The sequence below is a fragment of the Lissotriton helveticus genome, chromosome 6 (assembly GCF_964261635.1).
Source record: "Lissotriton helveticus chromosome 6, aLisHel1.1, whole genome shotgun sequence".
NCBI lineage: Eukaryota > Metazoa > Chordata > Amphibia > Caudata > Salamandridae > Lissotriton > Lissotriton helveticus.
In genome coordinates, this window is record NC_136067.1 from 1,487,305,901 (window position 1) to 1,487,377,989 (window position 72,089).

A 72,089-nucleotide genomic window follows, 5' to 3' on the forward strand; every position below is an offset into this window, starting at 1 on the left:
ACAGCACAGATGCGTCATGCATCTGTGCCGCAAAAGCAGCACATTGCACGAATCACGTCGTAAACACGACATGTCTACTGCAATGCACAGGAGGAAGCCACACATTGCATGGTGCTTCACTCCTTATGCCTGTTTCAAACAGGCGTAAGGATTTGATTCAGCAATGCTATAAATCTGACTCAGTGAAATCTTCTAAATTTCACTGTGTTCGTTTTACAGGGCTTTAATGCAAATGAATGCCCACCCTGCAACAAAACACCTATATGAAACCTGACGCAACTTTCCTGTGGCACAGGCCTTTACAGCATAACACATCTGCCTAGATGCTTCAAGTTGTAAATATGTCACCACATAGCAAATCTTTTGCACCGCCGCTGCGTCACAACAGTGACTCACAGTGACGCAAAAGAGGCATACACCTATCATAAATCTGTCCCTAACATTTTAAATGATTGATTCAGGATGACGATAAGGTGTGGCCTATCCAGAGGTTTGTTTAAGGTGAGGCCTACTCAGGGTTGCAGATGAAATTTACGCTTGTTGAAGAGTACAGAGGAGATAATACATGTGAAGGCCTACCAATGAAGTAAGTTATGTCCACTTCACTCTTCAAGAAAGGCCAGACCTCTTCTGTGTCTGTGGACAGACCTAAACCTCATCTACACAATGTCATTTGTAAACTTAGGAAACACATGTGATGTAATTGAAAAATATGTAGTTTCTTTTCCTCATTTCACAATCACATCACCTGTGTTTCGTTTGCTTAGGTATCTCATAGTGCAGATGGACTCTATCATATCAAAGACTACACATAAGTTGAGCAGTGTATACAACAATTTTCACATTTACAGAAGATTCAGCTTCTTATCTTGTTGGAGATGAAATGAGGCCTGTCTTGCAACATGGTGCATGTTTGGATCACTGCTGCATCAATTTCATGTGGCACGGGATTTTACAGCATGACACATCTGCCTAGATGCATCAAGTTGTAAATATGTCACCACATAGGAAATCTTTTGCACCACCGCTGCGTCACAAAAGTGACGCACAGCGGCGCAAAAGAGTCACACACCTATCATAAATCTGTCCCTAACATTTTAAATGATTGATTCAGGATGACGATAAGGTGTGGCCTATCCAGAGGTTTGTTTGAGGTGAGGCCTACTCAGGGTTGCAGATGAGATTTACACTTGTTGAAGAGTACAGAGGAGATAATACATGTGAAGACCTACCAATGAAGTAAGTCATATCCACTTCACTCTTGAACAAAGGCCATACCTCTTCTGTGTCCGTGGACAGACCTAAACCTCATCTGCACAATGTCATTTGTAAATTTTGGAAACACAGGTGATGTAATTGAAAAATATGGAGTTTCTTTTCCTCATTTCACAATCACATTACCTGTGTTTCCTTTGCTTAGGTATCTCATAGTGCAGATGGACTCTAGCATATCAAAGAGTACACATAAGTTGAGCACTGTATACAACAATTTTGACATTTACAGAAGATTCAGCATCTTATCTTGTTGGAAATGAAATGAGGCCTGTCTTGCAACATGGTGCATCTTTTGCATCACTGCTGCATCGGTTTCATGTGGCACGGTATTTTACAGCATGACACATCTGCCTAGATGCATCAAGTTGTAAATATGTCACCACATAGGAAATCTTTTGCACCACCGCTGCGTCACAAAAGTGACGCACAGTGGCGCAAAAAGAGTCACACACCTATCATAAATCTGTCCCTAACATTTTAAATGATTGATTCAGGATGACGATAAGGTGTGACCTATCCAGAGGTTTGTTTGAGGTGAGGCCTACTCAGGGTTGCAGATGAGATTTACACTTGTTGAAGAGTATAGAGCAGATAATACATGTGCAGGCCTACCAATGAAGTAAGTCATATCCACTTCACTCTTGAACAAAGGCCAGACCTCTTCTGTGTCCGTGGACAGACCTAAACCTCATCTGCACAATGTCATTCGGAAACTTAGGAAACACAGGTGATGTAATTGAAAAATATGGAGTTTCTTTTCCTCATTTCACAATCACATCACCTGTGTTTCCTTTGCTTAGGTATCTCATAGTGCAGATGGACTCTAGCATATCAAAGAGTACACAGAAGTTGAGCAGTGTATACAACAATTTTGACATTTACAAAACATTCAGCTTCTTATCTTGTTGGAGATGAAATGAGGCCTGTCTTGCAATATGGTGCATATTTTGCATCACTGCTGCATCGGTTTCATGTGGCACGGGACTTTACAGCATGACACATCTGCCTAGATGCATCAAGTTGTAAATATGTCACCACATAGGAAATCTTTTGCACCACCGCTGCGTCACAAAAGTGACGCACAGCGGCGAAAAAAAGTCACACACCTATCATAAATAAAATGACTTAAAAAGGCCTAAGACACATGAAAGCGTTTTTTTAAGGCCCTTGCAACATTTTTGGGTCATTTTTGACATGGCTATGTTAGTCAAAGAATTAAAATCTAAATTTGCCAAGCACAGATGTGGGCATATTTACAAGGACCTTGCACCAAAGGGAAAGGTCTTAAATTAAAATGGAAAAAATAACATCAGAGAGACTCAAAGGCCTTATAAATATGCCCCAAGCAACCTATGAAGCTCTAGCAGTACATATCAAGAAACCTAATTGTTTTAAAAAATCGTTTTTAAACACATCATCTAAATGAATTATATATCTACATTCAAGGAGAAATGACTTAAAATGGCCTAAGACACATGAAATCGTTTTTTTAAGGCCCTTGCAACATTTTTGTGTCACTTTTAACATGGCTATGTTAGTCAAAGAATTAAAATCTAAATTTGCCAAGCACAGATGGGGGCATATTTACAAGGACCTTGCACCAACGGGAAAGGTCTTAAATTAAAATGGAAAAAATAACATCAGAGAGACTCAAAGGCCTTATAAATATGCCCCAAGCAACCTATGAAGCTCTAGCAGTACATATCAAGAAACCTAATTGTTTTAAAAAATCGTTTTTAAACACATCATCTAAATGAATTATATATCTACATTCAAGGAGAAATGACTTAAAATGGCCTAAGACACATGAAATCGTTTTTTTAAGGCCCTTGCAACATTTTTGTGTCACTTTTAACATGGCTATGTAACACAAAGAAACAAAATCTATTTGTAAAACACTTGACACCAAGCAACATTTTAAATACACAACTTTCTTCATAATTTTCTCCCAAAACCATACTATTCTCTATCTAAATTAAATGAATCTTTTCTCACCTTAGCAAATACTTTATGAGTTTCAAAACAGTCTCAGAAACACACCAAATTGTCTTTAGCAGAGCAAAAGGTATGCACTCCAGAGTCTGCAGCTATAAAAAGCACAGAAAAGCTGTAATTCATCACACATATCTCTCATGTCACCCAATCAAAACTCTCCCCTCACTTTTTCAAATCAACACCCTTCCCCCCTCTGGTCTTTCTGCCTTTTTTGCATAGCAACCACCTCCTGAAAGACCTCTGATGTTTGCAAGTTCACACAACAATGTTTCAATTGAACTCTGAACTCTCAGTGCACCTGCGTATCCAGTGCAATCTTTCATTAAATGATTTTTTCTTGACCATTCAAATTACATCTTTCAAAGAACACATCCATGCACCCTAACTTTCTGTTTTCAGCAATCAAAATCCACCAATCACTGCTACTGCTTTCTTAACACAGAAACTCCACAGTTTTTTTCATTTTAAACTCTTTTTTTTCCAACTGCCATTTCATTGCCACACTTCATCTGACTGCAGCAGAACCTTCTCTCACCATGTTTTCTGTCTGGATTGTTGGACATAGTTACATCTACTGGGCTCAAAGGTATGCTGAGAACAGAAATTTACCTAATCTCAATTTACAAGATGTGGAAATTAAGTGGTTTGGCCACAGAGGATTAAAATGTCACCAATTGATACCATTGGTGAAAACCTTTATGCATTTGCCTAAACCTGACCTGTTAATTGTGCACTGTGGAGGTAATGACTTGGGCACTTTGACTGGTGTAGGTCTGGAAATGCTTTTAAAGGACACCTTTGAGCAATTGATGGCACTTTTTCCTCAAACTGCCTTGGTATATTCAAATATATGCCAAAGACAGAAATGGAGGTGGTCGAACCAATTTTGTCCACAAATTGAGAAGTCGAGGAAGCATGTAAACAAATCCGTTTCAGCTTACATGAGAGACCATGGAATGGGCTCCATGTACAACAATAACTTGCGTTACTACATGCAAGATATCTACAGAGGTGATGGAGTTCACTTCTCAGATGAGAACAGAGTTTTCATTTTGAATTTAAGACTGTGCATTGGTACCTACTTATAAGTACCTAAATGTACCATAAACCCAAAAGCTCTTCTCAGAGCTACCCTACATCTGATCACTCACAATTATTATTTTACTCTAACTTTTTTCACAAATTTTCAACAAAGTACGCTCCCGGAGCGCTACCCGGTACGCGAACCGGAAGCTAACCGCGCGAAATTTTCAAAAAAAATGTTTTTTTTTCGCCCATATGGGCCTCCTCAGCCACCCTCAGAAAACCTAGGGGGTCAAGATACGTCTACCGTGCCCCCTTCTACCCATTCTGAACATTATTTGCCCTCCATCTTGTATTTTAATTCGACCGAAACACAAAATGGTGGACTCCCGTAATGCTGCAGGTTCGCGTACCGGGGCGCTCACCGGGAAGCGCTCCATTAAAAAAGGTGGGAAAGTAATTTACAGAAGAAACCCTGGAGACACTTTCACCAAATATAGAATTGCTCATACTACATACCAATCCCTACCATTTTCACTAATTTGGTTGGAATTCCATTTAGTTATTTAGCCTGTAGACCTCTCTAAATACCCTGAGGTAAATTACTTCACAAAACACATCTGAAGTGTTGGAATTGACAACCAATTAAAATGTTACTTTCATTTTCTACTTTTTTTTACCTGACATTTGATTGGTTATGTACCTGAATATATATAAAAAAAGAGAGAGAAACACAGCCATTTTGACTACTACTTCCTGGTGTACATTTCAATAGGATTTTCAGTAATTACTTCAACTTCTTTATAAAGGTAAGTTGTTATTTTAAAAACTGAAGTATATTGTGCACTTTAAGTTAATATGGTAAATTTTTTCTGATAGTTATATACTATCCCTCTGTAGTAGTTATACATTTAGATAGATTTCTCTGTTATAGTTATGGATGGAGTTAGGCTTGTCTTGTATAATTATGAATTTATTTACCTTAAATCACATACACTTTTTTATATTCCTACTTCCACTCTGATACTATACACTGCCCAAAGATAAATTCACTGTTAAAAACTGCCTATCTAAAATTAATCCCAACAGTGCCCTATCTCTACTAATATATTTTTTTGTATGCAAATTTCAGGCAAAATGGAAGGGCGAACAGAAAATTTCATTTGAAATTGTCCTTCCAGAGACCAACGAAGAAATCATTGATCCAAATTACATTAATTTTATGGATGAAACTTGGGACGAAGAACTACTGCAATGTGTGCAATCAGTAGATGTCCTCCTTGAAAATGAGGACATTTTACACACTCAAACATTACAAGCTATGTTCAATGAAAATAACGACATTTCAGACAGTGAAATGTTAGACATTTTATTAAATTTTGAAACACAATCACAATAATAAATAATTGCTTAAAAAATAAAGAAATTAAACAAAAATCAACAAAACAATCAATTAACATACAATATTTGAAAAGTCTATCATTCTTTTTTCCTTATAGTACGCTCCCCAGACCGCTTCCCGGTGCGCGTACCGGGCGCTCCCCACGCAAAAAAAACATTTTTTTTTTTTTTTTTTGCCCCGCGGGGCCCTTTAAAAGCCTCCACATCAAACCTAGGGGGTCAAGGAGGATCTACTATGCCCCCTTATGGTCATTTCCCCCTTTGTTTTGGCCTCCTCTTGTCTCTCGATCCTACCGAGAGACAAGATGGCGGCCGCTCCGGACTGTTTAGAATGTTGACAGACACCGGAGAGCCAATCAGCTTCGCTTCGCGAAGTTCCGTTACGCGTCAAGTACGCGAACCGGAGCGCTGCCCGGAGCGCGCTTACAGATATATATCTTTTTTTGAACGTTAATTTCTCAAAATCCACTGGAGCACATATCTTGAGACCTAGCAAAGGCATCTCAGGCTAACAGTCCCTACAATTTTGCTAAGTTTCGTGCAAATCCATTCAGCCGTTCGGGCTAAAAGTGAGGCCAACCGCCCTATGGAAATTAACATGGGAAAAACGCGTTTTGGGACCCCCCTTTTTTCTCGGCCCCCTCTTGACGACCCCCCCCCCCAAAATTTCAGTGGCTGCTCAGAAACAAAATGTTCCATTTTCCTGAAAATTTCAGCCAATTCCGTCCACAAACGCCAAAGTTATTAGACATAGAATTTTCAAAAATCCCATAGAGAAAAAATCCTAACTATATATACCTACTGGCGACCGCCAGTAGGTAATATATAATGGTAGAGGCAAGAGTGATAAACAATATAAAATAGTATTACACATCTGCTGCAAGATAACTTAATTATTTGTCTCTCACAGTTATTACTTCATAATATAAAAGTTTTTTTAAGGAAACCTAAAATGAAAATCCGAAAGTAAATCAATGGTTCTAATAATATAGTACGTTTTTTCAAGCACTCGCCACCCTGATACCGTCATGGCTTACAGATATTTTCTTTACAGAAAACACTGGATGCAAAATTATATGGACCATCTTGAATTCTGCCAAAAAGACACGAACTGCCTGATTAGAAGTTAGATGGTCTTGGGACAGCCATCGTGTCAGGTTCGGATTCACCGCTGACGACTAGGCTTTCCTCGCGTCTGTATTAAGATGTTGGAGGACTAAAGGCTGCTGGAGTACCATCAACAGCCATTCGCACAACCGACGGTGGTCGAGAAAAAACAGCTGTCATAGGGCGGTACAGAGAAGTTCACCTACGTCTGAATCACGAGTTAGCATTCTGACAAGCCAACAGTGGCGGGAAGACAGCCTGCTTTGAGTCAGCTGAATCAAAGGATTTGGAGTGCCCAGTTTCTTTTCTTCCCTTCAGGCGGCCATTTGGACCACTTTCTCCAGGTCCCCCTTCACAGCAGCAGCACCTTGACCTCAAAGAACACGACCCTGTTGACACTGAAAACCTGATTAGTCCATGTTGCAGTATTTACCCATTGACTGGACTGGGCACAGACTCCAGGAATGGGAAAGTATAGGAAGTAGGTATTTTGTCACATGTGTTATGCATATGTGCACACTGAAGTCAAAATATACACACCAGCATCAACATGTATGAAAAAATATACACCATTGTCAGAATCACCGCCCCAGGGCCAGCAGGAACATTGTAATATAGTGGGCAGGAGACCGCTACCGAGGCAGTATGGCAGTAAGGCCCCCAAACTGGTAATCAGGCCGAAGTACTTTGTAATGCATTTTAATAAAACTAGAAATTTGGACTGTTGAAACGCTGTTCAGAATACAAAATCCTCTATGGGCAAAATGAAAAACCGAACAGTGATGAATCCATTCCTGTTTTATGAGAGCCGTTTGGGGAGCGAGTATTTGTGAAATAATTGTGTAGGCTCTATAATGTTCCCAGTTAACTGCTGTCAGCCATCACTGGAGCACCAATATTGAAACAAAACGATGCAATAAACAACAGCCTCTTGTCTGAGGTCACGGAAATACTTTCCTCACTAACTGCCTTTATATGGTTTATCTAGCAAATGAGTATTCACAAACATTTTGTCAGGGGCCAAAAAGAGTGACCTGGTTTCAGACTGAGAGCCACATTGATGTCAGGGGTGAAGCAGTGAGCAAAATGCATAGGGGATGCTACGAGTCACACATTGCATTTAGGGGTTTCATTCCATATCACCTACCTCTAAATCAGGTTTTTCGTCTAAACAAAGATAAGATCCCCAACAACTCAATGAAATGGGTATATAACACCACCCCAACCCACCATTAGATGTGGTCTAGTGGGTAGATTGAGCCTGGCACAAGGATACTTGAGACATAAACCTGTTTTTATCAATTGTATATACATATGCCAGAGGTAAGCATTGTATTGAAATATGGACAGGGATGTGGTCACTTGATCAATATGGCAGATGTAAAGATGCTGAGCTCCCACTGCCTGAATTACCGTCTGGCATAGAGGACCGCCCTTCCAGGATATTCTTATTGAAACTTTGCTTTAAAGATGATCCATACATAGCTTGTCATTAGAATGAGAAACTCATGTGAGGGAGGGAGAAGTTCACAAAAAGCAGTAATCCCGCAGTAAAACGAATGGTCCCGTTTTCGCTGTGACTGACGGGCTGGAGTGAAACAAATTGACAACTGGGAGACCCACGGAGTGTAGCTTTGCAGTGGGATCTTGGCTGTGCCTGAGTTCAGGTAGGGCAAGACCACTGGCGTTTATCTGAAGAGATTGCTGTGAGTGCAGCCGTCACCCCAAGAGAGGGCAGCGTGTTTGCTACTGCAGCTTTTATTTTGATGGAGAGGCAAGATTGGAGCAGCAAAGGGGACTGCACCTTAGGCTGATCTGTAAACTGAAGTGTCACTTCTGGGAAAGAGGAAAAGGTAAGGAAGTTCAATACTGCAGCAGTACCGTTTGGGGAAACACTGACACGTTTCTGACATAGGGGCTGCCATGGAGTGTGGAGAACTCTTTGAATTAAACTCTGTGGGAACTGTTGAACAGAATAGAATGGAAGACATCTCCTCTGACTGTGGGCATTTACTGCAATTGACTGGGGGAGGCGTTTTTGACTAACTGGTTGCTGCACACGGCCGGGCTCGGCTCCGCTGTGGTGTTACTGGCGTGGCTTGGCTCCGCCAACCCCTGTTCCTCGCTGTGGTGTTCCTGGCCGGGCTTGGCTCCTCCAACCCCTGTTTCCTCGCTGTGGTGCTCCAGGCCGGGCTTGGCTCTGCCGGGGGCCGTTGAAGACCACAACTCCCAGCAGCCTCATCCTCATCGCGGCAAGGACGCCGCCCTCGTAATCAGGAAGCGCCTGAGGCGCATAAAGGACCCCTCGCCACTGAGTCCAGGGGGAGGCGTTTTTGACTAACTGGTTGCTGCACACGGCCGGGCTCGGCTCCGCTGTGGTGTTCCTGGCCGGGCTTGGCTCCGCCAACCCCTGTTCCTCGCTGTGGTGTTCCTGGCCGGGCTTGGCTCCGCCAACCCCTGTTTCCTCGCTGTGGTGCTCCTGGCCGGGCTTGGCTCCGCCGGGGGCCGTTGAAGACCACAACTCCCAGCAGCCTCATCCTCATCGCGGCAACGATGCGCCCTCGTAATCAGGTAGCGCCTGGAGGCGCATAAAGGACCCCTCGCCACTGAGTCCAGGGGGAGGCGTTTTTGACTAACTGGTTGCTGCACACGGCCGGGCTCGGCTCCGCTGTGGTGTTCCTGGCCGGGGTTGGCTCCGCCAACCCCTGTTCCTCGCTGTGGTGTTCCTGGCCGGGCTTGGCTCCGCCAACCCCTGTTTCCTCGCTGTGGTGCTCCTGGCCGGGCTTGGCTCCGCCGGGGGCCGTTGAGGACCACAACTCCCAGCAGCCTCATCCTCATCGCGGCAAGGACGCCGCCCTCGTAATCAGGAAGCGCCTGGAGGCGCATAAAGGACCTCTCGCCTCCTCGTCCGGCGGGGCAGTCCGGGGAGAAGCCCGGGACAAGGGCGGGGCCGTCTGCGGCCGTCAGAGCCCAGAGGAGGCTGGGCTGGGCCACGGCATTTGGTATTTCTCCCTGGTTTCAGGACTACTTGTAAGAAATTATATAATTTTTTGGTTTTTAAGTGATATTTGTTTCTTGGCCTCTAACCACTATATAGAACTTATACTCCCTCTAGCAGAGACATTGTTATTCATTCTTATTTGAGTATAGTATCTGTGGGTCTAACATGTCAAAGTCTAGAGTAGCAAAACCGGCGGTCCCCAATGACAGAAGAACAATAGATAACTATCTTGTTAAGGTAGTTAATAAAATAAACCAAGAGAGGCGACTGTCACTAAATAGGGCAAGCCCAGAAAAGTTAGGGATGAGCTCGACCACCACCCCATTGCTTCACTCAGATTGTTGGGTGGATGACCCTATTGTTAATGTCTTCAGTGATGTACCCACCACGGTGACACCAGACGAGCAGGTAATCACAACTGATTCTATCCTTAGTTTGAGTCCAACACCCTCCCCAGTGCAATCTCCAACTCATTCGCCGGTTCGGAGAATGGTGCGGGCATGTAGGAAGGTTCCTGCTAAAAAGGTGGTGGGCCGGAAGTCAAAAAAGGCAGGTACTCCACCTATTACATCAAACAGCGGTGGAAGTACATTAAAACCTATAAATAACGATGAGGAAAATATTTTACACCCTGACCATATAGAGCTTCTGGCAACCGTCTTTGAGTCAAAACTAGAAGCAATGATTAGACCACTGGTGGCTAAACTAGAGCAGGTCGTTCAAGAGGTTTCTAGATTAGGGGGCCTCTTAGATTCCCATATGACTCGGCCTCATATACCTACGTGCCCCCCTTCTGGTCCCTTTATTTTTACCGTAGCATCTGCCCCTGTTGGTACATCTGGTACATTGGGTAGCACAAAGGATACAGGGGTAGCGGTTACTGCACAGAATCCTCCAGCTATACGTGCACAGAATCCCCCTGCTTTACGATCACAGAAAATTCCACCTTCTATTTTACCTCCGGGGGGAACTCCAATAGCACAATCATCAGCACAGTTAGCTACATCTAATACTGTTAATCAGAATTCCGTAGCTGGGGGAGAACTGGGTGGGAGAAGTAGGCCCAGGAGGAAAAATTCTGTAAATCTCCCTCCGGAGTGCGTCCCATATACCTTGGTATTAATAAATGTTCCAGAGGTTGACTCCTGTTTGACTGATTCTAGACTAGAAACCCATGCTGCCTTAAAAAACAAAACACTTGCGTGGCTAAACAGGAACTGTGGTTTTCCACTCGCTTTTTCAAAGGATATAATATCTACTCGCAGAGTCAGCTGGATTGGCAACGCAAGAAAGAGTTCGAGAGGGGACTGTATTATTGTAAATTTTAAGTATCCCCAACACGTGGCTACAGTCCTCCTCAGAGCAGCCTCTTTATCAACTGAGGAAAACTCTGTATGTGCTAGACCCCTTGGTTTCTTCTATAATCACGTGGATAACACGCAATGTCCAACACCATTCCAGCATAGGTACTCAGCTAATGGACACAGAAGGGGGGCGGAGGGTCGTGATCAAAATGTTCTAAATGTTTTAAATGTTCCAAATGCTCAACATTGTCAAAATTATGGGGAAATGTATTGTTATCATTTAACAAATAGGCAATTTGATCATACCCTACCGTTATATAATCGTTACACTGCTTTATCCTTGTTAGAGGAAAACGATTGACTGCCTATTTCTCTGGGGAGCAATGACCGACCACTGGTACTGTCATTAAAAATTGCTACATGGAATGTCGCTGGTATAAAGAATAAAATTGGAAACGCTGATTGGTTAAAGACTTTGAAATCCTTTGACATTATTGCCTTACAAGAGACATGGGATCAATCTAATAGCTTCTCTTTGGATGGCTATAGCCACTTCTGCAATCCTGCAATTGGCAGTGCTGCAGGAAGAGCCAAGGGAGGCTTATTAACCCTTTTTAAACTGGATATAAAAGGCAAATTAGTTGAGTGTTTCTCTGGATGTGAAAACTGTTTGATTGTTGAACTTTCTGTTCAGGATAAGGCCAAGATTCTCTTTGTCAATTTTTATAATTCTAATGCGAACGAATGTACCAGTCAAAATTTGGAAGTACTGGACAAATTCCTGTCAGTCTACAGTGCAAATGTAAATACTTTTGAATTAATATTATTGGGGGACTTTAATATCCATCCTTGCACCCTGCCATGTATGAGTCAGGATGACGAAGGTCCTCTGCTCTCCTTACCCACTCACTTGGAACACACCAAGCGAGGAGAGCAACTTGAAATCTTTCTTGCGAGATGGAATCTATATGAGACAGGCTGCGGGGAGGGTACAAGTAGGTCCCCTACCTTTAAAGTAAATGATGATGGCACTATTATAGATTATATTTTTATGTCTTCCTTTTTGTTAAATATTGTGATCAATTATTACACAGAGGTATCAGTGTTTAGCGATCATAATCCTGTTTTACTTGAAGTGAGGCACACAGACTTACTTTCACTAAAAACGGTGACACATAGAGGGGGACTAGATGTTGCCGTTAAAGAACAGAAGGTAGGTTAAAATGGACAAAAATAATCCCTGAAACATTCCTTCCTGAGGTTTTGTCTAAAGTGGAGGATGAATTTGCAATATGCCTAGCGAATCGAATTGAAAATAAAGAAGTTATACTGGCGTTTGATAATATCTGCACAGAAATAAACCATAGTCTACAGACTGAATCTATGCAGAAGCCGCTCTCGGGTAAAAGATGGTTCGACAGAAAATGCACGAAGATGCATGGGGAGTTACTTAAAGCACTGAAAGCCATGCCCAAAAATCGTGTTGACATAACTAGAGCAAGGATTGCATACAAAAAAGTTATTTTAGAAAGAAAAAGGGATTTAAAAGAGAAAGCATTGGCCCAACTTCTCGACCCTGGAACATTAAAGAATAGTGGCTCATTTTGAAAAATCATAAATCAGCCACTTTTCTCTGATGATGAGAATACCCCCCTTGATGCGAATATCCCAGATGAGGGTTGGATCCACCACTTTGAACAGATTTATGCTGGATTTAGCAGCGCAGACGCCCCTATTGTAACCCCGGAGGTAGAGGTAGTGGAACTACGTAATGTAGAGGTCCCTGCCGCTATTTTTGAGGTAGCAGAAGTGGAAAGGGCAATAGAGTTGACTCTGAAAAACAAGGCACCGGGCCCCAACGGGGTACCAGGAGATATCTTTAAATGTGCCCCGAAATTTTGGTCTAAAGTTCTATGCAATGTTTTTAATGTTCTTAAAAAGGATAATATCCCGGCCTTTTGGAAAAAATCTATTATCATACCGGTCTTTAAAACAGGTAATAGGCAAGACCCCTCCTGTTATAGACCCATCTCACTGATTGATTCATCGGTGAAAATACTGGGACGGGTTATTTTATCCAAACTGAATGATTGGTTAACTGAGAAAGGGGTCTTATCAAATGTTCAGTATGGTTTTAGACCAAAAAGGAGTACGATAGACCAAGGTCTTAATCTGCATCTATTGATAGATAAATACACTAGGGCTAAGGAGGGGTCCATGTACCTGGGGTTCAGGGACCTCTGGTCTGCTTTTGACCTTGTAAATCGTTCAAAATTGTGGCAAATCCTAGTCGAGATGGGTCTGGATAGGGCCCTTGTTAATCTCTTAGCGGACTTGCATACTGATCTTATAGCATCAGTTAGAGTTACCTCGGAGGGTCGTTGTACGAGTCATTTTAAATCTGAAAGAGGGGTTAGGCAGGGGTGCATATTGGCACCCCTCCCATTTACCATCTATATAAATGCCCTGGAACCAGCTCTAAAGGAGGCAACTCTCGACGTCCCTCGTATAGGTGAACTTGGAATCCCAGTTCCCTTATACGCGGATGACGCCGTTTTGCTTTCACGGACTGGTATTGGACTCCAACGTTTCCTGGATGCTTTCGAAGACTTTATGGGTTCCTTGGACCTAAAGATCAATGTAAGGAAGTCTCAAATTATGATAACGGGCAAGGGTAACAAGAATACGTTTTTAAAAACATTTACATGTGGCAAGCAAGAGCTATGTAGAGTAGCCACCTTTCCATATTTGGGGATCACCTTTGACGAGAGAGGCACTTGGGGTCCACAGTTAAAAAATAGTAATATTTCCCTTGCAAGATCGGCCTCTGCACTACAGGGTTTTGAGAAAAAATTGGGAGCTAGGCCAATAGCAAAATTAATTAAAATCTATAAAGCAAAACGTCTTGCTGTGGCCACATACGGGAGTGCAATTTGGGGATATTGTTCCCTGGACAGTATTCAGATCACTGAGAATACATTTTTAAGAGCTGTTCTCTCAGTCCCACAGTCCACTCCAACATATATAATTCACACTGAATTAGGAGTAGGATATATTACAGACTTGATTAAAATGGCTCCTGTTCTAGCATGGCTAAAGACTTGGCTGAACCAAGAAATCCCCCTTAACCACAGTATTTTAAAAGACTGCTTACAGCTAGATAGAGCAAATAAAATTCCGTGGCTAGCCTACATTAAAGACAGTCTTGTTAAGCTAGGGAGACCAGAGCTCTTTTTTTCCCCGGCCTCCATAACAACTAAGGATATTGCTATGATTAAAGGTATGATGGGTGAACTGCTAAGTTTGGAGAGGGAACAAATGGAATTAGAGAAACCAACGGTGAGGGCTAGCATTATTATGAGCACCCAAGCTGGCCCCGAACTGTATTTAACGATTGTGAATAAACCTTATCACCGTTTTCTTTTAACCCGATTTCGTTTTAATTTGATCCATTTGAACCTCGGACATTTTCCAACCTGGTGCACCCCAGATAATGCAATGCCGTGTACTTGTGATAATTGTTCTACCCAGAACACATTGCATTTTTTGATGTTCTGTGGACACTACACGGCAGTAAGAACGAAATACCTGATCCCTATTTTAAAAGAGGCAGGGTTTATTCAGGTTAAGCCAGCTCTCCTGTTTTTACAGCTATTGCAGACCCCAAAGATTATGTTCCATGTTGCCAGTTTCCTAGTGGGGGCTGTTAGGATTACGAAGAGAAATATGAAAAATAATTCTTCTACCATGGTTTTTTAATTAATGAAATTGAATATTGTCTATAATATAGGAAATGCCTATTTTTATGAAATTGTTTCGTGTAACTGTAATTTTGTATGTGATTATGATGCCCCATCAAACTGACCTCTTTTTATGGTATTTTAATCTATTTTTAACATGTATTTATAAAGGGAAATATTTTTAATACTTCCGTTGTAAATATATAGATTGTGTAATTGAATCATGTTTTTATCCTGTATAAATTATGCATTTCTTATTGTGTGAACATTTGTATAGTGCTACTGTCTTTTTATGATATTGATTTATCGAAATAAAGTATTTTGACTGACTGACTGACTGCTAATATATATTTGAGAGTCAATGATAATGTCAAGAGTGTTGGAGCTGCAATGGTGGCTTAAAGGCAAGAGGGGAAATTGTGTCAGGCTAGAATTAAATTGAGGACGTCCTGCAGCCAATATCAGGAAGCAAACATTACAAACCACAGACCAAACTGACAGCGTTGTTCAAGGGAAGAACCCATGAGGCAAAGCATAAGATGTCAGGGGCGAAGTAGGGTTGTGAATCAACCAGCCCCTTATAAGAGAAACATTGGAGGGAATCAGAAGCTTCAGAAAAGAACACCCACGAAATAGGCAAGGGGCATGGAAGTCAGGATGTAAGGAAGTGACTGAAGTAGACAAACAACGATTGACAAATACATCTAACAGTACGCCAAGAGGGATGTATGACATTACGACGCATGCTTTTACCACGCATGCCTTTACAACGCGGTTTTTACAACGCATGCCTTTACAACGCATGCCTTTACAACGCATAGCGCTTTGGGGTGCTGGATAGTGAATAGTTTAATTTACTATTTCAACTCCAGTCCCCGTGGACACTAGGGAAGGTGTTGGATAGGAAATTAAATCTATTCCCTATCCTAGAGCGCCCCCCAGCGCAATGCGTTGTAATGGTTTGCGTTGTAAAAGTTGCGTCGGAAAGGTACTGCGTGGTAAAAGTTGCGTTGTAAAGGATGTTTCCCCGCCAAGAGTGGTTGGATGTGGTTTTACATAGGAAAAGACCCACAGAGGGAATTTGATCTGCCTCACATCTATCTGTCTTGTGCGAATCTGGAGATTAATCTGGTGGAGCTCCTGTTATTAACTCCCTTAATGCACGTTTACTTAAAATCACCGAAGATCTGTGAGAATGACATAGGGTTATTTAATTAGGAATATATGGATAGTTGACTTTTTGAGATATGCTTTGCTTCTCCTAGCTGCGAAATGGTCCTTGTTTTCCAAGAGTCCAAGGGGCATATTAGTAAGAACCTCGTTAAAATTATCGCCATTTTAGCAGCAGGAAATGGCCGCTAAAACGGCGATAATGGGCTTGCTAATATGCGTTATAGAATTCCAATAGAAGCCCAGGTTAGATGTGCAGGACATCTAACCTGGGCTTCTATAGGAATTCAATAACGCATATTAGCAAGCCCATTGTCGCAGTTTTAGCAGCAGTTTCCTGCCGCTAAAACAGGGTTGAAGGTGCGGTTATGGACCCCAATATTTGCTGAGAAGGTGATGTTTGAGGTCTTTTTTAAATCTGAGGTAGGAGGGGTTACATCTCAGGTCCTTAGGGAGAGAATTCCAGATGATCAGCGCATTTCCGTAGAAGGAGCGTGATTGTGTGGTTCTCTTTTTAGACAAGGGGGGGACATGGAGGAGAGCGTTAGTGCTTCTCATTCGTCTGGAGTCATCCGCTTTTTTGAGTTTGTTTGAGACGTAAGACGGGGTATCTTGGTGGAGAGCTTCATGTGTAATGCATGCTGTCTTGTAGGAGGATCTACCTTCAATGGGCAGCCAATTAAGGGCCTTGAGGGCTGGAGAGATGTGGTCAAAACTTTATAGTTAGTGATTAGCCTGGCCGCTAAGTGGAGCACAGATCGTAGGGGGGCTGGGTGTACTATAGGGGTTCCTGTGAGGATAGCTTTACCATAGTCAATTCTTTGAGAGTACTGGACAATCCCTTTGAAATCTTCAGGTGGAATGAAGGGTTTGATTTTCTTCAAATGACGTAGAGTGAAGAGTGCTCCTTTAGCTGAGTTTTTTATGTGGTCGTTGAGAGTTACGTTTTTGTCAATGGTGATCTCCAGAGATTTCACTGAATTGGATAGGGAGAGTGAACAGTCAAGGGCATTAAGGTCAGAAATCCAGAATTGGATGGGGAGCTTGTTGTTTTATGGAGAAAAGAGGATAATTTTAGTTTTTGGGGGGTTTCGTTTGAGATTATTGGAGTAGACCCATGATTGGATCTTGCTCAGGGTAATATTAAGATGAAGTACATCAGAGTGGGACCTAATCGTATAATAAAGTTGGGTGTCATCAGCATAGAGGTGATAATTGATTCCAGCTTGTTTCAGAATAAGGGTAAGGGGTTCCATAAAGATGATAAAGAGAGACAGGGAGAGAATAGAGCCTTTGGGGACACCTAGGGAGACAGGTGCAGGGTTAGAGAGGCAGTCTTTGATTTTGATTTGTTGAGTTCTGTGTTGGGGATACAAGGCAAACCATTTGAAGACAAGACCGTTAAGACCAAAATGAGTCTTGAGCAAGTTAAGTAGGGAATTGTGGTTGACTGTATCAAAGGCAGCAGAGAGGTAAAGGAGTATAAGTAGGCAAGACTCATCATTGTCTAGGGAACAGTGGATATCATCGACTATATTACGCATGGCTGTTTCAGTGCTGCAGCCTTTTCTGAACCCAGATTGGAAGGAGTCAAGTAAATTGAAATTGTTAATGTGTTTGTCCAATTGGAGTAAAGCACATTTCTCAAGGGCTTTGGAAAAAGTGGGAGGTTAGAGATGGACGGAGATTGTTCAGGTCATTAGGGTCAGCATTGAGGTTTTTGAGAATAGGAGTGATTTGTCCGAGTTGAAGGGAGTTAGGGACACATCCTGTGGAAAGGGAGGTGTTCATGATAGTAGTCCAGTAAGGGGCAACAATATGGTTTAGGTCTTGGACAAGGTTAGAGGGTAGAGGGTCTTTGGTGTGTGAGGTCAGTTTAAGTTTCGTAATGATGTTAAAGACGTCATTCTCAGTCACAGGGTGGAAGTTAAGCCAGAATGCATTGTTTTTCAGCTTTATGCAGGGATGGTTGGATACAGGAGGCGTAGTAACGTGTAGGTGGGAGGAAGAATCAGGAGGTAGGGTCAGCGAGGGAGGAACATCAAAGGAGGTGTCAGTAGCAAGTGTGGGGTTAGGTGGTACCTGAGTTAGATGAAAGGATTGATCTATTTTGGCGATTTTGTTAGTGAAGAAGTTGGCTATTTCTCCACATTTGTCAGTTGGGGCAGTCAGCATAAGGGGGTTGAAGATGTTTGATTTCCAACTATCTTAAACAGTTCTCTGGGTCTATTTTTGGCACAATCGAGTAGTGTTTGGAAGAAGGTGGCCTTTTCATTGAAAATGTGTTTCTTGTTAGTAGATCTAGCGGCTCAGAGGAGGGCTAGATGGGAGGCGGTGGGGTGTTGTCTCCAAGTTCTTTCTGTCAGTCTAAGTGAGTGTCTTTCATTATTGAGGTCCGAGTTAAACCACGATTTGTACGGAATGTTTCCTTGTTTTCTTTGTTTGGGAGGGGCTAATATGTCAACAACATCATTTGCGGTCTTAATGAAAAGCTCAGTGAGATCATTGGCATCTTGTGAGAGAGGGGTGAGAAGAAGTTGTGCTTGGAGTTTAGAATCAAGTTCACCAGGGGGCACTTTCTTAAGGTTTCTGGTCCATTTTAGTGGTTTGCAATTTTTGGTGGTGGGGAGAAGGGGAGGGGAGTGGATTTGATCTTGAACAAAATGAAGTGATGGTCAGACCAGTCAATAGGGAGGATGTTGGAAAGGGAGGCCAGGTCATTGTTGGAAATGATGGCATCGAGAGAGGCCCCTTTTGGAATGGGTGTAAGTGTGACATAATTGAGTAAGGTCACTCATCTCAAGAAGATTAATGAGGTGGCTGACTGTAGGATCAACAACATTGTTCTTGTGAATGTTAAAATCTCCAAAGAAGAGATTTTTCGAGTTGGAAAGTGAGGATTGTGTGAGGTCGGATAGTTTCTCAGCGAAGGGAAGCGGATCCTCTGGAGGGTGGTAGATGTTATGCAGACATATTGGGGAAGAGCCATGAACAGTGAGTTTGGCGCCCTGGTATTCGAAGGTTAGGTGGTCAGTGTCCTTACTGATTTGAAGATTGTTTTTATAGATTATAGCTGAACCACCCCCTTTTCTGTCCGGTCTGTCTGTCCTAATGATAGAGTAGTCGGGGGGTGAGTAGGTCAGCGATGGCCGTCGAGTGGTCTTTCAGCCAGGTTTCAGTGAGGAAGGCAATGACAATAGTTTCACTGAGGATGGTTTCTGATATTTCGGTTGCATGTCGGACAGCCAAGTGGCAGTTAACCAGTATGCAGGAGAGGGGCTTTAGGCTGACTTTGGTGGGAGAGCAAGAGTGTATGGTGGTAAGTTGAGCTGGTGGTCTAAGGGAGATGGGGGCGGTAGGGATTCTGTTGGTTCCCAAAATCACTGGGATGTTGGAATAAGTGCGAGCGGATCCGGGATCAATGGTTTAGGGAGGTAGGAGTTGCATAGGTCAGTAAGGTCAGAAGAGGAGAGGTAGTTTATAACGCGAAGAGGCCGGGGTGATCTATTGCAAAGAGGTATGGGTAGCTAGCACAGGCAGTATGCGTATGATTGAGGAAGGCCCTGGTGCTAAGAGCGTTGAAATCCTCTCTGAGTCGTGTTAGTTTAGTTTTCACGGATGAGAGATTACATTCAATGTTAGATAGTGTCTTAGCATTAAGATTGAGGGGGAGTTCGGTTGAGAAGGAGGTGAGTGAGGAGATCAAGGAGGGGGGGAGAGAGGATTCCATGTTAGTTGGGGAGGAAGGTCTGATGTGTGGGTCAGAGAGATGCCGGGAAGGGGAGTCAGAGGGGAGGTCAGGTTGTTGGACGTGGTGATGGAGTAAGGGTTGTAGGGGGAAGAGATATCAGTTTGATGTAGGAGAGCGAGATTTAGAGAGGGAGATATTGGCACAGGGAGGGGAAGAGAAGGAGGTTTTAGGTGAGGGGGCCGGGAAGTAATTAAATCAGGTTGAGGGGAGGGACAGTATTTTAGAGGGGAAGATATAGACACAAGGGCCAGTAAGGTCAGAAGATCAGGGTGACGGGGTCTGGAAGTAGGTAAAAGGAATGAGGAGTTGAGTGGGGTTAGAGGGAGTCAGTCGCTAGATAGAGAGTGAGTTTGGATAATGCTTTGTGCAGTTGGGATGTCTGGGGTGGAACAGGGCCTGTGGGGGGGGGAGATACCATAAGGATGTCAGACAATTGGGAAGAAGAAGGGTTGGGGACAGGTTTGGATATAGGTGTGCCAAGGTACTGAAATGGTGGTCAAAGATGTTAAGGTGGAATTTGGAATATTACCAGTTTTGATATGGAGATGTCAATTTCACTGGGTAAAACGGGTAGGTAGTTAATTTGAATACATATGGTATTTTGCTTGACTTAGTGACTGGAAGATGGAGGAGGAAAATGCTTTTCCATTCGGAGGGGAGTTTGGGGTAGAAAATAAGGTTTGTTTTTACAGGAGAGGTAAGGCTACGGTAGGTATCAACTATTAGAGTTTCAGGGTGACGAACCAGTCATTTATGTTTAAAAATGTTATTGCCATTCTTGGAAAGATTGGATGGGTATGAGATATTCCAAGAGTTAGAGCCATGTCTGGAGAGGGCACGGTCAGGAGGGATGTATGATGTTACAACACACACTTTTACAACGCACATCTTTACAACGCATTTTTTTACAACGCAACATCCATTACAACGCATTCCATTACAACGCATGCCATTACAACGAATTTTTTAAAACTACATTTACAACGCATTCCATTACAACGCATACTACCTTTACAACGCATACCATTACAACGCATTACATTAGATTGCATGTTTGGTAAGTATTGGATAGTGTAGGGGTAAAATGTACTATTCTAACTCCAGGGGGTGCAACAGTAGGGTAAGTGTTGGATAGTGTAGGGGTAAAAATTACTATTCTAACTCCAGGAGGTGCAACAGTAGGGTAAGTGTTGGATGGTAATGTTATGCGTTGTAATGGTATGCGTTGTAATGACTGAGTTGTAATGACATGCGTTGTAGTGGTGTGCGTTGTAGTGTCATGCGCTGTAATGGTTGCGTTGTAAATGCATGCGTTGTAATGGATGTTGTGTTGTAAAAGTTTCGTTGTAATGGTAGTGCGTTGTAAAAGTTGCGTTGTAAAGGTTGTTTACCGGTCAGGAGTTATGAAGATGGTATTGGGGGAGGACATGTTAGGTCGTTAGAAGAAGGACTGGGGGGGACGAGAAAAGAAAATGGGGGGAGAAAAAATAAGTAAATGAGAGCAGGGGGAGAGGAAATGAAGAAATGAGAGCTATGAAAAGCTAGCAATGGGAGAACATATCACAATAGCAAAACAAGTGTAACTTAAAAGTGCTTCCATGATGGTATCATGGGCGTTGTCAATAGTTAATAGCAGGACTGCATCCAGTTCAGCCGGAGGCCACCGCAGCTGATAGTGAAACAAGTCTGGGGGGGGTAGGATGAAGTGCCAGGGCTTAAAGACGTCACTTCAGAGGCATTCATTGAAGGCTGCGGGTGTCTGAGTCACACAGTGGTGCTGAACGAGGATTTAGGAATCCGCTGCTATGTTCCCAGAGACGGGGAGGATTGGTGGACATTATTCAGGCAGCATAAGTGGAAGGTCAAATGATGGATTATAGGTAGACTAGACTGCTAGGAGGTAGAATGGACTGCTCTAAGAGTAAACACGTTCTGAAAATGTGTTGTTTTTCTTGCAGTGTGAAATATGTCAAGGAGGGTACTCTTGCTATAGATTGACTGTGCTTGTTCTGCTCTGTTCCTCCATATAATAATTGTTAATAAAGGTACAGTTAAAAAGGAGCCCTATCAAACTGACACTTTCGTAGAGAAAGTAGTTTGGGGGCCTCTTCATCTGAACCACACCAATGAGCAAAAATGACAACTTTGGGATAAAACCAAATGTTTTATATGCTTGAGTTCCCTAACGTGAACAAATTGTATGCCATTAATTTGCTGATCCTACCTGCTAGCCGTGAGGGCAACGGCACTGGAGACGCTTTCTAACGCCGTGAGGGGAACGGCTGGACCATCACGCAAACCACAACTCCCAAAAGGCTTGGGGGCTGTGACGCGCACTCCTCGCGTCGGTAGCGCGCCCGGAGGCACTACAAGAAGCCGGAACACCTCTCGCCCCGCGAGTCGCGCGCGGGAGCTGCCAGGGAGAAGCCCAGGACAAGGGCGGGGCAGTCTGTGGCAGTCCGGGGCAGAACGAGGCTGGGCTGGCCCACAGACATTGGCGACCAGACATTGATGTGGCCCCCTACTCTACATATATACAGTAAGACTCTACAATATACCTGGTTTATGTTTAACTGCTGTGACATTCATAAAGACGTGTGCTACTAAGTGGCAGTTGAGGGTATAGCGTACATTGTATGATTGTGTGATTCATGAGAGTTTAATCTGATCTCCCATACTGTAGTTTGATCAGTTCTTAACATGTCTAAACACAATGCTCCACCTGCGCTTGGCACCATGGACAACTACTTAGTCAAGGTGGTTAATAAAATCAATAGTGAAAGGCGACAGTCGTTGGGACTAAGTAGTGACCCTTTACCCCCCATTATGCGCTCTCCCCCAGCTGTACTGGGGCAGAGTCACTGTAGCAATCTCAATACCCTTGATGCATCTGGCAGGGAAATGCCTGAGCAGTCTAGCTCCACCCAAGTTGAGTTGGATATTTCTATAGACACTATGGTACAGCATCCTCCGACCCCTGTATCCAGAGTGGTTAGAGCATGCAGAAAAGCACAGACCAAACACGGGGGTACCCGCACTATTAGAAAAAAAGTAGTCACACCCCTTACAAATTTAGAAAAGGAGGATGATGCATCAGTGGTAGCTGGCACCATAAAATTGGATGATGAACAACTTAATCATCTAGTTAGCATTATGGACCTAAAGATCAAGGGTATTATTCAACCTTTAGTGGCAAAACTTGATCGGATGTCCGTGGAGGTTAACAGATTAGGTGGACTTCTGAATAAATATATGGATGTAGCAGGTAGCTTAACTGCCCCAACTAAGAACAGCAGTGAAAAACAGGATGTACCTCCTGGGTGTGTTGCCAGTGTTGCTAGTGTCATAGAGAAACCGGTACCCTTAGTGACATCTCAGGGCACAGCACCAAGTATTCCTACCTTAGTGTCAAAAGTCACTGGAGCCACCCTGGGAGAGAAACAGGGTCCTCGGGGCCCAGTAGGGAGATTAAGCCCGCAGACACAGCTCCCTAAGAGAGAGTTATCATTACACCTACCAGCAGAGGCATGCCCCTATACGATAATCCTTGCTAATTTTCCCAAAACTAAGGGTGGGCAAAACGAACATTGGACTTCGCTAAAAAATAAAACCCTCCACTACCTGTCAAATAAAACAGTTTTGGGTGAACACTTGGATAATAATTTTAAGATGATTAGAAGGGTGCCGTGGGTGGGTAAGACCAAAAACAGCCTAGATGGTGACTGCGTCGTCATAGGTTTTAGATCCCCCCAGGCTGGTTGATGACATATTGAGACAGACGGGGTCAGTATGAATTCAAAATGCGTATGTAAACATACTCCCATTAGGCTTTTTTTATCCACCACATCAGATCAGACCAATGCATAGCGACCCATTTAAAGGGAGAGGCCCTAACGACTTTTCTGTTCCAGTCTTTAACAGATTTGATATTTTTTCAAATCTGGGAGAAAACGAGTGACTAGGGACTCAAAAAGCTATTATTACCCCTGTTATTCCAGTCAGTGCCCCTATCGCAGTCACAACGGCAAGAGCTCAAGGGCCCCGGGGAACATCCATAAAGTTGGTAACCTGGAATGTTGCTGGTCTTTAAAAATAAAATAGATGACCCAGCATGGAGAGAACTTATTAGTGTGGGTGATATTATAGGACTGCAGGAAACTTGGGACACAGGTAACATTCTGAGTTTGGATGGTTATTCGCGTTACTTTATTCCTGCAGTTCAATCTAAAATGGGGAGGGCGAAGGGTGGCCTGGTCATCCTAATTTCGGCTACCATTCCCGGTACTCACATCCAACTAGATACTGGCTCACGATATAGTTTGGCAGTACAAATCTTTTTGAGTGGGGTGGGAACAATTTTAATTGTTAATTTTTATAACTCATATGATAGTCACCACGACCGATCACTTGGCCACACTAAATCTTTTTTTGGCAGAATACAAGGCGGTCAATAAAAATCAATGTTTCATCATAGTTATGGGAGATTTTAATATTCATGGTTGTCCGGATAAGTGTCAGTCATTAGACCTATTAGGCCCTGTAGAGCAAGGGGACACTCATTTTGAACATTCCGTACAGGGAGGTCTCCTTGAAACAATTTTGGCAGATAATGGTCTGATGCTTCCAACCATGTTGGATGAGGAGATACCTACTTTTAAGGGGAATGGTCGTCACTCAGTTATTGACTATATCTTCATTAGTTTAACACTGAGGGATAATATACATGGATATTCGCCGGTGTGGTCACATTTTAGTGACCACAACCCAGTTGTCCTGAGTGTCTCGGATCCGATCATAAAGCCCATGATAGCTCAAAACAGAACGGACAAATTAGATATTCGTCCGACAGATCAGGCCCGTAGACTTAGATGGAGTAGAGTCATACCGGGAGACTTTCATACCAAGTTAATAACGAAAGTAGGATCTGAGATGGACACGTGTTTGAATTTGGAAGCAGGGAATGAGGAGGTTTTAGAGGCCTATTCAATAATTTGTACCCGGGTCTCAGCAGACCTTAGACGTACAGGGAAAGTAAAGGACCATGCTGAGCTGGGGTGGTTTGAAACTGTTCATCAGCCAATCAAAAATTAAAAGCCTCCCTGAATTGTAAACCAGTGAACAAGGTTACTGTGGCCCTATTAAGGAAAAGTTACAATAAAGCACTGGACACCAGAAGACGGGAGATTAGGGAGGCGGCCTGGGAAGAATTAACCTCCGTAGACGTGGTCAGGAATAGTGCTAAATTCTGGGCTGTCATAAACAAACCCTTTTTCCATGACCCCTGTAATGACCAGCTAAACTGTGGTATTCAGGAACAGGCGTGGTGTTCCCATTTTAAGTCAGTCTATGAAGGGGAACATCTTGGGGAGGTGACTATACCTACCCCTATTTTAGACCCCTATACTTTAACGGTTACCGAGTTAGAGGTGGCAGACGCCATCGGGAAAATGACGAGTAATAAGGCTCCGGGTCCCGACGGCGTGCCTGCCGACCTCTTTAAATCAAATGTCAAGACTTGGTCCATTGTCTTGACTAATGTTTTTAATAGGGTCTGTATGGCAGGTATACCTGACACTTGGTCTAAATCTGTTATCGTACCCCTTTTTAAGAAAGGAAACAGAGGGGATCCCAGCTGCTATCGCCCTATCTCTCTCATTGATTCTGCAGTGAAAGTGTTAGGGCGAGTGGTCCTAGGTAAAGTAACATCTTGGCTGGAGGACACAGACACCCTCTCATGCCTACAATATGGGTTCAGGAAAGGACGAGGCACTATAGACCAATGCCTCAACCTTCAATTATTAATTGGGAAATACACCATTGCCAAAAGGGGCACGCTGTATTTAGCGTTTATGGACCTTTCCTCGGCTTTTGACCGAGTGAATAGGTCCAAGCTCTGGGGACTGCTCCTTAAGCTTGGCATTGACAAAAACATTGTGTATTTTCTTGCTGATCTACATAGGGACCTTACGGCCACAGTTAGGTATGATCGCTTGGGTAATAGTACGGGCAAGATTGGGATCATTAACGGGGTTAGGCAGGGGTGCATCCTAGCCCCTCTACTTTTTACCCTCTACATTAAGGACCTAGGTGCTGTTTTAACTGAGGCGTGTAAAGATATACCAAAGGCTGGCAAGTTTCCCATTCCGGCATTACTTTATGCCGATGATGCCGCTTTAATAGCACGCACAGCAGTGGCGTTGCAATGTCTTTTAAATTTATTTGCCAATTTTATGAAAGCGCTGGATCTAAGTGTGAACTTTCCAAAATCGCATATAATGATTGTGGGCAGTAAACCTAAAAGAATTAAGACTACGAACTCTGAAGGGAATGTTTTATCTAGGGTGACAAGATTTCCTTACCTGGGGGTTATTTTCGACGAAAAGTCTACCTGGTTGCCCCAATTAGTTGCCAAACGTAATGCCTTTGTTAGGTCCATCTTGGCTGTCCTGGATTTCGTACGTAAATTGGGGGTGAAGCCAACTGAGGCAGAGTTGAAAACTTATGACGCCAAATGCACTTCAATAGCTATGCATGGAGCTGACCTGTGGGGGTTCAAAAACGAAAAGGCCTTGCAGGTGGCAGAGGACAAGTTTTTGAAATCTATGTTATGGGTCCCCCAGTCAACACCTGGATACATTGTTCACCAAGAGTGTGGGGTAGAATATTTAGAAGACCGCATAGCTTTAGCCCCGCTATTGAAATTGATTTCAATTTGGTTGAACCCTGAATTAGAGTTGAATCATGAGATCCTCAGGGATTGTTTAGCCCTTGAGTATGGTAACTCCATCCCCTGGTTGAACTATGTTAAAAAACTAGCAATTAAACTGGGTCGTCCAGAATTGTTTGACCACCCAAATAAGTTACTGAAGGGGGATGTGAAATGGGCTAAAGACACACATAAGCAGTTGGTATATCTAGCAAGAGAAGAAAAGGAATTATGTAAACCAACAGTAAGGGCTCACCAGCTGTTAATAACTACCAGTGGTATAGAACCCTATTTGAGAATCGTCAACAATATGAACCATTGATACTTACTGACCAAGTTTAGACTGAACAAATTCCACCTCCTTCTTACAGAACGCCCAGGTTGGACTAAGGAGTTGGAATTGGAGATTTGTTCCTGTGACGGATTCTCTGTTAAAGACACTGTGCACTTTATTTTTTTCTGTAAGCATCTGTGCCCCATTCGTAAAAAGTTCATTATTCCTCTCATTATGGATAAGGCTTTAGACAAGTTAAACCTGCCCTTTTGTATCTACAGCTGTTGTCTAATACCTGGGAGATTTTCAACATAGCGACCTTTTTGACAATAGCAATGAGACTGAGGAGGAAAATTAACTGGACACATTGTACATAGCGGTATACTTATGAACTATAAGTAAGCGCTTCGCTTTTTTAAAACTGTCTTTCGTGTTCGTATTACTCTTTTTATCAATATTTATAATACATATTTTTTATATATATATGTAATTGTTGTGAATGGATTGTAAATTAATCTATTGTACTTTTTTAAAAATGGCTTGACTTTGATGCATAATGTAGTATACTTTTATGGTTTTTGTTATGAACCGAATAAAGTATTTTTGACTGACTGACTGACTGTATGCTCTTGAGTAATTGCTTTTTAACATATTTGTCTTCTTCATTATTCAAAAACATTGAGGTACTTAGTTCAGTGCTGGTAGTATGTGAGTTATATCAAAAGTGGACTGGCACTGAACACATTTAGATGTTATCATTGGGGGACATTGCATCTGGTCACATGGTCCACTCACTATAATATATTATAGAGGGTAACAGATGGACCTTGAAACAAGAAGGCCTATGTTGCATTCATGGGTTTCCTATGTGACAAATACTGTTTTTTCCTGAACTGTGACTTTTCCCCCTTATATGCCACTAACTGAGAACAAAGATACAGATCTGTTACAGGAAAATAGCTCCAAATAAATTTCCACAGGAAGCTTTGACAGGACCTCAGCACTGTTGTGATTCATATAATGACTATTTTTTATAATAGTTTTCTGGCTAAATGGGTAGTAGCTGACATATAATTATTACCCGAAACAATACTTGTCAAATTAATTGAAACACTATTTAGTCTACAGTTCTGTCAGTGCTCTTACATTACAATAAGACAAAATGGAATTTAAAAAATCTAACACTTCCACTAATGTTGGAAAGTCAATTCCTGAAACAATAATATAGTTAGATTGAGCTTTCTCACAGGTAGTAAACACAACAACATTCTTAGTTCTCCATCTTACCCTTTTGTCTTATAGACATGGTTTGAAGCAGCTGCCTGTTGATTCAATGTCACTTTACTGTAGTTCAAAGCAGTGAGACATACATCAAGGATACCACAACTTTTTTGAACATGCTGAAGGAAGTCAAATTACTACAAGGAGAGTCGTATCATTTATGTACTATCGATGTAGTGTCTCTGTACACTTCCATTCCCCACAGGGAAGGCATTGAAGCATTGGAATGGTGTTTATTACACAGTGATCTTGAAGAATATCAGAGACTTTTGATATTAGAGTTGATGCAGTTCGCATTATACCATAGTTATTTCGAGTGGAATGGTCGTTTCTATAACCAATCCAATGGTACATCAATGGGTTTTGGGGGGGCTCCCTCATATGCGAACATTTTTATGCAGAAATTCGAGAAAGACTACATCCTGGACAATCCGGAGTGGAAAGTAGGTATAATCATGTTTAAGAGATTCATCGATGATATCTTTTTAATATGGCACGGTACAGAAGATACATTGGTCAATAACATAAAGTGTTTGAACAATCAGAATGAGAGAATCAAGTTCACCCACACCATCTCTAAAACAACGATAGCTTTCCTGGATGTGAGCATTACCATTAATAATCAAGACATCAGCACCAAAGTTTTTCATAAACCCACGGATAGAAATGCATGCTTGGCATTCCAAAGTTTTCATCCGGAGCCATTGAAAAAACATTTGCCAATGTCTCAGTACATACGACTGAAGCGAATCATATCCACAGAACAAGAACTAGTCAAATCCTTCGAACTACAGACAACAAAGTACAAACTAAGAGGTTATCCACAAGATGTATTACAACATGCTTTGATGAAAGTAGACAAAATCAAGAGAATAGATCTGTTAACACAGAGAAGGCAAAAATCTCAACAACAAAAAACTGTGTGCGTACTCAAATATTCATCAGACTCGGCCAGAATTAAAAAATGCATTATTAAACATTGGCATTTGATTCAGTTGGAACCCGAATTACAAGGATTATATGATGATCACATAACCTTCGCATTTCAAAGATCAAAGAACTTAAAAGAATTGTTAAATGCACCGGTCAAAGACAAAACCAAATGGAAAGGCATGGCGAAATGTTTTAATTGCATCCATTGCAATAACGTCATTTGCGGTAAAACACTTACTCATCCTACTAAGGGTTTTTCAATTGCATTGCAACATTCCAGTACGTGTGACACATCCAACTGCATATACATGATCAAATGCCCATGTGGCAAAATATACATTGGCCAAACTGAGCGTAAAGTTAAAATCCGAATTACGGAACATAAAAGCAACATCAGACAACGTAATCTCAAGTCATCAGTTGCAAGCCATTGGAATGAGATGAATCATCAGATCTCGCAATTAAAATTCATGGTCATCGAGTCGATCACACAGAGCCCAGACATGGATCCGATAAAACAGAGACTGAGAGCGGAATTTTACTGGATAAAGAGACTCAATTCTACCCTGCCTTGGGGTTTAAATGATCGCATTGAGCATGCATGGGTATTATAGCATAATTCAAATTACAGCTAGCGTTTCAACTCTGTTTTGTTCCCCCAAAGAAGGTGGTAATGTATAACATTTTATGTTTGTTTCCACATCAGATGTTGTTGTTTATATTTTCATCTTGGTATTTATTTAAGCAGTAGCATGTTAATCATTGTTTCAGTCAATAACATTGCATGGTTCCAATGATGAATCGAGTTAACTGATCATGGGCAATGTAGTTCTAGTCGCCTTCCATGGCGCCTTCAGTTTGTGAAGTCACGGCACTCATATCACATGATCACGGTATTTCAACGCTATTGGTTGATACCGCGATCACGTGTAACGCAAGCCAACCTATGAGTAGCTCCGTTGCTTTGTAGTCAGGTAATAGCTTTGAATGCACCGGGAAGCGCAACCGCGCTAAGCTTAACGTGAGTGTTACTCTAGTGTGTTAACATACGAGTTTGTGTTATTAGATATGCTACACTTTAACGTTTTCGTAATGAACAGGAAGTTTAGATCTACAATGAAATGTAAACCATTGAGGAGCGCGATGTGAGCACAATTGACTTTGATCATTTGAGAACGCTGTTTACGATTTTTTGACAGATGAATGTTTTATTGTGCATTCTGCTTCGTATGTGTTAAACGTATTTTGTATTTGATATGTAGATAATATGAAGAGTGACTAATCTGGTCCTGTTTTGTTTTCATTCAACAGACCCCTGACGAAGGGTCATGTATTTTCGACCCGAAATGCATTGGGTGTTGTTAAAATAGCGCATTATCTATATTGATGCCAGTAGCATAAGAATTGGATTATGTTACTAATATGAAGGAAATTGTAAAATTCACAAACGAATCAAGGCAAATTTGAATATTCGAAATAAAATGCTAATGAACTTATTATAGAAAACCATGTTTTCATTGTGAATTGGGAACCCGTCTGGAGTTTAGCGAGTCTAAACTCAATAATTGTTACTTTACTGTAGGAGTTCACATTATTTTATTCTAGCAGCTCTAAAAGTAAAAATGTTCCTGAATATGTCTGATGCAGGACACATTCTGTGCTGCTTTTTCTTCATTGTAGTTTGGAAGTAAATAAACCCACTTATTTTGTTTACAGTGTTTGAGCAGCGTAATTTTGGCTTCATCCTTACATGTCACAAATATTTAATATATATGTGCACTTAGCACACTTACTCATTATGTCCTTACAATACTAATGTAAAGTGTTGCCTTTGATATCACTATTGAAGTGCATTCATTGTATTAAAGGGCAATACTATCTATGGAAGAGGTAGAGCCGTGGAAACCCGCGGTTAGGAAATGTGTTTTGACAAATACCACTCTGGACATGGAGCCATACCTAATCTTTGAAAAAATAAAACCAATAGGGATAGATATCTGCCCACAAGACTCAGATTTAACCTACTGTACCTGATATTTGTTACTCCAAAAGGATGTTTTGACTTAAATTCACTGGGTCCTTGCAACTGTGATGAAACATTCTTTCAGGATTCCATGAACTTTATGATGTCTTGTACTGTTTATGCAGAACCAAGGAGGGTTTTTATTGTACCTATTTTAATAGGAAAAGGGTACTTACAAGTTCACCCTACTTTTATATATTTACAGATACCATTAAATGAACATCTCATAACAAATGTTGTACGTTTTTTAAGACGGTATTTCTTATATGGAGCACCTGGGATGAGTAATTATATATTTTAGAACCTGTACATTTATTTCTTCTGTTTGTAATATTTTATTCAGATTTTAATGAATCCTTTTTATGTACTGCTTTTACAGTTTATTGTTGTCTTATATGGTTTTTAACAGAAACTAATAAAGAAATTAAAGTGAACTGTATTAAATTATGTTCATTGTTTAGGTGATAAAAGAAAACCATCTCACATTTTTAAAATGTATTTACTTTAGAAACAAAAAGGACTTATTTCATGTGTGCACTAATGTTTCATGTTTGCCCATTATAATGTATTTTTTAGTCACATTTATACACAGCTACTCAAGATTTCATCTGTATGCAATATGTTACATGAATCTAATGTACTGACATTTTAAATTAATTTGTGGTTTGAATGTGCAAGCGCATATTACATGTGCACCATTGAGTTAGTATTTTAACTTGTCATAATCAAGCCATAGTTCTCACTGCATGAAATGCTGTTTTTCATTTTCTGCTCGAATGTCTTTTTCTTGAAGGCACATTCTCATGGTTTGCTATTATGAGAATGGATGTAACACTGTACTAGCAATAGAGAGAGCCTGAGAAGAAGTCCTTGACAAGGAACATAAAGAGCCAGAGCGTCAACTGAATGTTTCCATTTATAAATGCTGCAAGCAATCGCAGGTAATCATGGACAATATAATTCCCAGGTTTGGCCTGGAATATTTGGTGAATGTTGCAGCTCACAATGTAAGGATGGAAAATAACAATGGAGCAACTGATGATGTGAACAGAGGGGTGTTGCTCTGGAGACTTTTGCCATATTAACTGGTGTTCATACTGTCTGAGGATAAGCCAATTTTCTTAGGACGTTGGGAGATGTAGGCTTCTGTGATTTACCCTTTTGACTCTTAAGTGTGGGTAAGGCTAACACTCATTTCTCTGTCCCAAGAAGACTCTTGGCCGAACTTCTGAAATGCTGACACCTTCTCGTACTTTCCTACATTTTCCCATTTTTCTGCATTTTCGAGATTTCTGAGATCCTTTTAATGTTTAAACCATCCTCTTTAGTTTGGACTTAATATATATGATTTTAGACCTTTCTCATGTACAGAAGAGAGAATCAGACACTCTTCTCTGAACATCAAACTCTACTATTGATCTTATTTATTTATTTATTTATTTATTCAAAGTTTTATATAGCGCGAACAAGATCCTTACAGATATCAGAGCCCTTCACAAAGACAGGGTAGGGGCAGTAGGAGTGAACAGAGATAATGGGAGCAGTGTAGTAGTCACTAACATGGTAGGATAATAGTAAACATACATAAAACATATCACTATACAATCAGGTAAACAAGTAATATAAGACGGTACAAGTCATTGATCCCACTACAGAGGTGTTCAGGTGCACCTTGGGTGTGTGGATGGCTTGTACCAAAGTCTTAGTGTAGCGAGAACACTGAGTGGGGGCATCGGGAGAGTGAATCAGTAAACCAACGTGTATCATATATTGGTAGTGACAACATCAAGTTAGAAGTATAGTGCCAGAGGACAAGGTGAACAGTGATACAAAGCAATGCAGAATCTCTAATCCAGCACCAATAAGGTTCAGGAGATCTTGGCCAGAAGGATGGTTTTCACCTCTTTCTTGAAGAGTGCAGTGGAGGAGATCAGCCTAGTTTCAGGCCGGAGCGCATTCCACATCCTGGGTGCCATTCCAGAGAATGAGCGCTTGTATGTTTTCTCTTTCCGGAATCTACGAGGTTTCAGGAGTAAGTTTTTTGTACTTCTATTGGATCTCGAACCTCCTGATATAGACAACATTTGAGCGAGGTAGTTGGGTGCATTGTGGTGCACGGCCGCGTGTGTCATAACTGCAATTTTTAGCTGTATTCTGGCTTCAAAAGGCAGCCATTTTAGAGACTTTAAGTCTGGGGATATATGCGAATGTTTTCTTGAGCCAGTAATGAGTCTTGCTGCAGCGTTCAGGGAGGCTCTTAAGGGTGCAGTTGTGGATAGCGGGAGTCCGCTGAGGGCCACAATTCCGTAGTCTATTCGAGGGATGACTAGAGCTTGTACAGCAGTTTGGAAGTCTTCGGCAGGGAGGAAAGGTTTAATTTTCCTCAATGTGTTGATTTGGAAATTAGCTGCTTTTGTGGCTTTGCTAACGTGCTGTTGCATGTTGAGCTTGGCGTCGAGTGTGATGCCTAGGGATTTCGCCGAATCCACGATGGTAGGTTGGACATTGAGTGCTGTTAGGTTATTGAGCCATGTTTGGGTGGTGGAAATTTTCGCCGGGGGTGAGCTGAGTAGGAACTCGGTTTTCAGAGCATTTAGTTTGAGGTGATTATCTGCCAGCCAAGATTGAGTGTTAATAAGCGTGGAATTCACATGTTTGATATCTTCCGGGGATTGTAGCTTTAGGTAGAGTTGTGTGTCGTCGGCGTACATATGGAATTGGACATTGGAAGCTTGGAGCAGGGTGGCGAGTGGTTCCATGATGAGGTTGAACAGTGTGGGGTCGAGGGAGGATCCTTGTGGAACACCTAGATCTGCAGGCACAGGTGTAGATAGCACATTGTCGATCTTGAACTTCTGTGACCGGTTGTGAAGGAAGGACGAGAACCATTTGAGAACAGTTCCTGATAGGCCAATTCTAGTGCTTAGCAGCTCCAGCAAGTTCTCATGTTTGACCGTGTCAAATGCTGACGAGAGGTCAAGAAGGATGAGGAGGCAGGACTCATTGCGATCAAGAATTTGGAGGGCGTCATCAATTATGTGTGTCATAGCTGTTTCCGTGCTATGTTTCGCTCGGAAGCCTGATTGATGAGGGTTGAGGAGGTCAAATTGGTCAATGTGTTTAGTTAGTTGTAGTTGGACACATTTTTCCAGCAGTTTGGCCAGGGTGGGGATATTGGTGATGGGCCGGTAATTGTTTAGGTCAGACGGATCAGCTGTAGGTTTCTTGAGTATAGGCGTGACTTGCCCCACCTTGAGGGAGTCCGGAATGAGGCCTTGTTGCAGGGAGCTGTTGATGATTTTGGTCCAGAGAGGGAGGAGCAAGGGGATGAAGTCTTTTACAGCATTAGCAGGTAGAGGGTCTGTGAGGTGATTAGAGGGCTTCAAGGTGCAGAGCAGTTTGCGTATTGCTTCTTCCGAGTAGGTATCGAAAAACAGCCAAGATGCCTTGTTTTTAGGTTGAGTGTAAGACATTCTGGTGTTGTTGGGGAATCGACTTACATCCATGATGAGGTCATTTCTTATGTTGTCAGTCTTTAGCTTAAAGAAAGCAGAGAAGGCTTCACAGTGTGGGGTGTCGCTTGTTGTGCTGTTTGATTGTAGGGGTTGTGTCTTTGTTTGGGTCTTGATTAGTTCGAACAGCTTTCTTGGCCTGTTTTTTGCTTGGTCCAGCTGGCGGCTAAAGAAGTCAGCCTTTGTGCGCTTTATTTTCTTGAAGTAGGCATTTCTCTTGTTCTTAAACCTTTTGAGGTGCAGTGCTGAAGGGTCCGATCTCCAGGTGCGTTCTGCCATTCGCATGGTACGCCTGTCGTCATTGAGTCTATCATCATACCAGGGGTTAGAAGTTTTGGTGGAGACTCTCTTCAGTTGCAGTGGGGCGACTTCATTGACTACTGTGTTCATAGAGACAAGGTAGTGGTCCATCAGTGATTGAACATCCGAGGCACCTGAAGGGGGAAGGAGGAGATTGCCGATGTGGGGAGGCAGGGTAGAGGGGTTAAGGTTCTTCATGTCCCTTTTCCATGTTTTGGATTTGATTGGTTGAGCTGGAATAGGTTTAACTTTTTCATTGATAAAGAAGGTGATAATGTGGTGATCAGACCAGTCGCAGGGTTGAATCGCCTCCAGTTGTGTAGAGTTCTCTTTGGCAATGATGAGATCGAGTATCGAGCCTTTGTCGTGTGTTGGTCTAGCGCATATTTGGGTGAGGTCATGTTCATTAAGGAAAGTTTTGAGATTATTCACCACTGTGTCTTTCTGATCGTTCCAGTGGAGATTGAAGTCACCCAGGTAGACTTGGGTTGTCTGCCGACCGGCATTGGAAGTGATCATGTCCATGAGTTGTTGGGTGAATATAAGATTGTCACCAGGCGGGTGATAGATGAGATGTAAGGCACAAGCTTGTTTGCCCTCGCTGGTGATGTCGATGCAGAGGAGTTCACTGGAGGAGAGGGAGGGGGGGGGTGATTTTAGTAACGGAGAGGTTGCTCCTAAAAATGCATGCAATTCCCCCGCCCGTCTTGCCAGGAGACCTGTCCAGCCTAATGATGTGATAATTGGGGGGGACTAGTATGTCCATAATCGGGGTAGAGGCTTCAGTAAGCCACGTTTCCGTTAGAATGGCTAGGTCCAGATCCATTGCTGAGACGAGATCAGCGATGTCGGAGGAGTGTCTCTGGGCCGATCTGCAATTGAGTAGGATGCATTTGAGTTTGGGAGAGAGAAGGGTGGTCGAGCTTTCTAGTGTGAGGGGAACTTTTCTGAGGTTGTTAGGGACGGAACCTCTGTTGTTGAGTGTTGGGAGCCTCAGAGGGTTTGTAAGAATTGTGGGTATGGGGATGTGTGTGTTATTTATGTGTTTTACCGGACCTGGGCCATAAGAGCGTAGTAGAGAGCATAAGTCACGGTCCGACAATGTGTTGAGGACACGACGGGGGCGGTGGGCGTTAATGTGAACGGGGATAGTCGGCCAGCGCGGGTGTCGTTGGAGGCGAGGGTATGTAGGGAGTGTGCGTCGTTTGTAGGGTAGAGGGATGGTGGGAGGTAGACTGGGCTGTGAGGAGAGAAGCTCTTTGATTGCGTGGACATCTTTTTTGATTTGTAGCATATCCTCTTTGACTTGCTGGAGGGTGGATAAAGTCTGGTCAGGAGGTGGATTGGGGATGGGGTTTGTGGTGAGAGCCATTGGTGAATCGTTGAATAGTGAGCTGGAAAGCGGGCAGGGTATCGAGGGGGTGGATATACTAGCGTTGTTGGAGGGTTCTGTGGTGCTAAAGAGTGGGATGGCATTCAGAGTGGGGGCCTTTTTGTGGGCGAGGGGTGTGGGTGAAGTAGGTGAAATGGGCGGTAGGTGGGAGACATAGGTAGTGACGTCAGTGGGAGACAGTGTCGGTGAGTAGAAGAGTGAGTGAAGGCTGAAGAAAGTGGGGGAGACAGGAGGGTAGTGGGGGCTGAGAATAGGAGGTGGGAGAGAGGGGGATGCTAAGGTAGGGGAGGCGGTATGTTCTGTGTCTTTTGTTGGGAGGGTGAGAGTGTCTTGGGTGGGAGTGGGGAGGGAGCTGGGGAGAGAGAGGTGTCCGTCGTGGAGGGGATGGGAGGGGGGGTGGATAAGCTCCAAATGGTGGTGTGTTCAGATGGTGGCGTGTGGGTGAGAGTTATTGTGTCAGGTGTGAGAGACTTGTGGGTGGGAGTGGGGAGGGAGCTGGGGAGGGGGAGGGGTCTGCCGTGGGGGGGAAGGGAGGAGGGGGTGGATAAACTCCGAGCGATGGTGTGTTCAGATGGTGGCGTGTTGTGAGTGGGAGTTGTTATGTCAGGGGGAGAGGGATGGAGGGGGTATGAGTGGGGGTACGAGGGGTCATGTTAGAGGGGCGGCTAGTATATGAGGTGGAGACATTTGTGACTGTTCTTGGGGAGTGCGGGGCGTTAACCGCAGGTCGGCCATTTACTTGGGTGCTAGGGGTATAGATGTTGTAGGTGGGGGCTGCGACGTCAGGGGTGGTAGTGCTGGTGGAGTTCTGGGTGGGGGTCCGCAGCTTGGAAAGGTGTTCTTTGAACTTGGGGAACAGGTTGTCTAGTAGTTCCAGGTTCTTATCCGTGGATTGAATTAGGACAATCCCGTTATTGTAGATAGTAATGGTAGTCCTGCCGGGGAAGAGGTGGGAAGGTGTGATAGAGAGAGTTAGGCCATGAGTTGTTTTCCTGGTGGTGGAGACGGTGAGTAGGGATAGGAACGCTTTTCTCCATTGGGCTCTGCGTGAGGTGTGGAAGATGATATCAGTATTCAGGGCTCCATTGCCCGGTGAGAAGTAGGTGTCGGCAAAGGGTGTTTCAGGGTGCGATCTCATGAAGTTATGTTTAAAACGTTTAGTGGCTTTTTTGGTGAGTGTGGGAGGGTAGATAATTCTAAAAGTGTGCGTGCCGTTGAGCTCCATTTTAGAAAGGCTGTGATGTTGGGTGTAGGAGATAGGATGACAATAAAAACTGTCAGCCGCGAGTTACAGTGCAAAGGAGTGACACTTGAGAGTGACCAATGTGTAAGAGGTAGAAGTCAGTGCAATCCAAGCCAAGAACAACAGTGCGTAGGTGCAGCTTACATAATGTATCCTATATGCGAGGTAGCAGTCAGCTTACACCATGTACAAAATATGAGAGGTGGAACCGGTTAGATGGAAACAGATTTACACATCAGGATGTACGAGGTAACAGCGGTGTAGTCGAGGTGTAGAAGGTGGCTGGGTGCAGCTTACATGACCAAACGAAGTGAATGAGGTAGTAATAATAATCAGTGCAACATCGTGAGGTATCTTACATCGAAGAACCAACACATAAATGAGGTAGCGAACAGTGAGTGATAGGGATAAAGGTGAGATAGGTGCAGCTTACCACATATACAGTATGAGAATAGCGCTAAACTATTAATGTATTACTGAGTCCAATATATGTGCAAACAAATTACAGCAATAACAAATACGACAGTAGAATATGAGGTAGCAATCAGTGCACTGTCAGTGAGTAAAAGTGAGGATGGGTGTATGTTGCCTAAGATGTAGGGTACCAGTAGTAGTATAATACTGTAGTAAAAGGCGGATACTTAAGCACATCAAGAGCACTAGGTTACATAAAGTGTAAGATACAATAGTAATAAATACCGCAGTAAAAGACAGATACTTAAGAACACATAGATTTAAATACAGGGCTAAGTGGAGACCTTGGTACCGATAGTAAATAATAGTCAGAAGGACTAGTCCATGATGGCCGCCAAAGAGAGCAGGAGTAGTTTTAAAGATGGCCACCATGTAGGGAGGATGTAGTCATTAGTCCTCTTTTAGTTGTTGCTGTTTTGATAGCAGGGCAGAGCAGTTTCAGATTCAATTCCGGCTGGCTCAGGGTCCTGCATACCAAGGGGAGTCTTATCTCAGATTTGTTATCTGAAGAGGCGCTGCTGAGGGGCCTCATGTGTTCAGGCGGGGGTAGAGTGTTCAGTTTATGGCCCCGGCCATTTTGAAGACAATAGGTTTTTACAAGATGAATCAATAGGAAAATCGAGTGGGGCAGTATAAGTAACTTATCCAGCAAAAAGTATTGGGGCACAGTAAATACCTTAATCAGCCTTCACTTTGGCATGCGATCTGCACGCCCAGCCGCCGAGGCAAATACGACCTTATTTGCCAGCGTTTGCATAACACCGTTGCAGTGGTGACCAGATCGACAGGCTCACCGGCCGTCACTGCTCCCAAGTATTGCATCCATGCAGCACAACCCAAAGAGAAACGTGAGCGTGCACAGGGTCGAACAGATCAGGGCAGACATTAAGGGCAGATCCTACCTCCTTGCCTGGCTCACCCCCAGACGCTGGATGAACGGTGTGTGAGGGGTGTGTGAGGGAGAGCCGTGTCAGATCCCTAAGTCCTCTCCCCCACTCCTAGGACGATGGCGGTTGCAGGCGGAGGACGAGCTCCCCTTCCCCCGGCCGGGCGGGACACGCCGATCACAGCCCGCGAAGATCAGTCAGGCAGGGAAGCCCAGAGTTGCCCGCTCTCCGCCAGTCCGCCCGTCCTTCAGCTCCACGACCATCAGGTGCTCACCTCCCCAGGTGTCGTCGCAGAGAGGCGCAGGGGACAGACCAGCCGAGCTGGATTTGGCAAGCTCCGGTCATGCCCCGGTGTGCCCTCAGGTCCGTTGCAGTCACGGGCGCTCTCCCCAGCTCCAGCGATGACGGGCGGAGCTTATGTATCGAGGTGACTGAATTTCTTGTCTGCCTTTTTCTGGTATTCTTGAACTTCTTTAGGAGTTTGGCTTAGCCAATTGTTATTCTGTATATTTACAGCATGGTATTGAGATTTGTTTACCTTAGCCTGAATGGTAACTTGTAATAAATCTTAATAAATAATGCTACTCATTCCTGTTCCTTATTGGGTAGCTAAATGGGTTGCACCGTTAATGCGATTATTTGATTAAATGCTAACTCTTTGGGTCTCTCAGTCGGCAAAAAAGGTCTATCAGATAACAGATGGTAAGAGGGTTAGCTCACCGCTGGATCAACAATCACGGATGTTTGGTAGGCTCGAAGCCTACCCGATCGATTGGTCTGGAATCTTTCATATTTCTCAGAGGTCATCCAAGTACACTGCAGCTGGGTGTGACAGTTTAAGAGGGCGTGCATAAAAATCCCATTGGAAATTATTTGTGAAAGCCTAGCATCACAATTGCACCACGCAAAGTGGTACATGCATGACACAATGCTCTGAGACAGATTTATGAAGCTCGCAAAGCCAATATGTGTGCCATTAAGAGGCCTCATAAATCTTGAGTAAGACAATGCAGTGAAAATCGTTGTGTCACTTTACTCTGTGCAAGGAGGCTTTCCAGGGGTGTTGCAGCGGGTACTCCCATGCAAATTCCATGGTTTTTGAAGCATTTCCAGATTTATAAGGCCTTGTAAACCTGGGAATGTGTCAAAATCTTACGCCTCCAGAGGGGAGGCATAACAAGGAGAATTATCTCCATTTCTCCTCGCTCATTTTTTCTTCTTTCTATAGAAAGAGGAAAATGCCTCTCAGGATTGTTTTTGTGCTGGATGATGCGCCTTCCTGCACACAAACAATCCTACAGACAACACAGGCACCCTTACACCATGGTGCAAGGGTGCCTGCATTGGCACTAGGCTTCTGAACCAGCACTAGAGCAGGGGGGAACAACAGGAATGCACCATATTGGATAAATACGGTGCATTCCTGCCCCTTCACTTTACCATAGGGCACTGCAGCAAGGTGACTTGCTGTGCTGCGCTACTCAAAGTCCCCATAAATGAGTGCCTGTGTCCTGCAAGTGATCCGCGGTCTCTAAAATGAAATGCCCTATTCCAGCATAATGTTGAGAAACATTGATGGGAAGCTGCTGGTGACAACATGGTACCTGATCTGTAGATATAGACCACTGATAATGCATTCAGCCGATATGACACAAACCACATATGCTACTTCCACTGAGAACATGTGACTCATTACGTTATAACAGTTTTGTGTGTTACAACATTCCAAGACCATCACCTCTGTGCTCTAGACAGCAATACCAACACTGAGCCCTAATACAGGGGAGATAGATTTGTATTCCCATGCGGGATACTGTGTTGCCCAATTACAATTGGGCAAGGGTGTTCTTGCACCCAGATTTCCCTGGTGCGGTACACCATGTCAGATTTTAGCAGGCAGAAAATCAGGCCAATACATCACACTTGCTGCCCAGTCGTGACCCCTGCCTGACTCCCTCATTTGAAATGGGGGAACATGGGATGCTTCCCATTTCCAGCACATAGCCTGCCCTTTTGGCTGACACACTACCTCTCCCCCAACCTCAAATACCCCATTGCTCCCATTTACCATTTGCTTAGAGCAGATGGTAAATGGATATAGATGGTGATTTCCCATCGATTCACTGCATCCGTATCTACAAAAATAGGTGATGTTATCATTTCGTTCTCAGTGACTTCGCTGAGATGTGTCTGCTTTTTGAACCCTATAGTGAGTGGGAAGGATGCTATATAAGTGGAAATGCAAACTGCATCTATCCTCCTTGAGGTGGCCCCTGCAGTGCAGGCTCATATACATATAGTAATAATGCTGAAGTTAAATGAAGGGTTTCAATGTCTAGGGCCTTCAAGGGATAATGCAAAAAAAAATGTCATTAAAATTTGCAACTGCATGATTTTGAGTCATTGTTAAGTATTTGCCTACAGCTTACTAGAGAACTTCCCTATAAATGCTTGATACCCAGAATCAAAAGACACTGTGACACTCTAGGTCTCAGTCAATTGCCAGTTAAATAACAAGTGCTTGAAAATCTTTATAAGCCATGCTGAGCCTAATAGACGTGGGCTGCAGGGACAGAAAATCCTTAGAATACATGCTAAAGATCATGAATATGTTAATAATTCAAGGAAAACTGCAGATGTAGCTTTGCAATATATTTTCAAAAACTTGCAGAAAGGGTGTTTTGTTTCAAAGACAGGTAGATAGATGAACACATAATCCCCGTTATTTTATACTACATGAACACTTGTAGTTGGTGCATGTTTCACCAATTCACGAATATTTCTGATTGCCACCTATATAATTGGTATATGCCATGAATTTCCAATGTTTGGGTGAAAGGAATTCACAAATAATGGTGACGTATGCCTATGTTCCTAACATTGGGGCATATTCACAAATGCAAGTGTGAGCATGTCAGATGGTATTAGAGTAATCATACATTATAGAAACAAAAAAAATATTTTAGGCACATCACATCTATGTTATATTTAAATATCCTAGAATTGCGGCTCCTTCCAGACGGTTTTATTTCTGCTTTTGAGATTAATCAGGGAGCAGTCTATTTGCTTGAATAATGAAGACTGTGGAAAATGTACTAATATGATTTAACCCCTTCGCTGCTAGGCCTTTCCCCTCTTGTGCTGAGCCTTCTTTTTGCTATATGGGGTAGTTCGTAAGGTATCCACGCCAAATTTGCGTCCTTTTCTTCCAACATCACAGGGATTCTAAAGGTACCCAGGGTTTGAGGATTCCCCTGGAGGGGACCCAGAAATTTGAAAAAATACAGCAAAATTTTGGGGGGGGGTTCGGAAAAATTGGAAAAGACTGCTGCAAATGAAAGCATCTGTTTTTCTCCCTGCAAATGGTGTTTTTTAAACATGGCGAAATCTTTATAATTGTGATGAATTTTACCTCATTTTATGTTCTGATGTAATTTTATCCCTATTTAAATGGAAGAATTTTTTAACTGTTATGCTTTTATGAAAATCGTCGAATAAAGCTTGTTTGACTTTGGTATCAACAAAGGGTTTGTCACCATTTTCACAGATTTCAGGGAATGACAGACTTTTTTTCAGAAAAACAATTTTTTTTACAGTTTTGGAATTTTACTGAGACATAGCCTATTTCTGCTATTTGTTGTGCTTTCATCCTGCTTCAATCAATCAATCAGGGGTTGGTAAAGCGTACTACTCACCCGTGAGGGTCCCAAGGCGCTGGGGGGGGGGTGGCGAAGCAGAACCGGATCAGTCAAACAGCCAGGTATTTAGGTCCTTCCTGAACGTGTGCAAGGTAGGAGGGATCATCAGATGTCGACAGGGAGATCGTTCCGGGTCTTGGCCGCGATGTAGGAGAAAGCTCTCACACAGGTTCTGTTCCTGCATATGCGGGGGACCTCAGCCAGTGCGACTTTGGCGGAGCAGAGGCCCCTCTTTGGTGCATGGAAACAGACCCTGTCGTTGAGGTATTTGGGTCCGATGTCATGGAGGGTTTGTAGGCGTGGGTGAGGAGTTTGAAAGTGACCCTCTTCTCGACGGGGAGCCAGTGGTGGCCTCGTAGGTGTTGGGTCATGTGTCCCTAGGACGAGTCTGGCTGCGGCGTTCTGGATGGTCTGGAGTTTGTGTAACAGAGATTTGTTGACTCCGACGTAGAGGGCGTTGCCGTAGTCCAGTCCGCTGGTTATGAATGCGTGGGTGACAGTCCGTCTGCAGCCGGGGGGATCCATTTGAAGGTCTTCCAGAGGGTACGGAGGCAGTTGAAACTGGTGGTTGCGACAGGATTGATCTGGTGGTTCATGGAGAGGGAGGAGTCCAGGATGATGCTAAGGTTATGGGCGTGGTCTGTGGGGGCGGATGGGCTCCAGAGGGCAGAGGGCCACCAGGTGCTGTCCCAGGCAGAAGTGCGGGGTCCCAGGATGAGGATCTCGTCTTCTCCGAGTTAAGCTTTATGCAGCTGTCCTTCATCCATGCTGACAAGTTCCTCATTCCTTCCTGGAAACAGAGTCTGGTGTTTTCTGGGCTCTTCGTGAGGGAGAGGATAAGCTGGGTGTCGTTGGCATAGGATACGATGCTGAGCCCATGCTGTCTGACATTGACGGCGAGAGGGGCCATGTAGATGTTGAACAACGTGGGGCTGAGTGATGATCCTTGGTACTCCGCAGCTGATGTCCATGGGTTCGGAGAGGAAGGGGGGAGTATGATCCTCCTCTGGGTTCTGCCGGAGAGGAAGGTCTGGACCCAGTCAAGGACAGCTCCCCATATCCCTGCGTCCTGGAGTCTGGCGGCTAGAGTGCGGTGTGAGACGGTGTTGAAGGCTGCTGAGAGGTCCAGAAGGATGAGGGCCGTGGTGTGTCCCTGGTCCAGCAGCTTGTGGATGTCGTCGGTGGCAGCGAGGAGGGTGGTGTCTAGGATGGAGTTTTCTTTGAAGAAGGTGGTCAGCTGGGTGTTCACGAGTCTCTCTGTGACTTTGGCTGCGAAGGGGAGGAGAGAGATGGACTTGTAGTTCTTCAGATCGGTAGGGTCAGCCGTTGGTTTCTTGAGGAGGGGTTAGACCTCTGCACGTTTCCAGTCATCTGGGCAGATGCTGGATTTGAGGAAGGAGTTGATTGTATGTCCTATTTCGGGTGCGATCACAGCGGCGGCCCCGTGGAAGATGTGAGGGGGCCAGGGGTCGGTAGGGGCTCCTGAGTGAGTCTTCTTCATGGTTGCGGTGATGAGCTAGACGAATGTGAGGGCACAGGAGGTGATGGTCGGCTTTTCGGCGGGGGTGAGTCGAGGGGTGCTGTCTTGAGATGGCTCACTGAAATTGTCATAGAGGGCCTTGATCTTCAGGTGGAATTAGGTGCTGAGTTTGTCGCAGAGTTCCTGGGAGGGTGTGATGTCGGTGGCTTTGCAGGAGGGTTTTGCAAACTGCTGAATGAAATTGAACAGTTCCTTGATGTTGGGTGCATTTGCCTTGACATTATCTCTGATGAAGGTCCGCTTGGTGCGCTGATGGTATTCCTTCAGGGCGCTTTTGTGGTTGTTCTGTGCTTCCGTGGTCTTCTTGTTCCGCCAGGTTTTCTCCAGGCACCTGCAGGTGCGTCTTTAATCTGGGAGTGGTTCAGTGGTGAACCAGGCGGCCTTGAGAGTGTGTTGCTGTCTGGTGGGGTGACGTAGAGGTGCCAGCTTGTCGGCGCAGCAAAAGATCCAGTGGTGAAATTCTCTGGCTGCAGTGTTGGTGTCGGTAGTAGTGGTGCAGTGGTGGTCTTCGAGGAGGGTGGAGATCAGGTGTTCCTCAGTGACCTTCCCCCAGTTCCGTTATGGGGGTAGCAGGCAGGCTTGGCTGAGGTGTTGGTGTTGAAGGTGAAATGGACGCAGTGGTGGTCGGTCCAGAGGGGCTGGGTGGTGTGGCTGAAGCAGATGTTGGATCCTCCCGTGAAGATGGGTTGAGGGTGTAAACCCGCTCGGTGGGTGGGTGTGCTGATGAGCTGCTCTAGTCCTAGGTTGGCAAGGTTCTCGCGTAGCGTTTTGAAATTGGGGTCGTTGCTGTTGTCAGGGTGGAAATTCAGGTCCCCGAGTACCATGTAGTCCATGGAGGTGATGGCGTGGGGTGCGGCGAGCTCGTCGATGGTAGTTGCAAGGACCTGGTGGTCTGTAGATGAGGGTGCTTTGTAGCGTGGTCCTGGGGTTGGTCTGGATCTGGAAGTGGAGGTTTTCAGTGTTAGAGTGGGGGTCATTCATGCTGGATGAGGAAAGCCGGAGGGAGGTCTTGTGTGCGATGGCGAGCCCTCCTCCTGAGCGGTGAGGGTGGTCTTTTCTCTGGATCTTGTAGCCGTCTGATATGGCCGCGGTGATGTCGGGTCCAGAGGTTGAGTTGGTTCAGGTTACCGTGAAAAATGCGACCTCTGGGGAGAGGGTGTCAATCAGGTCCCAGATCTTGGTTGCATGTCGGTGCATGAAGCGCACGTTGAGAAGGATGCATGTCAGGGTTCCAGTGGGGCGTGGTGTCTGTGGGTCCTCGGTTGCTGTGGGAGCCCTGTCGACGGTGAAGGATATTTGGCAGGATCTTCACAAGAACTGCATGTGGGTCGTTGTTGGTGATGATCTTCCACGGTCGGCATGGCCTCTGAGGTTGGGAGCGTGGAGGGTGGCTGAGTGGTAGCGGTGAGGTCTGGGAGCACCAGGGCTCCTGGCCCTGGTCGCGGTTGGGTTGCAGACGGACTTGCCTAAGGCGCGACCAAGCAGCGGTCACCATTAAGTAGGCGAGGGGGGCGTGCGTAGATGTGGGGAGGTGGAAGCGGGCTAGAACGGGGCAGGCCACACTGGCAGCAGCAACAGGAAAAGATTAGACAAGGACGCTGGGGCACAGTGAGGAGGAAGTGAGCACAACAATGGCAAAGTAAAGCAAAACAATGAGCAGGAGTCAGGGCAGACAGTAAATGCAGTCAGGAGAAAAATACCAACAGGAAGGCGAGATTGGTTCCGGTGCCGGCTTAAACCCTGCTTGGAGAGGGCTCAGTCACGGATGGTCCGGCTGATAGGGCGAAGCTGCAGAGGAGTGTGCTACCTGCACCAAGGGGCCAGGAGTCACTTTCAGTGCTTCCAGTTAATGGTAGAAATGGGTATGAAAGCAATAATGGACCCTGGAAAGCTATACATTTTAGAAAAGAAGGAACAATTCTGAATTTAGCAAGGGCTCATTTGTGTAGACCCTTCAAGGTTTGTTTACAGTTGAAAATAGGAAAAATTGAAAACGAGTTGAAAAAAACAGCCATTTGTGCCAACATTTTCACCTGTAACTTTTTTTATTTATGATAGATGTTTGAAAGTCAATACAGCGTTACATCCGCTGGACCTTTCTGGTTGTGGGGATATATAGGGCTTGTAGGTTCACCAAGAACCCGACGAACCCAGTTCCAATAACTGAGCAGCGTCTTGAAATGTTTTTTTATTATGGACCGGGTATATAGCAATTCATTTGGAAAATATATACAGTGAAAAATCTGGATGAAAGACACCTATGTATTTCTGAAATTGGAACAAAATATAGAGTTTAGAAACAGCAGCTACACATTTCCAAAATTGTGAGTACCCATGCTAGCATGAAAATTATAAGACATTTTTCAAAGTGACTACTTTTTTACACATTGCTCTACAATTTTGTGTTACACTAAGTCTCCTGATAAAAATGGTACCTCAGGGGAAGGAGCCAAGCTCGCGAGCGTAATGGTCGCCTTTTAGCTCGGCTCCCGCAGCCCTCCGGCCTGATTGCCTATCCTGTCTTCTATCCTGTCCGGAGACGACACATTATCGGGGAATTGGAAACAGAACAACTTGTTTGTACTTACCATTTGGCCCGGAGATCTCAATGTGCAGCGGCTCCGAAGTTGTGCCCTCCGCAAGATCGGGCCTCCGTGGAACCTAGACCGGGACCTAGCCTGTGGGATCCGACGGCTCTCGGCCCCGGCCGAGAGCGTGAACCAATGATGAGAGCCGTTGTGCGAAAATCCCGGCGATCCTGATCCGGGCCTGCCCTGGTGACCGCGCGGCTGATGTGGGTGAGATGCACCGGGGACTGACTCTGTGAAGGGGTCCTCCCCCCGCCGCTGCTTTGTCCGGCGGCCCTGGTCCTCTGCGCCCGGACTCTGCTTGTTGGGGGTGCCGGTGCTGGTGTAGGCGGGGACCCGTATTGGGCGGACATCCTTTCGGCACCAAGGCTGCCATTGCTGGGACCCCCGGAGCTCTGTAAAGTCCTACATTTTTGAACTGTTTTTCCGGGGGTCGTGGAGGGCGGCGACTGGGCTGACTTCACGAAATGGCGGCCGACCCTCTGGAACAAGAATCACCCTGTGGCGGCGGGCTTGGGTTGCCTAATTGCGCGGGGATCTGGTCTGGTGAGCGTGAGCTTACGGTCAGAGATATCCTGGAAGCTCTGAGATCCCTGCGCGCATCCCTAGACCCCGATGTCCCTGTGGGTCCGCCACGATCTGCCGCCATTTTGGGCAGCCGTTTCTTCTTGCCGCCCTCTTGTTTCAGTGACTCCATTGCCTCGCCCCCCTCGATTGCTGCAAATGTTGCTGCCGCTGATCGAAGATCGTTTTGTGTGCCGGTGACTTTGGAGCTCCCTGTTTTTCGAGGTTCTGACCCCGGGGACTTGGACATTGTGCCGCGGCCCTGTCCGACATGGATACCTGGAACTATTTGTGGACTGCCGCCTGCACCTGCTCCGATGACTTTGCCTTTGTCTATCATAGAGACCCCCTCGCCCTCACCAGCGGCGAAACTGAACTCCTGTTTTTCATCATCCATGCTGCGATTGCTGATACATCTAAACTCTCTGTTTGGAATTCTGCTCCCTTGCGGACCGATTTACCCCCCATGTTGTTATGGTAGTCACCATTTTTCTCGATTGTATGCTGGTCTTGTATTTAGTATCTCATTTTACACTGTCATGTGGTGGGTGGGATTTGTGGTTCGGAAGGGATGGGGGTGATATGCACGACTCTTGGTTGATTCTTGGTATATGACTTAGTGGCGCAATTGTTTCTACCCGTGGAGAGGTGGGAGGTCCCCTTCTCTGTACGTTTTATGGCGCTTGATGGGGTGTCGTCCTGGTCTGTTTTTGCTGTGATTGTTTGGTTGGGCGGAGGGCGGCGGCCGGCCATATTGATTGCTGTTCCTATGCTCCTCCCTCCTGTTTTCTTCTTTCCGTTTCTGTTTCTTTTTTGTCTCGTTCTTCTCTCTTTCCTTCTCGCTATATTTCGGGTTCTGGTTTAGGGCGACAGGCACGCTGTCTGAAGGGTAGGCCATAGCCTTCTACAGGGGTGCAGGGTGGGATGGGTGGGTTGGGTTCTATTTGTTGTTTGTTTTATGGTTCTATGGCCCTTTTGTATCTCTTTTTCGTAAAGCCGCGTCTGTCCCGGCCTCCCGTGGTGTGTTCGGGGTGGGGTGAGTGGCGTCGTTAACCCTCCTTTTATGGTTCGGTGGCTTTTCTTCTCGATCGCTGTACCCTCACTGGTGCTGATACTCCTGTTGTCTCCTGTATTCCCGCCACGGGACGCCTGTGTCGACGTGTCTTCTTCCTTTCGTTTTTATATTTCATTTCTTTTTTCCTTTTTTCATTGTTCCACCTTGTCCTCCCCCCTCCCCCTCCTTCCCCCCCTCTTCCCCCTCTTTTCCTCGTCCCCGCCCCCCTCCCTCCTTTTTCCTAGAGGTCACTATGACGGGCTGGTTTTGATGTGCTGTTTCTCCGATCCCTCTGTTCTGGCTTAGTTGTGGTTTGGGTGGTGGGCATGTGACGACGATAATGCTCAGGTGTCGATTATGTCTCAATTATCCTGATCTTCTTGTGTGCATTATGTTGTCTCTCCTGTACTGCGGCCCCTTACCCCCTTATTGACGCTGAGGCTGGTTCTGGGACATCGGACGTCTCTATATTGAAAGTGAGCCTGTCATACGCCTTATCCCCATATTATAAAAGTAACCTTTTTTTGCTCCTGTGTTTTGGCCCTCTGGTTCCTAAGTCTCTTCTCCCCTTTTAACGATTGTACTGCCTCTGCTTCGTGCTGATTGATTCTGTAATGTTTGCCTTGGAACCTCTGATTGCTTTACACATTGCGGCCGGCCGGTTTGGTTGTAGGCCTAGACTTGTATATCCTTTTGATGCCAATAAAGGTTTTAAAAAAAAAAAAAAAAATGGTACCTTACTTGTGTGGGTAAACCTAGTGCCACCCACAGGAAATGGCCCAAAACCAATGTGGACACGCCACATTTTCACAGTGAAAACTGACCCTTTTTTTGCAAAGTGCCTAGCTGCAGATTTTAAACCCCAGCTCTGAAGGCACCTAGGGAAACCTAGCAAACATATACATTTTTTAACACTAGCCGCTCAGGGGAATCCAGGCTGGGGTGACTTGTCTTGCTTTCACCATGTTCTTTTACCCAGAATCCCTTTCAAACCTCAAACTTAGTTTAAAAAACACATTTTCCCCACATTTCTGTGATAGAACGTTCTGGGATCTGTGTGGATCCACACAATTCCACCCACCCCGCATTCCCCACAGTCTTCAGAGAAAAATGGTACCTCACTTGTGTGGGTAGGCCTGCCAGCACCTTACGAAATCTAGGAAACCTATACTTTTTTAAAAACTAGACACCCAGGGGAATCAAGGATGGGGTGACGTGTCTGGCTCTACCCAGGCTCTGTTACCCAGAATCCCTTGCAAACCTCAAACTTTGTAAAAAACACATTTTCCTCACATTTCTGTGATAGAAAGTTCTGGGATCTGCGCGGATCTACAAATTTCCTACCACTCGATAGAAATGGTACCTCACTCGCATGAGTGGGTCAAGTTCACTTTTTCAGTGAATTTCAAAGGTTTTTTAAATGCTAATTTCTAACTATAACGTCCCTGAAACCTGTGTTTTTTCTGTGAATTTCAAAGGTTTTTAGAATTTTAATTTCTAATTATGTCTACAGAGGTAGGATATTTGCAGAAAGAGAAAGAAAGGTGCAGAAAGAAGCAAGAGAAATGAAGAAAGAGGCAACAGAAGTCCACAAAGACGCAGAAAGGCACAGAAAGAAGCAAGAGCAATACAGAAAGAGGTAACAGAAGTCCAGAACGACAAAGAAAGGTGCAGAAAGAAGCAATAGATGTGCACAAAGAACCAACAGAGAAGCAGAACAAGGCCTTGTTGCAATGTCATCCTGTGCCCCCAACTTTTTGCTGATGGGTACTGGTGGTTACTGAATCTGACTAACCAGACCAAGAGCCAGTGCAATGCTAAAAGACACTTAAAAGTACAGTGAAAACACCTACATACACTAGGGAACAATATGCATTGGGGTACCCCTGTGATTGGCATGACCTCCTCTGTAAGGCCCTAGTGCATAATATGGCAGGGGAATTAATACTACCTCTAAGTCAGAGGTGCAGAAAAATGCTTCTTTAAGTAGTAGTTACATGTGCATTGTGGTGAAGAAAGGGTGTTGGGCCTCCGACCTGCGCTCAGGAACACCTCTGCATAGGGCTTAGAGGAGGTACTATGAGGGCTCATTGGCACCCAAAGTCCCTCAGGAGTAAATTGGACTTCATCCCCCATCCCGTAGACTGCCAGCAGGTACATTTGCAGAGTGGTGGAGAAAGGGGGGCATGTCCTCTGAAGACGTCTTAGCAATCCCACTGTGTGGGACTTACTGGAGGTAACAAGAGGGGCAGTTGGCCCCCAAGGACAACCTTGGGGGCCAACTACCCCTTCTATTACTTTCAGTAAGTTCCACATAGCAGGATTGCTAATTTCTCATAGCAGGCCACGCCCCCTCTTCCCACCACTCTGCAAACACGCTCCCTGGTGCTCTCTTGGATGGGGATGGAAGTCCCTTTGCTGCTGGGGGTCCTTTAGGGGCCAACTAGCCTACCCCTTACCTCCAGTAAGCCCCACACAGTGGGAAATGCTGAGAGCTGCACAAAGGCCACGCCCCCTTTCCCCACCACTCTGCAACCCTGGAATCGTTGTAAGTTGGAAAATTAAGTCCCCGTGAATACTGAGGGTCCCTGGGGGCCAACTAGCCCACCAGGTACCTCTAGTAAGCGCCACATAGCCGGTTTGCAGAGAGGCAGTCTGAGACCACACAACCTTTTTACACCACACAGTTCCTGGCGCACTGCTGCTCTGGGGAGCTGACATGCAGCTCCCTTTGTGCAAAAGCAATCCTACTTTGCTTCCTTGAAGCAAGAGCAGGTTTTCCTGCCCTCGCTTCAATGAAGCAAAGCAGAGTTTGCTGTGGCAGGCCTTGCCATAGCAAACAGCAATGTCCACTCTGGGACATTGCAGGAGCCGGCCCTATCTTGGAACTTTCGGGGTGATTCGTCAAACGTGGGCTGAGAAAAAAAGGGGGGTCCCAAAACGCGTTTTTCCCATATTCATTTCCATAGGAAAAATTGGAACAGGCTACAGCCCGAACTGCTGAACGGAATTACACCAAATTTGGCAAAAAGATAGCCCTTGGTTCAGAAAGAGCCTTTTTTTAAATGGTGTAAATCCATTCAGTAGTTTCTGAGAAATTTAAAAAGGAAAAATATTGATATCTGAGCACCGAGGAGGAGTCGCGACTCCTCCTGAGCACGAGCTGACTTCTGATTTGCTGTCAACACTCCAAACCAGGAAGTGTTGGCAGCCATCTTGTGACTCGGTAGAACTGAGTCACAAGAAAACAGGAAAAAGAGGTTACAAAACAATAAAAGGGGGCAGGTTAGAAACCCCCTGATCCCCTAGGCCTGCTCAGGGGGTCCCACAAGGACCCCCAGGGCCCAAAAAAGAATTAAAAAAAAATTACTGTAGAAATCACAATGTGGTCGCGAATCCTGCCAAAATATTACAAAAAGAAGCGCAGGCTCCTGTGCTTCATTTACGAAAAGCCCCTGGGTGGGCCGGGTCCCGGGGGCACTGCCACTTAATTAGTGGGGGCCCAGCAGACCCGGGGACTGCCACCTCCCTGGAGCTGTGAAAAAAATGTGTGGGGGGTCCCAATCCCCCCATGCTTCCCCGGGGACCACCACCTCCCCGGGGCACTATTTTTTTTTTTAACCTGTTTGGGGGGGCTGGAGCACTTGATGGCCCTGGGGACCGCCACCCCCCAGGGCTGGCTCATGCAGTGTCCCGGGGTGCCCATCCCGGGACACTGGTGTTTGCTATGGTAGGGCGGGAGCAGTGGCGCTCCCGCCCTGTCATAGCAAACACTGGTTTGGATTTTGGAAGCGAGAGCAAGTTTCCTGCTTTCGCTTCTAAAATCCAAAGCAGATTGATTTTCCACAAGAGGAGCTGACAGGAGGTGGGGAGCTGGCTGGGACCGATTGGGCTTTGGGGCTCCCCCAGGTTCCCCATGGGCATGCCTCGGGAATTAAACAATTTAGAATAGGGGGCATTCTTTTTTTTTTATTTTGCGTGCTTGGAGTCGTGACTCCATTGCGTCCAGTGCGGCCCCTCAGTGTAAAAGCGTTGGATTTACGACTCTATGCAAAATTGAAGATAAAAGAAAATGTTTGTTTTTAATAGGTAAGATGAACTTTTGAGGTATTGGGTGGCTCTAAAAAGAGCCCTTGTGTTTATAATGAGTTTCTTGTAACTACATGTAAGTGCGGATGCAGAGCTTTAGGTTGTTGAGAAAGACTCTGTTTCTGTCATCTGTAAAGTGCACTCCGTCACTCCTGTAGATGCCCTCCATATAAAAATGTAGATTGTTGTTATATGATCCCATTCTATGGTCTCTAAGATAAGCAGAAACAGCTTTATTGACATTTTTTCTAGCTTTCTCAATTTGTGGACAAAATTGATTTGACCTGTTACATTTTTGTTTTTGGCATATGTTAGAGTAGACAAAGACAGTTTGAGGTAAAAGCAACATCAATTGTGCAAAGGTGTCCTTCATTAGCATTTCCAGACCTACCCCAGTCAATGTGCCTAGGTCATTGCCACCACAGTGCACAACCATGAGATCATGGAGATGGAAAGGCATCAATTGGTGGCACTTTAATCCTCTCTGTGCAATCCATTTAATGTCCACATTTTGCAAAGCTAGGTCTTTGTCAATACCTCGACATTCAGTATACCTTTAGCACCATAAAACATAGCTGTGTCCAAAATCCACACTGTAAGCATCTTGCAGTGATGTCTAGAAGTAATGGAAAGATGTCTGTAGTTGAGGTAGTCACTTGGTAGAATGAGAGGTATCTAAAATGGTGGACAAGATGCAGTTTTAAAAAAAGAAGAGAAATGATTGGCTGTTTAAGAACATTGTACATTCAAAGTAGGGCGCATTTAACTTTTTTGATATCAGTTTACTTCTTATTGGTTAGTAAAAAATGTTGGGAAGGTACAGTTGAAAGGATAAGCTGCATTAAAGTGTGATTTTGTAATTTTAAAAAAAGTCACATGTTATTACAGTGACATTTCCCAAGTCAGTGCTATCTTTAAAAGTGGTGTATGATTAAAAAAATAGTGGTAAATGTATGTGTAGTATGTTTGAACTCCCATGTAGATTCACAGTCCCATCACTTTGCTGTACGGTGGAGTCACAATGGGTTGATATGTTTAACCAATAGGAATGTGTTTTAGAATTTGAAATACTCTGGGAAGCAATGTGATTTGTTACTTACATGTATTTGTGTGGAAAACGAGAGGGAAGCTTTGCCATTGCTGAGAGAAGTGCCACACATTGATTGTGTGCATAAAAAATCCATTCTTAGTTTCTGATATTTTATATTCTACAAATCAATTTGAAAGGTAATTTATACAATTGGAAGGTATATTATGTGTTACCTTTATTTTTAAAGGAAAAATATTATTAATGAATTTTAATGTTTGAAATATATTATTAAATGTACAGATGTTATAGTTTATTCAAATGCAGTTAACTGTTGTTTGACATACATTTTGTATAGTATTATGTGTATATTTGAATATGGATTACTGATTATGGTAGTTTGTTTTAATGTGTGGATATGTATAATTGTACTATACCACATAATTTTTGCTGGTCCTTTAAGTTTGGAGGTGGATTCTAACAAATAAGTAGTGCATGAAGTTCTGTCTCATGTAGCTTTGTAGTTGTATATGTATTTTCATATGTCCATTTTGTGGTAGGGTCCAGAGTGTAAATGGTGCAGTTGCAGCACACAACTGTGCTTTGAAGGATGTACACATAAGGTATTAAAAATTAGGTTTCTTTTTTGTAGTTTGTACATAGGTATAGTTGAATGATGCCGCATAATTTGAGATAAAATGGTGAAGATGTTGCACAAATGTGTGCTTTGAAAGATGCATATATAAGGTGTTATTAATGAGGCTTCTTTATTCTAGTCTGTAGAAAGGTAAAGTTCAATGATATCGCTTAATTTTAGATAGATTTGTGAAGTTAGAGCACAAATGTGTGCTTTGAAAGATGATCATATACGATGTTATTAATTAGGCTTCTTTTTTTATTTTGTACAAAAGTATAGTTGAATGATGCTGCCTAATTTTAGATAGAAAGGTGAAGATACAGTATAAAAGTGTGGTTTCATAGAAGCTCATATAACGTGCTATTATACAGTTATGCAGTGGATATGTATGTTTTCACTCATGAAATTGGGCAGTCACTTTTCATCTTGTCCACTAACCCAGTGACTTACAGATGACGTATGTAATAGTGTGCTGCTTTGTAGTGGGCTAGGCCCACTGTCATGCACTTACAAAAACACCCAAATACCCACCATGCATTCTTACAATAATGCAGGGGCTACATATGCAGTGCTGTAATCACTTAGGTATTACTTCAGTACTGATGCAATCACTTAGGCACTATCTGTGCACTTATTAAATCACCCATTCACTTGCTATCCACTTCGGTAATCCTCCAGATATTACCCTTGCAGTCTAGGAATCATTCAGGGGTCTACTTACGTACTACCCCCTATAGTTATGCAATGATGCAGGCTGTTGCTTTGTAGTCATCTCATTACCTGCACACTACCCTTGCAGTCTTCAAATCATACATGCAGTTCTGCTGCATTCAGGTATTCACCTAGGCAGTACTCAATGACTGGTGAATCCCTTCAATTGCTATTTATACAGTTATCCATGCAGTGGATGTGTATGTTTGCACTCATGAAATTAGCCAATCGCTTTTCATCTTGTCCTGTACTTACCCACTGATGTACAATTGACTTATGTAACACAGTTGGCTCATGTAAAAGGGGAACCAGTTTTTAAAACACTTCTGCATGAAGACACCAGGAAATATTTGGGAAGTATTGGATATGTCAACATTTGGTCAAATTTTGAATACAAAGAACTTATTAAAAATATGCGACAGGCAACTGATAAAGATTATGAGACCATCCTTCAAGATATAAGAATTGGTGTTTTGACAGAACATGCAAAAGAAGCTTTGCAAAGCCAGCTACTTACAAACTTGTTTACAAATGAAAATGTTGCTCCGGAAATAATATACAAAAAAATTGGAGAAAAGAAATCTATAATCTGCTTAATACCAACACTGCAAGAGTGTTCAACATTCAATGAAGAACGACTAAAGCTGGAAAAACAACAAATAATAAAAATGGAAGTCAATAATAAAATAGAACACGAAAGAATTACTATTATTTCGACAGAAAAATTAGCAACAAAATTGAATTCTTTGAAAAAATCTATTTCTAAAACTGCTGGTTTAGAAAAGAATGTATATGAATGTGAAAACTGTTGGGTAATTTTACAGTTTAATTTGGATGTGGAAAAAGGTTTAGTAAATGGAGCAATGGGAAAAGTTGTTGAATTTGTTAATTATCAAAATAGAGATGGAATTGGATTTTTGAAGATTAAATTTGATCAGATTGAAGAAGTAAAACAGATTGGGCATTGTGCTGTTCATTTTTCACTTGTAAAACACTTGTATATTCATAGAAAACAGTTTTCTCTTTCTTTGTCATATGCGGTGACTATTCATACATCTCAGGGTTTAAGTGTAGATAGTGCTATGGTAAACATTGGAAGTACCGTGTTTAAAGAGGGTATGGCATATGTTGCATTGTCCCAAGTCAGAACTTTAGCTGGATTGTATTTGATTGATTTTGATTTGAGAAAGAATAGTGCCGATGCAAATTGTGTAAGAGAGTATAATTGTTTAAGAAGACTATGCTCCCAACTTAGGTGAATATCCTGTAGATGAAAAGCGTGTAGTATGTTGAAAAGGAGCATATGAAACACTCTGTAGTAAGATGCAAACTGTGTAAACGATTATAATAGGTTAAGAAGAGCATATGCTTCTAATTTAGGTCAATATCCTGTATTTGAAAAGCGTGTAGTAGGTTGAAAAAGAAGATATGAGAATATCTGTAGTGAAGTTATAGAGAAGAAAAAAATCAAGATACTGTTGAGATTGCAAGCAAAAAGAAAAAGGAGACTGTTGAAGATATTGTAGGATATCAGTTAGAAAACAGTTCAGGTATCAACTGCTATGCTAATGTAGTTGTGAATGTCATATTTTTTCTAGAAAATCTTCAACAACAAATTATGGAGAATCGAGAAGAAAGATTCTGTTCATTATTTCATTCTATTTATGAAAAGTTGACAACTGATAAAACTAAAATCCATAGTGCTTCTGGCACTCAGCATCTTCTAGATATATGTTCTGGTTGTTGACAATTTACACAGAATGTACAGCAAGATGCTCAGAAATTTCTAATGTTTATGCTTGCATTATTGGAAGATGAAGGAATACAAATTGAAAATCAGTTTGGACTACGTTACAGATGGGGCCATAAATGTGATAGCTGTTCATTTTCTTCTACCACTGAAATTGACACTGACAGATTCATATATTTGACAATACCAGATTGCAACACAGTGTCTTTTAACGAATTAGTGAAATCAGCTAATCAAAATCTGGAATATAGTCACTGTAAATCTGAAAAGTTTTCAACATTATTTATAGAATTAATTGGACAATATACCATTTTAATGATGCAAAGTTGGATATAGCAGATGGAAGAAAATTGGAAACTAAAATAAAAATGTTTGTGGCAAGCCAATTGTCAATATCAGGAAGAACGTTCAAAGCAGTGGCAATTATTTTCCACGATGGACCTTATACAACATCTGGACACTATACTGTGTATTTAAAGTGCAATAAAAGACGGACACCTAGTAATGATGCCCATTTGGAATTCAAAAGTCGGTTGCCTTTTAAATTACCATATTCATACCTAATATTTTTTATGCCAAAGTTCTGAAAACATCATTCGGTCTTTTGGGAAGGTGTCAACATGAATTAATGAGTTTATTTTGGAAATTTTCAATACAGACGATTTCAGAAATATCATTCAGCCTAGTGGGAAGATATCGATATGAATTAAGAAATGTATTTTGGATATTTTCAATGCAAATGATTTTGGAAACATCATTCAGCCTATAGGTAAGATGTGAAGATTTACTATTTCAATTATCATTTCTATTTTTTGATATTGTATTTAGAAAATTGTTTTTGAAAGAAGCAGTTCAAATATTCATTCTTTGTAATATTTGCAATGTAAATGAGAGTGTCTATTTTAGAAAATGTGAACAGATAGTTGAATTTGGTGTCAATATTTTAAAGAATGACTTGTTTTTTTTAAAATAATCATATTGATTGTATTTTTTTGCCCGCTGTAACATGATGATCAAGATTGAAATCACTGTGCATGGTGAAATTCAAGAGAATCTGAAAACAGCAAAAAAGTCAAACTGAATATGTTATGTAATTGAAAAATTATGTTGTGTTTCTAAAGTATGTTGTGTTATTATCTGTAATAACAATATTTTTTATTTTATTTGACAGAAACTAATTCTAAAGTTTGGAAATATTTTAAATTTAAATTATAATAAAACAACTGAACAAATGTTTCAATCAGTTTCATATCTACTTCAAAAAAGGTAAGATAATGTTACGCAAGCACTACCCATGCACTGCTACAATCACCAGTGCAGTATCCATACAATCCTCTAACCGCCTAGACACTGCTGATTCACCTCTTCAATTTCCCAGGTAGTACCCATGCAGGCCAGCAATACCCCTGTCAATCCCCATGAATTCCTTTGATCACCCAGCCAGTACCATCCAGTGAACCAATCACTGTGCCAATACCCAAACACTTATAAATTCACAATGTACTCTCCTTGCATGACTAAAATCATCCAGTCAGTGCCCATGTACTCATGCAATGACCCAGGAACTAACCATGCACTGCAACAATCACCTGTGCACTGCGCATACAAACATCTACCCGCCTAGACACTGCATATTCACACCTTCAATTACCCAGCCAGTACCGACACAGTGCAGCAATTCCCCTGTCACTCCCCATGCACTCCTCTGATCACACAGCCAGTAGCATGTACATATCCAATCACTGTGCCATTACTCAAGCACTTATAAATTCACCATCCACTCTCCTTGCAGTATTCTAATCATCCAGTCAGTATCCATGTACTCATGCAATGACCCAGGCAGTAGCCATGCACTGCTACAAACACCAGTGCAGTACCCATGCAGTCCTATAAGCAGCTAGACACTACTCATTCACTCCTTCAATTACCCAGGTACTATCCATGTAATCCAGCCATAGCCATGTCAGTACTGATGCACTCCTCCAATCACCCAGTCAGTACTATGTACTTATCCAATCACTCTGCCAATACCCAAGTAGCTATAAATTCACCATGGACTCTCTTTGCAGCACTCTAATCATCCAGTCAGTACCCATGTTCTCATGGAATGACCCAGGCACAAAGCATGCACTGCTACAATCATCTGTGTACTACCTATGCAGTCCTCTATTCACCTAGACACTACTTGTTCACACTTTCAATTACCCAGGTAGTACCCATGGAGTCCAGCAATCACCCTGTCACTATCCATGCACTCCTCCAATCACCCAGCCAATACTATGTACTTATCCAATCACACTGCTGATACCCAACCACTTATAAATTCCCCAGGCACTCTCCTTGCAGTACTGTAATCATTGAGTCAATACCCATGTACTCCTGCAATGACCTAGGCAGTAACCATACATTGCCACAATCAACTGTGCACTACACTTCCAGTCCTCTAATCACCTAGACACTACCCGTTCAATTACCCCGGTAGTACCCATGCAGTCCAGCAATCACCCTGTCACTATCCATGCACTCCTTTAATCACATGTAATTATTCAATCACTACCTATTCAGGCCCACCCCCTACGCCTAAGGAATGTGTCAAAAACCTGGGAGTTTGGGTGGACTCTGCTTTAAAGTTCACGCACCACACCAAAATAGTTGCCGCCACATGCTTTGGCGTCCTGCGTAACATCAGGCCCATTCTGAAGTTCTTCGACTGCCGCACTCGCCAACTTATCGTCCAGGCGACCATTCTTTCCAGACTGGACTATGCGAGCTCCCTTCTATTAGGGGCTAATCTAGCTGAAATTACTAGACTGCAAAGAGTTCAGAATGCGGCCGCCAGGGCTCTGGTTGGTCTCCCGCGCCATTCCTCAGTATCGGGAACCTTGAAGAAACTGCACTGGCTCCCGGTGGGCAAAAGGGTCCAGTTCAAAGCACTGTGCCTCGCTTTCAAAATCCTTAAAACCTCCTCCCCCCCAATGCTTCGCCCACTCCTGTCAGAGTACATCCCTAGGAGATCGCTCCGGTCAGAGGGGCAGCATCTTGCGACTATCCCCCGCACCAGACTGGCTAGAGTGGGCGGCCGCTCTTTCAGTTTCCTAGCGGCCAAGCTATGGAATAGTCTCCCTGAAGCTATCCGTGGGATTCAAGATCTCCTAGTCTTCAGAAAGGCTATCAAAACACACCTCTTCCAACAATAGTTTCGTCCTTAGCGTCTCCACCTCACTGTACACTGTCCTTCCGCAGCGCCGGGACGCCCCTTTGCTGAGGCAGCCGTGCGCTATACAAGTCACCATAGCATAGCGTATTCACTCTTGGAAGCACATATGTACTACTGATGCACTCATGCAATCACCAAGCACTACCCATGTAGTCATGCAATCACCCAAGCAGTACCTATGCACTCATGGAATCACTCAGGCACTATCCATGCTCTCATGCAATTACACAAGCATTACCCTTGGACTTGCCCAATCACACACGCACTATCCATACACTCATGGAAGCATGTACATACTACTGATGAACTCATGCAATGATCCAGACACTACCCATATACTCATGCTATCACCAAACCACTAAACATGCAGTCTTACAATCACCCAAGCACTACCGATATACTCATGCAATTACTCCTGCATTACCTATGCACTTGTAAAATCACCCAGGCATTCCCCATGCACTTATGCAATCACCCACACACTACTCATGCACTCTGTCAATCACTCAAGCTCTGGGTACCGATTCAAAGAACTAACGTAAGACAAAATCCTAAACTTACTACCATTTTGGTATTCACAGAAGGCACTTACTTATTTTGGTATTTGCAGAAGACACTTACTCATTGATGAGTAAGTGCCTTCTGTGAATACCAAAATGAGTAAGTTACTCATTTTGAGTAACTTACTCATTTTGGTATTCACATAAGGCACTTGGGGCTAGATGTAGGTATTTCTAATTTATCGATTCATAAATACCGAATTTTACCGATTCGGTATTTATGAATCGGTAAATTAGAAGTAGGCAGATGTAGGTAATTTTTTTTACATTTACCGAATCTGTAAGATTCGGTATTCACCGATTCGGTAAATACCGAATCGGTATTGCCCATTGATACCTATGGGCCTTGAAGCCCATAGGAATCAATGGGCAATACTGATTCGGTATTTACCGAATCGGTAAATACCGAATCCTGCAAGGGTGCAGGGGGTGTCACTTTGACACCCTCTAGCACCCCAAGTACAGGCTTGTGTGACATGTGGCACACATGCATGCCCTAAGGGCATGTCTGTGTGTCACATGGCACAGGTGTGCATGCACAGATGTGCATGCACACCTGAATTCGGTATTTTACCACACAATAGGATTGTGTGGTAAAATACCGACTCTTAAGGGCCTGTGGCACTCTTTGAAGTGCTAGCTACATCTAGAATTACAGAATCGGTATATTTTCTGATTAGATAATTTACCGATTCGGTAATTTTACCGAATCGGTAAATATACCGATTCTGTAATTTTAAGCCCCCTACATTGCAAAACCCAAATACCGGTCGGTAACGGCCGAATTCGGCCATTACCGACCGGTATTAGGGCTCCTACATCTGGCCCTTACTCATTGATGACTAAGTGCCTTCTGTGAATACCAAAATGAGTAAGTGCCTTCTGTGAATACAAAAATTATAGTAAGTTTATGATTTTATCTTAAGGTAGTTCTATGAATCGGGCCCTAGATATGTACTGATGGAATCACCCAGACATTGTCATACAATTATTTCTCTTTTTTTAAACAGATAAGGTAGTTATAATTTAATTTAAAACATTTGTAGAGCGCAACGTCCACCGAGCGGTTTCTTGGCGCTAACAAGTCCGAATTACTGAGGGTTGCAGGGGTGAGCGAGTTTATGAAGGGAAGGCCTGTCTGAACAGGAACGTTTTGAGGTCTTTTCGAAAAGAGACATAGTGGGTGGCAAAACGTAGGTGATCAGGCAAAGAATTCCAAAAGGTGGGGGCCAAGGTGGAGAAATTGGCACCACCCCACTTTTTTCGCTTAAAGCGTGGGGTTAGGAGGAGAGCTTTGGAGGAGGACCGGAGCTCTCTAGAGGGGACATATTCGCTTATCAGCGAAGAGATGAAGGCCGGAGCAGTGCCTTGCCGGGCCTGGAAGGTCATGCAGGCGGTCTTAAAAAGGGAACGCTCCCTGATAGGCAGCCAGTGGAGCTCCCTAAGAAGAGGGGAGGAATGATGGTAGCGTGGGAGACCGTAAATAAGCCGGGCCGCGTGGTTTTGCACCACCTGGAGCCTCCGTAAGCTGTACGCCGGAATGCCATTATAGAGGGCATTAGCATAATCCAGCTGCGAGATTACCAATGCGGCCATGATCAGTTTGAGAGCCTGGGGGGAAAAAAAACGGGAGACGGTACGGATTGTTCGAAGGGTGAGGAAGCAAGAGGAGACTACGGAACTGATTTGGGAGTGGAGAGTGAGGTGACTGTTCATTTTCACTCCCAGTGTTTTTACTGTGACTGAAGGGGTAGGGGCGGGACCAAGAGTGGGGGGCCAGAAATGGGGGTTCCAGGGACTGGATGAACCACCAGTGAGAACCAGCTCGGTCTTCTCCGGGTTCAATTTGAGGTGGTTGTGGTTCATCCAATCCCTGATAAAAATCATAATGGACTGAAAATTGGAAACAGAGAGAGAGGAGGAAGAAAGATCAAAGATGAGCTGGAGGTCATCTGCATAATTAAATACAGTGACCTCCCGCTGCTGAAGAGCAAAAATAAGAGGGGAGATATAAAGGTTGAATAGTAAAGGAGAAAGAGAAGAGCCCTGGGGGACACCACAAGTGACGGGGAGTGAGGTGGTCGTGAATGCTCCCAGCCGAACCGCCTGGGTACGGTCCCTCAGGAAGGAGGAGAGCCACACCAGGGCTGTTCCCTGGATTCCGGCCGCCCTGACACGGGACAAGAGAATGTTGTGGTCAACCGTGTCAAAAGCGGCGGAGAGATCCAGGAGCACCAGCGCCTGGTGTTGGTTATGATCCATTCCCTTCCTGAGTTTATCTAGGACCGATACCACGACTGATTCGGTCGAGTGCCTGGGACGAAAGCCAGCCTGGCGGGAAGCCAGTCCCCCATTTGCCTCTACGTGGGCGCTGAGTGCCGCGGTGACGTGGCGCTCTAGCACCTTGGCCAGGAAGGGCAGTAGGGAAATGGGGCGATAATTGGCTGAGATGGATGGGTCCGCGCCAGGCTTCTTCAGTATTGGCACTATGGTGGCAGATTTGAGTGCAGGAGTCACGACTCCCTGGGTCAAAGAGTTATTCAAGAAAGTGACGGGGGGTTCAGGGCAGAAGGAATAGATTTGTTGCAGAATGCGTGCAGGACAGACATCTGCGGGGGAAGCTGATTTAACCTTGGGGAGAATCTCCAAGAAAGCTTCCTGGGTAAGGGGGGGGAATAGAGGTAAGACAACATGGGACGGTCGGGGGAGGGGGATCAACGAAGGCAGATGAGGGGGGAGGAATGTTAGCCTTGATGGTAACAATCTTGTCTCGGAAGTATGAATTGAGTTGGGCACATAAAGACTGGGATGGAGGAATTTGGGGTGAGGCTCTGTCAGAGAAGGCTAGATCATTCACTATGCTGAAAATCTCCCTGGGCTTGTTTTCAGCTGACGTGATTTTGGTAGAAAAATAGGCGGTTTTGGCATCAAGGATTGCTGTTTTATATTTGGCAAGTGCAGAGAGGTAGAGGGTTTTTAATGAAGGGCAGTAGTCCTTCATTAAAAGTTATGAAAAGAACTCTTTTTTTCTTGTTTTGTTGTTTTATATTTTTTTGTATTTTTTATCTTTTTAAAATGTTTGGGGTGTTTTTTCCAGAAAACAAAAAAAAACAGGAAACAGTGACACAACTGTTGTCTTAACTTTTGCCGAACAAAAACATTGTAAAGCCAAAAAATTAGCAGTGATGGCTGCGTATAACAAAAACAACACTATCCATAGACTGCTCCCCATAGCAAAATGTCTTTCTGCATTTAATGCAGCGGTGCTCCACACAAGCAAATTCTGGCCTCATATCAGGTCCTCAGGAAGAAGAGTCAACAACAGAGGATGTAGTGGCTTGCTGATTGTCATGCAGGTCTTGTTCCTCCAATTCACTTTTATCCCGAGCCAGCGAATGAGGGTGGATGGTTTGCAAATGCTTGAGCAAACTTGAAGTACCACAGGAGTACTTTTTTACTAATCTCCTCGATAGAACTTGGTCACAGGGTGAGAAAGTGACCTTTCTAGCATTTACTTTTTTCTCTCCAGGAGGGAAGGTGAAAAAGGTCCATACTACACTTGCCTTTATCGGAGAACATCGATCCTGTTCATCTTCCTCTTCTAGGTTGTCAAGAGGTGGTACAGATGTTGAAGACATTTTTAAATGATGCCTGAAAAAACACCCCACAGAATATTGAAGAGAAAAAAACACAGCAGGTGTTTCTCCTCCAAAGGTCTTAAAGGAATGATGAAATTGGGTGGGGTCTTCTAACTTCTAGAAGGAAAAGCTTCTCAACCAAAGAATTTTTTTTCTTTAAAGTCGTATAGATTCACGCAGACAGCACACACACAGCGTGCACCCGTCGCAAATTTGTAAAATATGTTTAAGAATAATTTATCTTTATTCTACTTATAAATATATGAATTAAATATTTACATATAATAATCTCTTGCTTTAATATAGAAATCAAAGTTATATATATATAGTTTTTAAACTTAAAATTTTACGGCGAATTCGCGAGCCCGGCGCGACTTCTGCATCTGCATACGTAACATTAGGCAGAGCCGTTCTTCACACACCGATCACTTTCGAACCCCGGACGCTACTCGACTTTACCAATATGGCGACTTGAATCTGCACACCAAACGAGACTGGTACACAAAGGGTGTGTGAATCCAGTTTTTTTATTAATTTTTTTTATATATATTTATAAAATATTATAAAATAAACAAACATATTTTTATATCAATTAAAAGAATTTGATTTTTTTAAAACATTATACTTAGACATTTGCACACAAAAAACATTAGAATTTCACTGAAAAAAACAGGTTTCAGGGACATTATAGTTAGAAATTAGCATTTAAAAAACCTTTGAAATTCACTGAAAAAGCCATAGGTTTCAGGGATGTTATAGTTAGAAATTAGCATAAAAAAACATTTGAAATTCACTGAAAAAAACATTGGTTGCAGGGACGTTATAGTTAGTTGGACATTTCACTCATACAAAACCAGAGAAATTCAGCGGTCATAGTTAGTTCAGCTAACTATAACTCGGGCCTCTGGAATGCACTGCACATTATTGATTGGTTGTCTGAGTACCTGTATGGGTGTATGAGTGTCTGCTGCATGGATGAGTGAGTGGATGACTCACTGGCTGTATGGGTTGATGAGTGCATGTGGGAGGGGCTGTATGGGTGAGTGAGTGAGTGTGTATATGGCTGTGTTTGTGAGTGACTGGATGTGTCAGTGGCATATGGGTGAGTAACTGCATATGTGAATGGCAGTATAGGTGAGTGTTGTATTATATAAGTGACTGTATGTGTGTGTGAGTGATTGTGAGAGTGGATGTATGGTTGAGTGTGAGCTTGCATCAGTGACTGTATAGGTGATTAAGTGTGTGCTAGTATCTGTATCAATAAGTGAGTTGGTGTGTGTAAGTGAGTAAGTGGCTGTTTAATTACTCTATAGTGAGTTGGTGCATGAGTGTTTGAATGGGTGACTGAGTGTATGTGTGTGTAGACCTATGAATCAGTGAGTGGGTATGTAATTACTGGTATGGGCATATCAATGGTTGTGTGTAAGTTGGAGTGGGTGTATAAAAGGTTACATGGTGGTATGAGTGGCTGCATCAGAGATTATGCAGATGATGTCCTAAGTGATGTCATCAGTGAAGTCATTTGAGATGTCATCAGCGATGCCACTGACCATGTCATGAGTGATGTAATAAATGAGGTCATAAGCAGTGCATTGTGGGCCCAAAAGTTATAGTTAGCTCAGCTAACTATAACTGCTGCATTTCTCTGGCTTTGTACAAGTGAAATATCAGCCTAACTATAACGTCCCTATAACCTTTCTACATTTAAAAAAAAAAATCTATTTCTTAATTATAACGTCCATTTCTTTGAGAGTGAACCTCTAAGATCTTAATACTTTCTTTTTATAATTGGATTTTGTGTATTATATTTATATAATACTCCTCTAATTTTTTATTTCAAATGTGTTTATCAGAAAACACAGTAATAACTGGTTTTAGTTTTAACAATTTTGTAATTCAGCGTCACATTGTTGCATTTATTGTGGAGATTCTGTCATCAATAAACATATTTCACATACTTGAAAAGATACTTTAAGACATTTTTTTAAATAAAGTTTAACTCTAAACATTTAGTAAAATATTGTTTTAACTTTTCTTTCTGTGATCAAATTAGAAGAAACCCACCTTTACAAAAAATAATTGTATTCGTGACTACCGACATCACGGTGATGATGTTGGTAGTCGCGAAGAGTGTGGGTTTTTACAAAGTGTCAAACATATATATATATAGACATATTCTACAGTATGTTGAACAGTAGAGTTTTCTTAGTGTACTTTTCAAACTCATATTTTTGTAGTGAGTTTACAGAATAATCGCCTTCAAACACTGTTTTCCGATTCCGCAAAGGCAACGGAAGTTGCGATGGAAGCCTTCAGTAATCGTAGATAGCGCATGTTTTTCAACAACTTTGAAACATTTATGTAGACGAATTGTGAACAAGTTTAGTATAGCGGTTTACTGTTATAGTATTCTTTCCATTTTTAAACCACAAACATATCGCTCACTGCAAATATCACATGAGGAATATCATTGGATAATATACTCTTCAGCAAAATCAATAGGAAGTATACACCCACTCCTCTTTCTTGAATCTTCTTTCATAGAACTTCATTCTGAGCAGGTGGAATCATTTTGCTATGCAAAGCTTTTGGCCTTTTTTATTATAAAAAATGGCAACACAGCAAGGAGATGGGGGTCAGCAGGAACAACAACTGGACCAGGATGTGGAGGAGGTGGAAACTGAAGACTTGGAAGAAGAGGAACCTCCACAAAAGAGAGCCAATGTGGCATGGGATTTTATTTAAATCCCATCAGAGGAATCAAAAATAGCTGCCAACAAGACCCTCTCTGGAAGGACAACAAGAAATATTCATGTGAGACAACGTCCATGTTATACCATCTAAAAACCTATCATAAAAACCCTCTCCAACTGGCGATCAAGCAGAGGGAAGCTGGAGGTCCATCTACTTCAGTGCCAACAGCAACAATTCCCACCCAGAAAGTCCATTCTGAGGTGCAGACTGCAGCAACAGATATGTCTCCAGAGTTGTCAAGAATGGCCACATACTGCATGGACTGTAGTATAGTTATAAATACTGGTGAGAAGTGACTTGCAGCTATTCACAATGCTGCAAAACAGCATACATGCTAATTCTTTTCCCTTTTCATATGTTTTGTACATTTTTCAGTGCACTTTTCAGTTCCTGCTATCACAGTTGCCATTTTTGTTATTATATAAAAGAACTAAAAAGAAAAAACTTTACAAATGCCTTAAAAAAAAACTCCTATTGAGTCCGCCGTTTACAGTATGTATATATGTTGGAATGAGTTTATGACTGGTGTATGGATGATGGAATGAGTGCACAACTGATGCATGGATTTTACAATGAGTGCAGACAGTGGTGCCTGAGTGAATCTATTAGTGCATAATAGTTTCTGAGTGATTGGATGAGTGAATGGGTAATGCCTGCGTGATTGGATGAGTGCATGGATAGTTCCTGGGTGAATAGATGACAATATAATTGTTGTGCCCCCGAGGTACTTTCCCGCTCTTTCTGGAATTCTATTACCACACATGTCCCTTTTTGTTTCAAGCTGCTCAAGAGTTTCAAATTACTCTTCTGGTGCTTCATGACACTTAGACAATTTGTCCATACTCCTTGTTTTTCCATCATCCAACACCACCGCATTTGTATGCACCTGTACGATTCTCTTTGGCTAGAATAACAACTAGTTTCACCTCTAAGGAGGATAGGAAGTTTTAGTTTGACTGTATCACCTACTTCCTCCTTGTTGGCCCATGTATTTTTTTGTAGACTACTCTTTAATTCTCTTGGTGTAGCCTAATACATTTCCTTGCATCTTCTCTCTGCACCCATACTGGTTCACCTCCTTCCAACCAGATAGGCGATAACTTGTCTCCTGGTACCCTTACTTCGAGAGACATAACGGGAGATATTCCTATGACTGCATTGGGTGTAGTGGGATAAGACCATAGCATATTACGTAGTGATTTTTCCAAAGATTTGTTAGATACTGAAGCCAATTGCATGCTTTCTTTGATCATTCTGTTAGCACATCCCACTAACCCATTAGCACTTGGGCAATATAATGCTGCCTTTTAATGTTGGATGGACAAATTACGCAAACAATCTTTCATCTCTTCCAACGTGAAACTGGATGTTGTTGTTCCTAACCAGTGTGCTGGGTATATCCTCAACACAAAATGTATCATTGAGAAATTCTAGAAGTACTCTTGCGGTGATGGAACATACTACTTTGGTGGCAATCCAGTGGGAATGATAGTCTAGGAAGACCAACATACATTTCCCTTCCCACGGCATGTGTTTCAAGGCTCTCATAATGTCCAGTGCCAGTTTGTCCCAGGGAATTTCTACAGGTGATAATGGGGTTTTCCTAGTAGATTTGCTCTTATCAAAATGTGCCCAATGTATGCAGTCCTTCACTTTGTTTTCTATCAAGGTGTCCATACCAGGGAACCAATAGTGAGTTCTGCCTTTTTGAGATTCCTTACCGGATGTCCATCATGGGCTAAGTCTGCAACTCTATTCCACAAATCTCTAGGTGGATTTCACTAATTGCCTAAAGACCCAGAAAAGTTTGGGATTCTCAAAAAGATCATATTGTCTATTAGGCCATCCTTTAACTTTTTTGTCTTTTATCCTGGCGAACGTGTCATCAGTCACAATACCTCACTCCCATTCATCTTTTGATATACCTGGAATAGCAACAGAAATAACAGGCTCTTCTTGATGACCCTGTGAATTACTACTTGTTTCGATTGGAAGCCTAGAAAGACAGTCTGCTGCTATATTCATGTTACCAGTAACATTCCATTTTTAAGTTGTATCCTTCCAGACCCAAAACCCATTTAGAAACGCATGGTGCAGTTCGATCTATGCCTTTGGATGTAAAAATGAATGTAAGAGGTTTGTGGTCAGTACATAACATGATTGGTAGGTCTCCCCACTGCCTGAGGTAACATGGTTGCGTCCACTGTCCACAAAACTACAAACACCAGCCGTATATGTCCACATGGACATTTCTGTGCTCTGCATACTCAAGACTGTCCAACACATCACTGCCACACTTGGCATTGTGTACATTATTATTCACAGGTTCCTTGCCTCCGTCGCATATTCTTGGTTCCCACCTCGCCCCACATGCTGCAATTGTGTGGCTGAGGGGCAATGCCGTGGTGGATGGTATGTCTACTTGTCTGGCCCCTGTTACCACAGTTACTTGTGTTGTCGTGTCTGGTAGGTGGGCATGTTGTTTGGCATGTTGTATGTGATTTAGTTACGTATATTCCCATAGTTGTGAGTTGTATTATTCTGGAGTTGAGGTGTGTGGTGTGTTCCGTTAATACTTACCAACGAGCAGTGCATTTCTATAGGTGCCATCCTGAAAGCGCTGGTTGATGATGGACTGTCGGAAGATGTAGGAATCATGCACACAGCCTAGGAAGTTGGCGACAGCATTGGTGAACAGTCCCCGGTGGTCCACTATTGCCTTCACATTGATGGAATGCATGTGCTTTCTGTTGCGGTAATTGTGTGCAGTGTCCGCAGGGGGCACAAGTAGGATATGTGTGTGGTCAATTGCCCCCAAAACACGTGCAGGAAGCCAGCTATGGCGTAGGAGCCTTGTTTGGTCTCCAGCTGTTCCTGTGCAGTGTGAGGGAACTGAAGGTGCTGGGGTATCAAGCTGATAATGGCATCCAAGACAGGTGTGAGGAACTTTGATAGGGCTGGCTGTGAGACTCCTCCAACTCTGGCAGTTGTTGGTTGGAAGGTACCAGAGGCCAACAAGTGCAGCACAACCAGCAGCTTTGTCTGAGGAGGGATGTTGGTTGTCTGCTGTGTTGGCACCGTCAGCCTGTGGGCAATGTGGGTCAGGATGCGGCGGATGGTTGTCCTTTCGAACCTGTAGTGGGCAATGACATCCTCTGGTGCTAAGTTTCTGAGGATGGTGCGTTTTTGGAACATCCGCTGTCTTGTTCTGCGCTTCCTCGGTGCTAGTCCAGGGGTGGGGGTGGTCCTGGGGGTGGTGGCGGTGGGTGTTGTGGCCTTCTTGGGTCTCCAAGTTGCATGATTAGTAGCTCCATGGCATATGTTGGTCTTCCGATGTGGCTCTGGGCTGGGCTCCCTTTATACTGCAGGTTTTCATCCTACTTAAGACCAGAAAAAAGCAGGTCTTAAGACCCTGCTGCTAACGCGCCTTATCACCTGTTTTTGACCTGCATTGCCAATCTGTCTGGTCTTTGAGAATATTGCGAAGTGGTGTTATCATGAGTTTTTGGATGGGAAAGCCTACGCTGCATATGATTAGCATTAGTTGTCGCAGTCAGCCTTGTCAATGTTTTTAGCGGCAGCTATCGCAGGTAAGTTGGCGATGTTGGCTGTTAGCGCAGGCCTGTGAATAGGGTGATAAATCTATCGCCATTTTCATGATGGAAAAGTGCCGCTCACCATTAGTCCTTGAGAAAATGCCCTATTGTATGTTGTTGTCACTCTCTGATTTTTTTTTACTGGCATTCTGGTAAACTATTTCTTGTAATTAGTCAATTACGTAACATTTGCCTTTCAATATTCCTTCCACTTATTCTAAATCGCTTTTAACAGTTTAAATTACATTAAAAACATCCATTGTTGTGAATAAATGGGGTTCTTGTATTGTATTCGTGAGCATTACATTCTACTTTTGGTGTCAGCACAATAAAAATTAAAAGAATTATAGTGTCAGCACAATAAAAATTGAAAGAATTATAGAAGTGAAGTGTCACATAGTAGTAAAAGCATAGAATGGCCAACATTTTGAGTGGCCTCTTCGGCTGTCATTGTAAGATGTATTGGTTTTCTGCAGTTCTGTTTATTTTTGCTCAGAGATTTCAGCTGCTGAAAACAGCTCACGCTTCAGTGTCAAAATCCAAGGAAAAATGATACAAAAATGATAAAAAATTTTTTTTTTTTTTTTGTGTCCTCATATATGCCACCAGTAGATGTTTGCTCTAGATAGGCGTTCTTCAGGCCACTGACACAAACCTTCCTGTCCAACCCTTGTGTTTGTGGATAGCCAATAAAGATTGCCCAGAGGTAGGGCTGTTACCCGTCCAACTTCCTCTCGTCATGTTACTTGCTACTTAGGAAGGACAGGACCACAAGACCTCTGGCATAATCATTGGACTATTGGTTTATTTCTCACTCCATACATTCAAGGCCGACCACAAGTTAACAGACTTCTCACCCCCACATAGTGTATCCAATCTACTCACTGCCATGATGTTTTTAAGGCAGTCTGCGAATTTTGGAGGGAGTTCCGACTTCCACTCTTTACAGATCTCTCTTCTCACAATGACTATTACATAAAAAATAAACTGTGATATATTGCTATTAATATCATAAACAGATGGGAGACCAAAGAAAACCAATCTAGGGGTACATATGAGTGAAGATGAAAGTACCTCTTCTAAAAAACCACACACTTGTCCCCAGATATTACCTATTTCAGGACATTCAACAAACATATGTATGTCATTAGCTTCTTGAGACTTACATCTGGGGCAAGAGTATTGAACTGCTGACATCTTAGAAAGTTTCGCTGGGGTCCAATAAGCCCTGTACATTGTAAATAAATGATTTATTCTTAAGTTTGAAGATTTAATAGTTTTTTGCGACATGGAAAAGGAGTCTACCCAAAGTTCCACTAAGTTATCTGAGATCTGAACCGTGGAGGGGTCCCATAATTTACTAATATCTGTTTCCAAATTATCCTTACTTTCCAGCAAGATTTTATACCATTGAGCAGTCTCTCCTTTCCTTCCTGTATTGCCACTTATTAAATCTAACAAGGGGTTCTCGTCTTCTATGTTCCAAGTTTGGCTTCCCCACCAGGCCGACAATTGATAGAATTTAAATCTCGTAAGAGTGCCCCCGGTTAAACTCGCTAGGACTTCCCAATTTAATACTTTCGAGGCATCACAGAGGTCCCCCCATTTTGAGAGACCGTCTCTCTTCAATGGAAGAGCTAATTGGTCCATCAAACAGTCCGGAGTGCCGGGGGAGTCCCAAATTGGGGCTTGTGGGTGATAATAGTGAATACCAAACATCTTACGGATCTGTAGCCAATTATCTAGGGCTGCCTTCAAAAGCTTCAATCGAACCTTTTTAAAAAAATGTTGGTCTCCGAACTTGAACAGAAAGAAATCTGCACTATGTGGGAGGTCTAGTAGCATAGCCTGAAAAAGTATACCATGGGAAGTA